This window comes from Coregonus clupeaformis, unplaced genomic scaffold (genome assembly GCF_020615455.1).
Source record: "Coregonus clupeaformis isolate EN_2021a unplaced genomic scaffold, ASM2061545v1 scaf0132, whole genome shotgun sequence".
Taxonomy (NCBI): domain Eukaryota; kingdom Metazoa; phylum Chordata; class Actinopteri; order Salmoniformes; family Salmonidae; genus Coregonus; species Coregonus clupeaformis.
Genome location: NW_025533587.1, coordinates 132,560 through 197,889, shown reverse-complemented (window position 1 = coordinate 197,889; position 65,330 = coordinate 132,560). Strand labels below are relative to the sequence as shown.

Below are 65,330 nucleotides of genomic sequence, written 5' to 3'. Positions count from 1 at the left end.
ATGTGTCTCCTCATTGCGTAGGCTGCGTGTTCTGGGGCTAAATTACTCCACCGTTGCTCTCCATGGATTAGCTGCCTCCAGTCATGATGAGCTGTGATTTGTCACTGTCAGAGAGAGTGTTTTCAATCAGACATGCCTGCCCCTCACAGAGTGCCAGAAATCAGAGTCTGATGGAGTTGTACCTTCTCCATATGCTGTTCTCAGGTCAATTTAGCATGTTCCTCCTAATGGTAAAGTTAGGGATTAGGAGGGTAAACTGATCCTAGATCTGTGCCTACTACCGCAGCACTAGAAGTGTGGTGTTCTAATCTAACCAGTTGTACCTCGTGTTTTGAGCCAGCCTATCAGATATACTGTAGACCAGGATATGTCAACCATGACTTCTGTTGAATATCCATGTTTCCTTCTCTGCTGTTTTTAGTGATTAATGACTTTATATGTTGAACTCTACCTGAATGATGACTGCCTTTGTATTGACTTTAGTCATGGGAATCATGTAACATCTGTTGTTGTTTGGACTTTTACCATTTCTGGAAATCACTCTTATGGCTACTGTAAAGGTTAACCACATTTACCAGCGCTACATCATAGCTCCATCCACGTCTATAACAAGCCAACATTGTGTTAGTTTTGAGTATGACAAGAGAGAACTCTGGAACTGGAGCCATCCATTTCTTTTTTTAGCTGAGTATGTCATCAGCAGTGGTGTAAAGTATTTCAGTAAAAATAATTTAAATTACTACTTCATTAGTTTTCTTTTGGTATCTGTACTTTACTATTTATATTTTTGACAATGTTTACTTCACTACATTCCTAAAGAAAATAATGTACTTTTTACTCCGTACATTTTCCCTGACACCCAAACTACTCATGTCACGATCGTTATGAGAAGCGGACCAAGGCGCAGCGTGATAGGCGTACATACTTTATTAAGTGTACACAACAAGAACAAAAACAACAAAACGATACGTGAAGTCCTAGGTAATACAACAAACCATACGGAACAAGATCCCACAATAAACTAGTGAACACAGGCTGTCTAAGTATGGTCCCCAATCAGAGACAACGAGCTACAGCTGTCTCTGATTGGGAACCACCCTGGCCAACATAGAAATAAACGATCTAGAACAAAACCCATAGAAAACTAAACATAACAAGTCCACACACTGGCTCAACATTTAAGAGTCCCCAGAGGCAGGGCGTGACAGTACCTCCCCCCAAAGGCGCGGACTGCGACCGCGCCAACCAAACACAATAGGGGAGGGGCCGGGTGGGCATTCCGCCTCGGAGGCAGATCCGGCTCCGGGCATGACCACCACTCTCCCTCTACCCCCCCGTAGCGCCCATGGTCTGGTCTGGCCCCGCTGGCCGGAGCTGGACTGGACACCGGTGGAGCGGATTGCTCTGGCTCCGGAGTGGAGCAGCTGACCGGTGCCGGACCAAGCACCGGTGGAACAGGCACGGACCGTGCCGGACTGACGACGCGCACCACTGGCTTGGTGCGGGGAGCAGGAACGGGCCGGACCGGGCTGGCGACGCGCACCACTGGCTTGGTGCGGGGAGCAGGAACGGGCCGGACCGGGCTGGCGACGCGCACCACTGGTTTGGTGCGAGGGACAGGAACAGGCCGGACCGGGCTGGCGACGCGCACCACAGGCTTGGTGCGAGGGACAGGAACAGGCCGGACCGGGCTGGCGATGCGCACCACAGGCTTGGTACGGGGAGCAGGAATGGACCGGGCTGGCGACGCGCACCACAGGCTTGGTGTGAGGGACAGGAACAGGCCGGGCTGGACTGTGGAGACGGACTAGAGGTCTGGAGCGGAGAGCTGACACAACCCGTCCTGGCTGGATGCCTATCTCCACACCCTGTGTGTGAGGCATCAGCACAGGACGTACAGGGCTGTGCACTCGTACTGGCGCTACAGCACGTGGCACTGGCGCAGGATATCCGGGACCGAGGAGGGGTACTGGAGGCCACGAGCGTTGAGCCGGCACACTCCGTCCTGGCTACATGCCCACCTTAGCACGACACGTGCGTGGTGCTCGCACAGGACGTACAGGACTGTGCCGGAACACTCGCGGCACAGTACGTGGCTCCGCATAACCCGGAGCCTGCCCAGTCTCACGCTGCCTAGCCTGAGTACGGGGAGTTGGCTCTGCTCTACCTCTAGGCTCCGCCAACCATCCGTCCAGCCCCCCAAACCTGGTGGCCTCCTCTCCTAGATCGCCGATGCGCCCTCTAGCTGCCTCCAGCAGTCCCGTCATCCACGCCGTGTAGACGTGGATGAAATAAACGATCTAGAATAAAACCCATAGAAAACTAAACATAACAAGTCCACACCCTGGCTCAACATTTAAGAGTCCCCAGAGCCAGGGTGTGACAACTCATTACATTTTGAGTGCTTAGCAGGACAGGAAAACGGTCCAATTCACTCACTTACAGTATCTAGAGAACATCCTTAGTCATTCCTACAGCCTCTGATCTGGCAGACTCACTAAACATACATGCTTTGTTTGTAAATTATATCTGTGTTGGAGTGTGCACCTGGCTATCCGTAAATAAAATACAAAACTAGAAAATGGTCTGGTTTGCTTAAATGATTTATACTTTTACTTTTAATACTTAAGTATATTTTAGCAATTACATTTACTTTTGGTACTTAAGTATATTTAAACCAAATACTTTTAGAATTTTACTCAAGTAGTATTTTACTGTGTAACTTTCACTTTTACTTGAGTCATTTTCTATTAAGGTATCTTTACTTTTACTCAAGTATGACAACGGGGTACTTCTTTCACCACTGGTCATCAGCCTATACATTCTCTCCCTACATATGGGACACTTTAGAAGATGAGGCGTGACACCATTTAGATGATGGTGATGATGCAACGTTCACTATAAGCAGGGCAATTTCCCATTTCTATGAAGCCTACAGGATGCTTTGGAAATAGAATTAGGAATTAGAATACTAGAATGGATATGAACCTTCTTATGATGGTCTAAAGCATCAGCCATTTTGGTCAGGGACTTGGTCAAACATGGTTTGCAGTGCTGTGATAAGATATTGTGTAAAACAATGAATTTGGAGATTATCTGCATTGTATGTTTGCTAGCTATAGCCAGACAGTTTTAGAGGCATGATTCCATAAATTTTTCAAATTGTGCCAATATGCCAAATATTCCATTTAAACAATGCAGTCAATCCACATCATACACTTGCTGAAATCAGTTGATGATAGGATTTAGACAAGTTTTAAATGCAACAAGTACTGATATTGTATAATATAATAACACTCACAGCTTTCTAAGAAAATACAAATGTTGACATTTACGGTCTGTTTACATATATTTTAGAGGCTATTTAGACCGAAAATATGTATAAACCTGTATAAACTGTATTTATAATTATACGTCAATATTTTGGGGTTACAATATTTCTATTACACAACTTCTGATATTTATCATACCTTTCTTTTCTTTTCTTGCAGAAGTAAAAACAGGAAATGCAACACCGATGCCTCTACTGCCATTCATTCCAATTAGACTGGTTTGGATTTCTCCTGACGAAAATAGCTGCCTTTATCACCCCCTTCTATAACTTTGAGGGATTATGACATAGACCCTTTTGTAATTTAATTGGATCTCTATGGAGTCGACCACCAGACGACATGGGCAGATAAACTGTCTTTCTGTGTGTGTGTTTGTGTGTGTGTGTGTGTGTGTGTGTGTGTGCTATATGTCATATGGAGAGAGCACCACTTTCTTCCTCACACAACATCAATAAATTAGAGTACCAGCCACACAGTGATGATATCTTTGTTATCTCATCCCAGCTAGGGAGGCCAATGTAAATGTAATTTTCTTCCATGCATTTTTCTGTATCGTTATATCAATGCTAAGCAGGGCATTGACATGGACCATCATAAAGAGAGAGTGTAAATCACCCCTACCACTAGTGCTCTCAACAGACATATACTGTTGCTACTGCACTATAGAAAAAGCCTCTGCTCCCCATTACATTCAGCTAGCTGCAGTCTGTTTATTTTCTGTTGTCTATGATCCCTCTTTTCTCCTCTGTCTAGCATATAGCATCACTTAGGCCGTTGGTTAGAGTTGCTGTGATGTAGATAAGGCCTCTCATCCCTGACTGATATAAACCAGGCCGTTAGCTAGCTGCGCTGCTGTTGGATGTTGCCGCGCTACAGATGAATAATTCAGTTGTCATTAGTATGCGCAGTGTCACAGGTCTCTCTGAGCGCCTTTATGACAGCCAGCCTGCCGTCGCCTCTTGTCCGGTTAACAACCATGACCCATGGTCCTATAGTCGCCTCTCGTCTGGTTAACAACCATGACCCATGGTCCTGCCGTCGCCTCTTGTCTGGTTAACAACCACGACCCATGGTCCTGCAGTCGCCTCTCGTCTGGTTAACAACCACGACCCATGGTCCTGCAGTCGCCTCTCGTCTGGTTAACAACCACGACCCATGGTCCTGCAGTCGCCTCTCGTCTGGTTAACACCTACGACCCATGGTCCTGCAGTCGCCTCTCATCTGGTTAACACCTACGACCCATGGTCCCGCAGTCCACCTACACCAACCATTACTGTATGACAATAGGAGTGTGTGAGTGTGAAGTGTGTGCCTGTGTGTGTGTGTGTGTGTGTGTGTGAGTGAGTGCATGTGGTGTGTGTTTGTGTTTGTGCGTGTGTGCGTGCATACCTGCAAACCTATCATTAGTGGTCTGAGTGAAGTGGATAAGCTACTGTGATCCATCCAGGTACCTACAGAGGTGTTAGCCTATCACGTTGTGTGAGCTTTTATCACTAATTGCCTCAGCGGATGACACAGAGTAATTATCAGGCTGACATGTAGCTCTTCAAATCTGACACTAACAGGCGCTGAGCCAGGGAGGCTTGCTATCTCTTATTCTACATGTGGCGGCGATCTGCTTTTAATAGTGCAGACATAGAGGAGGTGTGAATATAGATGTGTTGCCATGACTCTTGCCCACTGGCCTGCATATATTCACTGAGTAGACTCTTGGACTACAACAAGTATGTATTCTGATTGCCAACAGTAGTAATATGTTGAGTGTGGCACTTGATAATCAACTGTATAATCATTCTCAATGTGGAGTGATTGACCTGTGCTCAGCCACCCTCTCCTTGCAACATGATGCAGGCAGGCAATAGATGAGAAAACAAAGTGCTGCAATAGGGTGAAGGCAGAGGTTGAATATGAGTACAGGCAGAGAGAGAGATGGAGAGAGAAGGAAAGAGAGAGACAGACATACAGATGTAGGATCTTAATTTGAGCCAGTTTGCTACAGCAGGAAAATAATTCTGCAGCAACAGGAAATGTGAATTATGATGTGGATTATAATGAATGGACATTTTTTGTAGGGGTTGATACATTTTCTGTTTGGGCAAATCAAGTCTGACATTTTAAAATGGAAATTACAAACTTTAGAAGCCTTTTGTAATACAATACAAGTTTGCATTTCTTGCTCTGCAGTACAAATCTCAGCAACAAAAGAGTGATCAAATTAAGATCCTACATCTGTACAGACAGACAGACATACAGACATATAGGCAGACTAGGTCTATAGTAATAGGCTGCTCCAGTGTTCTGGGTGGATATGTGGATGAGTAAATAACTTGATGATGTCACAATGCCACTTTACCAGGGATGGAGCACTAGGGAACATTATGAGGTAACATGTTGCCACGGAAACACACTTCTAACATAATCCCAGACCACATTAAAATTGTTAGACAAGCTCAGTTAGACATCTCTCAACCTATAACTGATTTGATTGATTACAACAGTACACTACCCTAGCGTGTTATGGGTCAGACACTTAGTGACCCTGTCACTCTGGTCTCTCCTTGGGAGCAACGAAAGGAGACCCATAAACATAAAAAGAAACCCAAGGAGAAGAGCATCCCTCCAGCCCTGACCTTTCTTCAGCTATTTACACTGCTGAGCTGCATCAGGATGAAGAAGACACCATTTGATCCCTCCCAGAGTGGTGAGGGGAGAAAGGCAACAACGATACACGATACGAACAACAATAATGACTCTGATACTGGTGAGTGTGAGGAGGTGTCTATTGACTAGTGCTGCTACATAGTACAATTATTTAGGCTTCACTTGGAAAAAAAACATAATGTGTCTTGGAAATGTTTCACTTACAGGCTCTGACTATTCTGCAGGTGATGTGAAAAGGATCAAGGACAATAGTAAAGGAAAGGTTCGGAGCGAGAAAGTTTGGATTGAAGTTTAGAAATCTCCTGAGTGGCGCAGTGGTCTAAGGCACTGCATCGCAGTGCTAACTGTGCCACTAGAGATCCTGGTTCGAATCCAGGCTCTGTCGCAGCCGACCGGGAGACTCATGGGCGGCGCACAATTGGCCCAGGGTAGGGGAGGGAATGGCCGGCAGGGATGTAGCTCAGTTGATAGAGCATGGCATTTGCAACGCCAGGGTTGTGGGTTCGATTCCCACGGGGGGCCAGTATAAAAAAATAAATAATATATGTATTCACTAACTGTAAGTCGCTCTGGATAAGAGCATCTGCTAAATGACTAAAATGTAAATCTCAGGACCACAAACGCAGAACGACACTGGAAACAGAAAAAGACAATAAACAAAGATCTAACTCGGTAAGACATCCAAACCTGCTTATCAATGAGGATTTACCAATGCATTTGATAATTGATAATGACCACAATAAGGAAAACACAGTATATTGTGTTGAATTTGATACTGCTTGACAAATGTGATAATGTCACAATGCCCCTTCGGATGGGGTAGGCCCTACTAGTTAAAAAGTCTTAACGGAATCCATGGAACGTCCCAACTCTGACCTTACCCCCATTGAAATTGAAATGGTTAGAGTTAGGGTTTAGGGTAGGGATGTCTCAAGGATCTCGGTTAGCACTAACCCTAGTTATTATTGGGTAACATTTTGCCATGGAAACACACTAGAGCTCATTGGCTATTGATATTGTAGTTTGAAATATCAGTAGATTTCTAACTGATGTACTGATTGTGACCCTGAGGTCTCCCCTGTGGAGAAAGCAAAGGAGACCCAGCAGAAAGAGAAGAAGCAGAGCATCTATTCAGCTGTGGCGGCCCTGCAGCTGTTCACTCTCTTCTGCTGTGGAGGGAAAGTCAAGCTGAAGAAAACTCGTGCCTCTCAGTACAGACAGAGTAAAAAGGACCAGGACGAAGATACTGCGTCTGATACTGGTGAGTGTTATGGGTTGTCTGTTGATTAGATATAGAATGATATTGCTCCACTTGGAAAGATGTGTCTTCAAAATCAAAATGTCTAAACAGGCTCAGACTGGTCTGGAGGAGATGTTACAACCAAAAAGGTCAAGGACAAGAGTAATGGAAAGGTAGGGAGGGAGAAAGACTGGACTGAAGTCCAGCTATTTAAATCATCTCAAGACCACGAACCCAGAAGTACAACACCAGAAACAGACAAGGGAACTCATTTGGGACAAAGACCGAACTCTGTGAGACAAGCAAACATGCTGTATCATATTTTATTGTGAGCAAAAGATCTTTCCCATAATGTTTTATCATTGGGTATTGCAATTGTCTTATGCAGGCAAATCAAAGGACACCCCGGCAAGTGAAGACCCATGTGGAGGAAATATACATAAGACCTGACTCTCCGACTCTACCACGTGCCCACGTAAGTTACTGAAACCTGACTTACTATACGGACAGACAGAGATTCACACATCCAGGCAGTTTCCCCTCTGACCTCAACCTAACCCTCCTCTTCCTCCGGATAGAGCTCCCTCTCCCAGTTCTCCCTGGCTAGGAACCTGGCCATCCTCCCGCTGGAGTGGCAGCTACCTGGAGTCCCTCTGACCACCTCGTCTATGGCAACTAGGACAGAGAGAAAGCCATCCACTACCAACACTTCGACACAGGCGCAGACAGAAACACAGACAACAGATATGAACACAGACACACAGACCACTGCCACCTCCCAGAGACAGATCTCCATGGTGACCACCCAGTCATCAGAGACCATGACAGAGGTTCACACATCAGACTCAAGCACCCAGAACTCCACTCCTGACATGGCACTGACCCCTGAGAGCACTAAGGACATGATCGCTGCTGATGAGGATGTGAAACTGACTCTGCTGAAGATTTGATCTCCACCCTAACAGACACCTCTATGGAGAAATCCGTCCAGTAGGCCTAATGAACATTTCAATATAGCAAAAGCTATACTATGATCAATTAATAAAAACAGTTAATATTTCTGCAGCAAATGTTCACTACTGTTGATATGTGAAGCAGCATGCTTAGGTTAGGCATATGTGTTTGAATTCACCAAAAATAATAAATAAACCAAAAATATATCAAACCACTACAGGTAGGGGAGAGTGAATACATCAGCATTGAGTTCATTTGGTCAATAATGATCTATGGGCATATTACATTCTGTAATATATGAAATAACAATCACCCACAGTGAATACAAAGCAGACATGTTCTATTTTCTCCCTCCGTCCTTCCCTCCCATGTCCTGATGAGGTTTAGATTGTCTTGTTATCCACCCATTCAACTGTTTAGCATTTTAATAACGCCTCGCAATCTCAGGGCCTAATTATTTTTGATTCACATGCTTAAAATAGAGCCCACATATCACCACATATCTGAGCGGCCTGAAGGTGCTGTGTTACTGGTGGGTTTCCAACAGATTACAGGGAGATTGGTGAAATAAGTCAACCTAAATAGGGACGATAGGAACATTATCATACTACAGCCTCATTCTCTTTGCCTATATTACAGCAGGGAGGATATATTGCTGTCATCAGAGTAATGGGTTACCACACATACTGTATGTACCTCATGTTTTCACACATCATGATGTAGTCCTTGTAAGATAACTCTGGAGCGTGATCTTGTCGTTTTATCACCTTGAAGGGTGACAGAATAGTGAGCTTTATCCATGACTTTGAGAATGTAGGTATTTTATGAATTCTCACAGGTACGATTTCTGTCAAACTGCACTTTTCTGTCTCTGTCATGCCTGCGGTCACCAGATGTACAGCCTCCCCAGAGCTGCATATTCCAGTGGCCTACATGCATGGATAATGAGCTGAGAGAAGTAGTTGCAGCACATCGTTTTAGGCAACAGCCAAGCTCTATCTTTAACCTGAGAAACATCTTAGTCCTACATGAGTGCACTCTCCACAACAAAGACCAGCCTGACATCAACATACTGTTGATAAAGTAGACATTGAATTAAATCAACATAACATAGACACTGTACATGTATTTTTGATGATTGTTAATCTAGAAAAGACGCAGAACATATTAACTCTGAAAGGGGAGAGAGAGAAGAGAGAGGGGGATGAATGGGTGGATAAAGAGGAGAGACAGTACAAGGGATTGTGAGATGTGTCCATTTATGAATTCAAATATTCAACTCCCCAATAAGAGGATCAAAGGTTCACCCAGGTGTACAAACAAACAGACATGCATGTACATACAGACATGCACGGACACACACCTACACACACAAAAACACACACGCACACACCCACTCCTCTATCCACATGAAGTGGTCAGGGCATCACAGTGATCTAGTTACAAGGACATTGAGAGAAGCCATTTCTCTGCTCTAGAGACTGTAACATTGATGAGGTTCACTGGACGCTCAAACACACCTCCAACATGTCCGTGAAATAAAAGATTACATCATCATTTTAATCCAAGTACTTTTCATATGAATGCACAGTTAGATAAGTATTACTACAGTGAGGACAATTAATAGAGATCCACACTCTTTTCACACTTCGGTAGGCTATCTATGCCAGGGGCTATTCTAGATCCTGAGCTATGAGTATCCCTTGACCTGGCCGAGCTCCCCTCACTGTACTGTAACACCAGGCTAACACCTATCAAGAGTAATCATGGCTTTAAGTGACCAGTCTATCCTCAGGGGGATACTCCTGACAACACACTGACAGCCAGGCTCTATTACGGTCTGTCAGCTGCTGTTTTTGCTGGCTCTGTCTTTACCCTGCTCATAGGACATGATGGACAGTAAGTGTGTGTGTGTGTGTGCGTGTGTGTGTGTGTGTGTGCGTGCGTGTGCTTGCGTAAATGCCTATGCATGCATGCCTATGTTTGTGTGTGTCCGTGTCAGCATTAATGTGTGTGTGCATGCGTTCCTATGCATGCATGCATGGGTGCACATGCATATCTGTGTGTGTGTGTGTATGTGTGTGTGTATGTGTGTGTGTGTGTGTGTGTGTGTATGACTGAGGGCTGGAATGAACAGTCAACTGTTTCTCATTAGTGTCTAGCTGCAGAGGGAGAGCAATAAGACAGTGATGTATGAATGTCCCCTGAGCAATCATAGACACTATGAGCCATCATGGGAAGATACAGGGAAGAATATATACAGCTTGGTACGAGACTCTGAAACAATGAATGGGTTTGATAGACAAAACATTTTTATACTCTACTACAGTGTTTCCCAACTCCGGTCCTCGAGTACACCCAACCAGTGGAGGCTGCTGAGGGGAGGACAGCTCATAATAATGGTCGGAATGGAGTAAATGGAATGGTATCAAACACATGGTTTTTATCTGTTTGATACCATTCCATTCACTCCATTCCAGCCATTCCACTCCAGCCATTATTATGAGCCGTCCTCCCCTGAGCAGCCTCCACTGCCCCCAACAATACATATCTTGTTGTGGCCCCGGAGAAGCACACCTGATTGTACTTGTCAACTAATCATCAAGCCCTTGACATTTGAATCAGGTGTTTTTGTCCAGGGCTACAATACAAATGTGTACTGGAGGAGGGAAAAACTGTGATAATATAATACTACATGATACAGATTCTCATTCTCTCTCTCTCTCTCTCTCTCTCTCTCTCTCTCTCTCTCTCTCTCTCTCTCTCTCTCTATCTTTCTCTCTTCCTCTGAACCGTAGAGTTGTATTGTTAATTCCACAGACATCGCTCTGTCAGTGAGACCCCATGAAACACATAGCATCTCTCCATCCCTACACTGGGGAGTGGGGAGCCCTGAGGACCTACTTTGAAGTTCTCCACAGGCTAGTTGTTTACTGGTGGAGCACACTGATGGAAGGTAGAGGGGGATGGGGAGGTATGGAAAGAGAGAGAGAGAGAGAGAGAGAGAGAGAGAGAGAGAGAGAGAGAGAGAGAGAGAGAGAGGATTATTAGAGGATGATGATAGAGATATTAAAGTAATCCATTTGTAGAGCTAATATATTTCCACACCTTCCACTTCCTGTCCAGGAAGACACAGTGAGTGAGATTGAACAGGTTGCCAGTATTAAACCCCATCTCTTTCACTCCTCCTCATCAACGGCAAACATCCATTAGCCATTCTGAGACACACTTAGATGATTCCTTTGATGATACAGCAGTAGCAATACAAGGATATAACATCTATAGAAGAGTCAGGAACGCTTATGGAGGAGGTGTTGCTGTATATATTCAGAGCAATTTCCCTGTAATGCTTAGAGAATATTTTATGTCAAGTGTTATTGAAGTGTTGTGGTATAAGGGATCGGGGTTTGGCTGGGTCTAGACAGAGTCTGACACTCCCCCGATCTACAGAGAGGGGGAGTCATCAGACTCGATCTGTTTCACCTGAGTTCTGAGCACACCTGTCAGTAATTAGAGTAGGATATAAGGTGTGCTCAGAAGTTCAGTTGGTGCGAGGTATTGTTCCATTGTGACTTGCTAAGCGTTTTGTTCAGAGAGAGAGAGAGTTTGTTGTTTTTGATTACCAGTGTATCCGACCTGTGCTTCGTTGTTTGACTCCCCGAATTGCTTAATCCTATGCTTGTCTATCCCAGTGATTACCGTACTCTGATCCTGTGCCTGTGCCCTCGACTACGACTACGCCCGCTCCCTTGGTACCTCTGCCTGTCTCTGCCTTGCCCGGTTTTGACCACAGCTCGCCCGACCACGATTAAGCAATTCCCTTGTCTGTACTTTAATAAAACATCGCAATTCTGCGATTGGATCTTACCACTCTGTCCGAGTATTCATTACATGTGGTTGCAGGATCACTTGGCACATCTGAAGCCTTTCCTTTTGGGGTGTTGCTATAGGCCACCAAGTGCTAACAGTCAGTATCTAAATAATGTTTGTGAAATGCTTGATAGTGTATGTGATGTAAACAGAGAGGTTTTCATCAAGTCGTCCACACAAAAGGAAGCTTCTCACTGTAACCAGTGCCTGTAATATGGTTCAGGTTAATAATCAACCTACCAGGCTGTTTACAAACACTACAGGAATAAAATCATCCACATGTTATTTTTTTTATTATTATTACATTTTTACTAATACTGTAGAACTTTGTTCTAAAGCTGTATCTGTACCCATTGGATGCAGTGGCTATATCCAGGAAAGCCAAAGTTCCAAAAGCTAGTCCTAAAATAGTGTATAAGAGATCATACAAAAGATTTTGCTGTGACTCATGTGGATGATGTTGAAAATATTTGTTGTTCTGATGTGATTAATAAGGAGCCTACAGATGATGCACTTTATGAATTTATGAAATTGCTTCTTCCAATTATTGATAAACATGCACCTGTTAAGAAACTGACTGTTAGAACTATTAAGGCTCCATGGATTGACAAGGAATTAAATAACTGTATGGTTGAAAGAGATGGGGAAAAATGAGTGGCTGATAAGTCTGGCTGCACATCTAACTGGCTGACTTACTGCAAATTGAGAAATTATTTGACAATCAACATGTACTGCACTGACACAAATGACTGATGAATGGTTGAAAGAAATGGATAATAAGAAGATTGTGGGAGCTGTACTGTTAGATTTCAGTGCAGCCTTCGATATTATTGACCATAACCTGTTGTTGAGAACATGTATGTATTATGGCTTTTCAAGCTCTGTCATATCGTGGATTCAGAGCTATCTATCAAATAGAACTCACGGAAGTGTCTCTAATGTCAAACGGAAAGTGTGGTGTACCGCAGGGCAGCTCTCTAGGCCCTCTATTTTTTTCTATTAACACCAATGACCTGCCACTGCCATTAAACAAAGCATGTGTGTCCATATATGCTGATGATTCAACCATATACACATCAGCAACCACAGCCAATAAAGTCACTAAAACTCTTAGTAAAGAGTTGCAGTCAGTTTTGGAATGGGTGGCCAGTAATAAACTGGTCCTGAACATCTATAAAACTAAGAGCATTGTATTTGGTACAAATCCTTCCCTACGTTCTAGACCTCAGCTGAATCTGGTAATGAATGGTGTGGCTGTTGAACAAGTTGAGGAGACTAAATTACTTGGTGTTACCTTAGATTGTAAACCATCATGGTCAAAACATATAGATTCAATGGTTGTAAAGATGGGGAGAGGTCTGCTTTTTTGACACCACACTCCAAAAAGCAATTCCTGCAGGCTCTAGTTTGATCTTATCTTGATTATTGTCCAGTCATATGGTCAAGTGCTGCAAAGAAAGGCCTAGTTAAGCTGCAGCTAGTCCAGAACAGAGCGGCATATCTTGCTCTTCATTGTAGTCAGAGGGCTAATATTAATACTATGGCTGAGGAAAGACTGACTGCATCACATCTTGTTTTATAAGAAACATTAATGTGTTGGAAATTCCAAATTGTTTGCATAGTTAACTTACACATAGCACTGACACACACACACTTACCCCACCAGACATGCCACCAGGGGTCTTTTCACACTCCCTGGGTCCAGAACAAATTCAAGGAAACATCCAGTATTATTTTATCCATCTCATATAGTGCAGCTAAAGTGAACAGCAAACCTGGTTTCAAAAAAACAAATAAAGCAACAACTCTTGGCACCACGCCTCTCCCCCATGTGGCCTACTTGTTGTGTGTACAGTCGTGGTCAAATGTTTTGAGAATGACACAAGCATTGGTCTTCACAAAGTTTGCTGCTTCAGTGATATGAGATATTTTTGTCAGATGTTACTATGGTATACTGAAGTATAATTACAAGCATTCCATAAGTGTCAAAGGCTTTTATTGACAATTACATTAAGTTTATGCAAAGAGTCAATATTTGCTGTGTTGACCCTTCTTTTTCAAGACCTCTGCAATCCGCCCTGGCATGCTGTCAATTAACTTCTGGGCCACATCCTGACTGATGGCAGCCCATTCTTGCATAATCAATGCTTGGAGTTTGTCAGAATTTGTGGGGTTTTGTTTGTCCACCCGCCTCTTGAGGATCGACCACAAGTTCTCAATGGGATTAAGGTCTGGGGAGTTTCCTGGCAATGGACCCAAAATGTCGATGTTTTGTTCCCCGAGCTACTTAGTTATCACTTTTGCCTTATGGCAAGGTGCTCCATCATGCTGGAAAAGAAACTGTTCTTGGATGGTTGGGAGAAGTTGCTCTCGGAGGATGTGTTGGTACCATTCTTTATTCATGGCTGTGTTCTTAGGCAAAGTTGTGAGTGAGCCCACTCCCTTGGCTGAGAAGCAACCCCACACATGAATGGTCTCAGGATGCTTTACTGTTGGCATGACACAGGACTGATGGTAGCGCTCACCTTGTCTTCCCCAGACAAGGTGTTTTCCGGATGCCCCAAACAATCGGAAAGGGGATTCATCAGAGAAAATGACTTTACTCCAGTCCTCAGCAGTCCAATCCCTGTACCTTTTGCAGAATATCAGTCTGTCCCTGATGTTTTTCTTGGAGATGCACTCACACCTGCCTGCTGCCATTCCTGAGCAAGCCTTGCACTGGTGGAGCCCCGATCCCGCAGCTGAATCAACTTTAGGAGACGGTCCTGGCGCTTGCTGGACTTTCTTGGGTGCCCTGAAGCCTTCTTCACAACAATTGAACCTCTCTCCTTGAAGTTCTTGATGATCCGATAAATGGTTGATTTAGGTGCAATCTTACTAGCAGCAATATCCTTGCCTGTGAAGCCCTTTTTGTGCAAAGCAATGATGATGGCATGTGTTTCCTTGCAGGTAACCATGGTTAACAGAGGAAGAACATGATTTCAAGCACCACCCTCCTTTTAAAGCTTCCAGTCTGTTATTCTAACTCAATCAGCATGACAGAGTGATCTGTCATGCTAATTATATTATTATAATATTATAATAATATTATTATAATTATTATTATTATTATTATATTTTATTATTATTATTATTATTATTATTATTATTATTATTATTATTATTATTATTATTATTATATTATCTCCAGCCTTGTCCTCGTCAACACTCTCACCTGTGTTAATGAGAGAATCACTGACATTGAGGTGCAGGTCAATTTGTAACATTTTTGACGTGCGTTTTTCAGGATTTTTTTGTTGTTATTCTGTCTCTCACTTTTCAAATAAACCTACCATTAAAATTATAGACTGATCATTTCTTTGTCAGTGGGCAAACGTACAAAATCAGCAGGGGTCAAATACTTTTATCCCCTCACTGTATATGCTAATATATGCCATTATAATTATGCAACATACAGTATAGAGACTGATCATATACTCCCGAGTGGCGCAGTGGTCTAAGGCACTGCATCGCAGTGCTAGCTGTGCCACTAGAGGTCCAGGCTCTGTCGCAGCCGGCCGCGACCGGGAGACCCATGGGCGGCGCACAATTGGTCCAGTGTCGTCCAAGGTAGGGGAGGGTTTGGCCGGCAGCGATGTGGGTTCGTTTCCCACGGGGGGCCAGTATGAAAAAAACACAAAAAAACATGTATGCATTCACTAACTGTAAGTCGCTCTGGATAAGAGCGTCTGCTAAATGACTAAAATGTAAATGACCACGACTGTATGTACTGACATGTATGTGTAACTGATATATGCACACACACACGACATGTTCATGTTTCTAAATGTATGTCAATTGTATTTTGTCTGTAATGTCTTGTTCGTTATGTGTCGGACCCCAGTAAGACTAGCTGTCACCATTGATGTCAGCTAATGGGGATCCTAATAAATCAAATCAAATCAAGAGGGGATAGGCTGTGCTCAGTAAACTGACTACAGTGTGCAAGCCCACCTCCTGTCCTGACTGAGCAATTGATTTCTCCAGTCTCTGAAAACTGCGTTAGCCAAAACACATTGGTCGAGAGAAGGTCAGTGCCATCATGATGATGGAACGACAAGTTCACTAAACCCAGCACTCAATCACACAGGCATATGCATGCACGTACACACACGCACAAACGCAGGCAGATAGGCAGGAATGCATGCACGCACATACACATATATTTGTGTATTGATTCTGATATTACAACACCTTGCACTATTCACTGAGATAACACCACTAGACCAGAGTCCCAAGGTACAGTATATGATTCCCCGTCCTACCTAGTTCTGCTTGGTTTAATGTTTGAAGTTAACATGTTTATCCTGTAAATGTATAAATGACTTCATGCCGGCTGTGACCACAGTGGTGGAGGTCATAACACAGAGACATGGTTGCCTTTATTTGTTTAGCTACTGGCCCTCACTAAAAGGAATCCAATAAGCCATCAGGATGCACCCTGTGGCCATACAAGTGTTTAGGGGTCTGAAAGGAAGACTAGGTAGAGTGCGTAAACACACTGACAGACACACATAGAAGAAAACACACATCGTCCCTCTATAGAACACTTACTACCAACACACCCACATGTACATTAACCCTCTGAAACACATACACACACCCTGCATTTATCTGGCCACTAATGGTCTTGGCTGGAGGATGAAGGCATTTGTTATCGTCTTCAGGAGAGGCCAAGGTTTGTTCATCATCACTACCCAGGAGGCACCACTCTGATCTCTGTGCCAGTCTTTGTGTGCGGCTCTCTGTGGATTCACCCAGGCTCACTGCCCTGTAAAGCAATTTAATCTTCACTGGACTGCAAGAGCCTTACTGCTTTTACAGAGAGCTGCAGGGCTAAACTGTAGCCAAACACTGAACTGGCAGTTTTTTATCGTTTTCAAATTAATGGCAACATTAATGATCTTTACTATCATTGGATAAAAAACATATTACACATGTAACAGTCTTGGGAGAATAAAAGACTCTGCAGCCATTTAACAGAGAGCGAGAGAGAGCGAGAGAGAGAGAGAGAGAGAAACAGGAGGATTCATTGGATAAATGGACTGACATTTTTGAAGGGAATCAATTCAGTTACCCCACTGAAACTTGCAGTTGTGTGTAGCCTATGTTATGATGTGTAGACTATTTTATGATATGTGTTGTACTAAATAGTATATTAGAAAACCATTCATGATTGCTTTACAACATTTGGTCATTGACATACTGTATGTAGTCATTTGATGCTCTCTGGTGGCCTTTTAAGGTATAGCAGCACAGCACTGCCTCCCCATGCTCTCCCATACAGATGACAAAGATGGTGAATAATGAAGATGTTGCATAAAGGCTGTTTACCATTTTTTTTTTAAAGGTCAAGGTTTCTGTCTGTGTAAGTGGGCGTTCCGGTTCTCACATGAGAATGCTTTCCGGCATGCATGCTCAAAGATGGTCACACGAGAGAGGGAACACCCACTTACACAGACAGGAACCTTGACCATTTCTTTTCAATGGGAAACTGCCCGATAACAGCTGGCTCTGGTCTACTTACTCCCCCTTCACCCCCGCTCACCCCACCCTGCCACGCCCAATCAGAAAATAATAATATAATAATATAATATGCCATTTAGCAGACGCTTTTATCCAAAGCGACTTACAGTCATGCGTGCATACATTATTATTATTTTTTTGTGTATGGGTGGTCCCGGGGATCGAACCCACTACCTTGGCGTTACAAGCGCCGTGCTCTACCAGCTGAGCTACAGAGGACCACAAACAATTAGCCTGTGAGATGTTTCGCTTTCTCTACCGTCTCTGCTGATAGGATGTCAGAGCATTGAAAAAGCTGTAAGTCTACTGTCCTACTGATTTGCGTACACTGTCAAAAGAACGCACACTAGTAATTAAATAATAGGTGAAACAGTGGAATATAAACGCTCTATTACAAATGAATCTGCAACACAATACAATTGAAATTGGGTGATGTGAACACATTACACTACACAAGATGAACAGATCCACATATACAGTATGTTGCGATAGTGTGTAATGTAAAATTATTTGTAGCAGCCCGCTGGCTAAATGTACATTATAATACTGTTACTAGGCCATCCTGCCCACCAACAGATGCTACCCATGGGGCAATAACACGGTGAGTGAACATTCTCCAAATGTCATATGTCAATGTAGGTCAAATCAAGTAGAAATTATGCATTTCTGTCAATACAGAAGACAGATTAATGGTTACAGTGTATGGAATGGGATTCAATTCAAAACCTGTACTAGATGTAACATTAGAAGGTATGTTTTGTCGAGCCAAGGGGGCAGGAGAGAGGATAGGGAAGGGCTAGAGCAGGTGGTAGGGGAGTGTGTGTAGATAATATCTCAAATACTCCAACTGTAGAATAATTTTATAATGCCTTATTCCCCACTATAACAGCTATCTGAGCTGTGTTTTTCACTGTAGATCCAGAAGGTTGTTTCTTTCCTCTTGAATTGTGTTGACCGGTACAGAGGTTTGTGGGAGCAAACACAGTGCATGCACCATATCATTAACAACTGTGGAAAGGGTTCTACATGGAACCCAAAATAGTTTTACCTGGAACCAAAAAGGTTCTAATTGGAACCAAAAAGGGTTCTTGAAAGGGTTATCCTATGGGGACAGCCAAATAACCCTTTTTAGGTTCTAAATAGCACCTTTTTTGTGTACCAAAGACCTTGGAATAACTACAAGATAGGGGTGGTAGGATGATGCAGTACTATGATTCTGGTCAAGGGTTTAATATAATCTGACTAATCTGATAGATTAGTTTTGTTGTGGTGCAGTTCAGTTGGTAGTTTATCACTCCTCTAGTGATTGCATCTCTGCCACTATGGAGCCAGAGTGCTATGAAATGACAACCTTATCTGTGATTCAGTAAGTAGTCTACCTATCGACCCTTGGGTGTGTGTGATTACAACACATTGGCAAACATATGTGTTTATTTAGTTTATAGTAGCCTACTGTAGTAGTGGATTTTACTCTGCAACAGAGTGGGGAATGCTATTACAACATACTGTATGTAGACCAAATAAGAGGATCATACCATTACATCTGTGAACAGATTATGTAATAGAATGTATCAATGTGCATTAGGTTTAAAGGTTTATATAGATTTTCCTGTGTGTAGGTTTGTGTGTGTACGCGTGTGCGTGTAATTACACAGTAAATAGCCCGAAACAGGGTGTAGTGACAGAGGTGATGACTGACACCACTGTCTCAAATCAAATCAAATTTTATTGGTCACATGCGCCGAATACAACAGGTGCAGACATTACAGTGAAATGCTTACTTACAGCCCTTAACCAACAGTGCATTTATTTTAAACAAAAAGTAAGAATAAAACAACAACAAAAAGTGTTGAGAAAAAAAGAGCAGAAGTAAAAATAAAGTGACAGTAGGGAGGCTATATATACAATAGAATAAAGTGACAGTAGGAGGCTATATATACAGGGGGGTACCGTTGCATAGTCAATGTGCGGGGGCACCGACTAGTTGAGGTAATATGTACATGTGGGTAGAGTTAAAGTGACTATGCATAAATACTTAACAGAGTAGCAGCAGCGTAAAAGGGATGGGGTGGGGGCAGTGCAAATAGTCCGGGTAGCCATGATTAGCTGTTCAGGAGTCTTATGGCTTGGGGTAGAAGCTGTTGAGAAGTCTTTGGACCTAGACTTGGCACTCCGGTACCGCTTGCCGTGCGGTAGCAGAGAGAGAACAGTCTATGACTAGGGTGACTGGAGTCTTTGACAATTTTGAGGGCCTTCCTCTGACACCGCCTGTATAGAGGTCCTGGATGGCAGGGAGCTTTGCCCCAGTGATGTACTGGGCCGTACGCACTACCCTCTGTAGTGCCTTGCGGTCAGAGGCCAAGCAGTTGCCATACCAGGCGGTGATGCAACCAGTCAGGATGCTCTCGATGGTGCAGCTGTAGAATTTTTTGAGGATCTGAGGACCCATGCCAAATCTTTTTAGTCTCCTGAGGGGGAATAGGCTTTGTCGTGCCCTCTTCACGACTGTCTTGGTGTGTTTGGACCATGATAGTTCGTTGGTGATGATGGACACCAAGGAACTTGAAGCTCTACAGCATCCACAGGGTTTTCATTTGGACTTTGTTATGACAGCCACTGGTCCATGTTTGCATTGGTTATCGGTATGCAACTGTCTGTCATCCTGTTCTACTATTGTATGTCCATCTGTCAGTACAAGGGTCTTATGTGTCCTCCAAATAATGCCGTGCTGGTGCTACCCTAGTGCAGCCAAGACTGACAGCTCTAAAAAGCATGGTATACTGTATTGTGTCTAACTGTCTGATTGACAGTGACATTAGGTAAACTGTGGATGATATACAGAAATGATTGTGACTGGGTCCTGCTGGTCAGTACCATCTTTATACTGATTCAACCTTGTTTCCAGTAAGACAGTATTTTATAACTTCTGTATTCTCACCCTGAGGGCAAAATAACAGCCATAAAAATCATACCAGCCATGAAAAAAGAAAAAACACAAGATAATATTCCAAATAAAAGCAAATCACATTTTATTGGTCACGTACACATATTTTGCAGATGTTATAGCAAAATGCTTATGTTCCTAGCTCCAACATGCAGTAATACCTAATAATACAAAACAATACACGCAAATCCCCAAAATATAAAGAAAGGAATTAAGAAATGTATAAATATTAGAACAGGGGTGTCAAACGTCCGGCCCGCCGGGCGATCAGGCCCGAAACGGGTTTAATCCGGCCCGCGAGATGATTTTGTAAAGTAAAAAAATGAGCTGCAATTTTTCAATAAAATAAACTGCTGTTCCAATTGTGTCCACTCGATGGCGCAATAGCAATTGTGTTAAGCAAGCAAACTGTTTATACCGGGGCAGAGCAAATAGGTCAAGCAAGTGCAGCCAGTCCGGATGAGCTACTTTGTTTTGCCCGCGATATTTATTACGGCTTCTACTTTTAACATTATGTGCTTTGGCACCCTCATTGCCCCAATATGTCTCTGTCAAAAAAGAGAAAAGTGGACGCAGAGTGCAGTGTTCCAAGAAAAATTGTCATCCTTCTATTTATTCACGGAATTGAATGGGAAAGCTGTATGTTTGGTGTGTTCACAGCATGTTGCAGTGCTGAAAGAATATAACCCTTCGTCGCCACTATGTGAGTCTTCATGCCGACAAATATGACAACTTTCAAGGACAGCGGAGAAGAGAGAAGGTGAATGAACTGTTGGTGGGTCTGAAGAAACAGCAGTCTGTGTTTACTCACAGCCGAGACATCAGTGACGCTGCAGTGAAAGCTAGCTACCTCATTGCTAATGAAATCGCAGTGGCTTCAAAACCATTTAGTGAGGGTGAATTTGTAAAAACATGCATGATGAAGGCAGCAGAGATTGTGTGCCCTGAAAAGCACCAGGCTTTTGCAAATATCAGCCTGACAAGAAACACAGTTGCAGACAGGATTTCCGATCTTTCAGTGGATTTGGACAGCCAGTTGAAGCAAAAAGTAAAGTCATTTATTGCGTTTTCGGTTGCAATTGATGAAAGCACGGACATTACAGATGTTGCACAACTGGCCATTTTCATCCGCGGAGTTGATGACACATTGACCGTCACCGAGGAGTTCGTGGAGTTGGTGCCCATGACAGATACAACGACAGCAGCTGATATTTTCACTGCACTCGTCGGCGCGCTGGACAGGGTCGGAGTGGACTGGTCCCGCTGTCAGCCTGGCTACAGATGGTGCGCCCTCAATTATCGGGAAAAAAGCAGGCGTTGTGACAAAGTTCAGAGAGAAAGTGCAATCTGCAAATGGAGGACGTGATTTTTGGACTTTTCACTGTATTTTGCACCAGGAGGCTTTGTGTTGCAAGTCATTAAAGATGGATAACGTCATGAATAAAACAAAGCTGCGCTCAAGGCTCACGCACAAGCACTTGAATCACATCCTGAAGTTGGCTGCCACTCAGGATGTGACGCCTGATATTGATGCGCTGGTGAAAGCTAAAGATGCCAGGTTTCAGGAGTCAAATAAACTATGCAACCCCACTTAAAGTGCTGCATGAGACACCCTGATATAGTTCTGTGATCTGTGATATACTTCTGTGAATCACTGAGGCATTGTGTGTTTGTGTGTTGTTTGTCCTCAGAATTTCAAATAACTTGAGGTGTTTTATGATTAATAGTGATGTTGTGCTTTTGGACACACTGTCCTCAGGCTCCAGCTTTATGTTTATATGTTTTTATGTTGATGTGCTATTGTTTTTAATTGATTTTATTTTATTTGTATATTTAACCTATTCTTGACTCTGTGGTTCTTGCACTTGTTTGGGGAACAGGATTTCAGTATTTGTATCTACATTTCTGCCTGAGAAATGACACCCTGATATAGTTCTGTGATCTGTGAAACAGTTATGTGAATCACTGAGGCATTGTGTGTTTGTGTGTTCTTTTTCTTTAGAATTTTCAAATAAACTTCAGGTGTTTTATGATTAATAGTGATGTTGTGCTTGTACTATTTTGGACACACTGTCCTCAGGCTCCAGCTTTATGTTTTATGTTGATAGTATTAAAACAAAGAAAACAATCTGAAGTTGTTGTTTTTAAGTTATATATACCATGATTTTACCGGTCCGGCCCACTTGGGAATAGATTTTCCTCCTTGTGGCCCCTGAGCTAAAATGAGTTTGACACCCCTGTATTAGAACGAGCAAGTCTGGAATATAAGTCTCTAAGGTGTAGGGTAGAGTACTGGGTGGTAGCCGGCTAGTAACAGTGAGTAAGGTTCAGGGCAGGGTACTGGGCGGAAGCCAGCTAGTGGTGACTATTTAACAGTCTGATGGCCTGGATATAGAAGCTGTTTTTCAGTCTCTCGGTTCCAGCTTTTATGCACCTGTCTCCGCCTTCTAGATGGTAGCAGGGTGAACAGGCCGTGGCTCGGGTGGCTGAGGTCCTTGATGATCTTCTTGGCCTTCCTGTGACACCGGGTGCTGTAGATGTCTTGAAGGGCAGGCATTGTGCCCCCAGGGATGCGTTGGGCTGACCGCACCACCCTCTGGAGAGCCCTGCGGTTGCTTGGACGGTGCAGTTGTTGTACCAGGCAGTGATAGGCAGTGTACAGTGCTATGGTGATTGCGTCATCTGTGGATCTGTTGGGGCGGTATGCAGATTGTAGTGGGTCTCAGGTGTCGGGTAAGGTGGAGGTGATATGGTCCTTAACTAGCCTTTCAAAGCACTTCATGATGACAGAAGTGAGTGCTACGGGCGATAGTCATTTAGTTCAGTTACCTTCCGAACCAGTGAATGAAGTTAACGAGAACATCTTAAAGAAATAAAGGGAAGACAAATGGAGTACTTGAAGAAAAACACAAACACAAACAATGCCAAGGTTGCGCTCCCATCCCAAGTGGATAGGACTGCTGACAATGGCAAGAACTCCGCCCCGCAAAATGAGAGGAACATTTAAAGCCAAAAGCCACATACATGGAGGATATGTATATGGGAAAAAGGGCTGGGGCAGCTGTTGTTGTTTTGCTGTAAATAGATCTAAGAGGCAAAGAGAACTCCCTAAAGCTCCAGTCAACTGAATGCTGATTATAATCTGTCTGACATGATTGAAAACTGTCCCCATCTCTTACTCCCCTCCCTTCTGCTCCTCTCTGTCTCTCTCTCCGGCTCTACTATCACTCCTCCATCCCTCTCCCCTCTCTCTCGCTTTCTCCATTTCAATTTCTCCTATCGGTGCATGGTGATCCGGTGAGTAACAGTGTATGAAGTAGCCCGTTGCCATGGCGTCAGATGCCAGCCACATGCTGGAGGCAGCCTTGGAGCAAATGGATGACATTATCGCTGGTAAGCTTCTATTTTATTAAGACCTCCTCAAAGACAACCCGGCTTGCAATTACTGCTCTCTTTAGACTGGTATTTGGTAATGTCTTGAAGGTTTCATTGAGATTTAAATATATTAACTTAGAGTAGGAATGTTACATTTTGTTCAGTTCTTTCTAAGCATAATCAAAATAAATTGTGTACTTTGGATTGTAGTTGAAATGATGAAAGGAAAGTTCCTCTTAGGATCTTGAAGTTTGAGATACTGGGATTCATCTTGTTCCAACTAGAGCAGATTTACTGGGGGAAACTCAGCAGGTTTTGAATAGATGGTCCTTGTCAGTAGGCTACTGTACATCAACCATTCTGCTAGTCTTTTTACGCTGTCTCTTCTTCCCCCACCTGATCTATTCCATGTATACTCTATCATTTATATTACATTTCCATTTTGGTCATTTAGCAGACACTCTTATCCAGAGCAATTTACAGTCAGTGCATTCAACTAAGGTCGATAAAACAACCACATATCAATGTCATAGAATGAAAAAAACGTTCCTCAATAAAGCAGCTATCAGCAAAATCAGTGCTAGCAAGAAAGACAAATACAACATCCTTGTCTGTAGTTGTCCACCACACTCTATAACTAGCTTTCTTTCCATATTGTTCAGCTCTCCATGTTTTCTTACAGGGGTGATACATTTCAGTCACCACTGTTTGTCATAACCATAGCAGGATATCAGATGACTCTGTTGGGGTTCCTGTAAGGGGCACAAGACAAAAGGCTCTAATAATAGAGATAGCATAGTGCTAATGACCCCCAGTACACTGCAAGACAGAGAAAACCGTGACATCACCCATAGAGATGGTCATACAGGCTAACATATTGCTAATAATGCTAACAATTCCTGTAATAGGCCTACAGCTAAGGTGACATGAGATCATGAATATATATCTGTGCAGACTAGTGCAATATTTAAAAGACCATCAGAGCACAGCACTTTGACACACTGCCTTTACTCAGAGAAGCAGTCAATACACCATGCAATGTCCCTACAATATCCCTATAGGGAACACTTGAGTTTTCAAAGCTGACAGCGTTCAGGCACTGTTGAAGCTAGCGTTGTAGTGGGAGGGTGCCCTCCAGTGGTTATGCTAGGTAGCAGTTGGATGTTTTCAATTATTTCACACATTATGTTGATGTATTCAGTGACTCACATTGGACATTCAAACTGGCATGATATATTCATCAGCACATAATACTTTCACTCAGCAATCCTAACAGCCTGTTTGTGGAGCAGTCACATACAATATAGTCAACAGCAAACAGTTTATAGTAATCTGATTTCAGAAAATCAAAACAAGTCAAAATGGATTGCTAGACTCTGGGATAGCTAGTTTTAAGGCTCTGATGGCTGTATCACCCCTATGATCTTTGCCCTAACCATAACTTGAATCTAAATTATTTCATTTTATTGGCAGGAGGGTTCTGCGAGGCCTTCTTGAAGTTTGGGGCCCAGGGTTACCACTCCCAGGGTTCGAACTCTGCCCCCCACCTTTGCCCTCACCTCAGCCATTAACCCCAACATCAGGGTGCTGCAGCTGGTAGAGGATCTCAGGGTAGCCCTGGAGGGCCAGGTGGACCAGGAGGAGCATGAGTCCATGAGCAGACAGGTCCCCATGGACACAGCACACACCCTGTTAGATTGGCTGGAGAAGGGAGGGGTGAGTAGCTTCAACACAGCCTAAACTCACTTCACACACTAAACTGGCTAGTGTGGTGTATTTATTCAGGAAACCTTGTTACTGGGTTCTATTGAGCATATGAACCATCTTTCAGAAGGAGGGGGGATTATGGGGTGGAATAGAGACAAAAATAACAAAGTGATAGTGTTTGTGTAGGAGACAGAGAGGGATAAAAAGAGAGAGACAGACAGAAAGCGAGAGAGAGAGAATAAAAGAGAGAGAGAGAGAGAGAGAGGGGAGGAGAAGAAAGGGAGGGAGAGGAGCCAGCTGGCGTGGTCTGAGTCGTAGTGCTGCAGTCTGATATTAGAGACTAGCCACTTCTCAGCCTGCCTCTGTCTGGGCTCCAAAAAACACAGCCAGGGTCCGACCAAGACACAGCACACCATAGGGTCCCCACTACAGTCTCTCTGCAGCAAGAGAGAGAGTAGGAGGGGAAGAGGAGGAAGAAGCAGATAGAAGGATTCAAGGGGATTAACAGTGATAAAGTATATTTCTTTCAGAAGCTCTGTTAAGTTTCTGAGCTCCTCTCTCTCTCTCTCTCTCTCTCTCTCTCTCTCTCTCTCTCTCTCTCTCTCTTTGCCAGGATAAGTTACAGTGTAGAGTTTGAGGAAGAAAATAGTCAAAGCTACAATGGGCCAACAGAATGGAGTATAACATAGATTTCTATAAGCATTTTGCCTGGCTGAAAAGGGTAAGAGACTTTTTGAGGTTTCACTTTCATGCTTTTCCCTGCTTATATATCTGTACTGCATCTGTATAGAGGAATCTGGGTATTGTTATTGTACACAGACAGGGAAATACCTTGCATACTGGAGATGCACATGGAGAAAGACTTGTGTTGTGGAGTTGTTCATTGTAACACAGTTGATTGATAGTACAGACTCATCTGTTTTGACCGTAAACTGGAAAGTTCTGTGTCATAGTAGTCACCTGTTCTATTGTCTGTCATTTCTGCACCTTCACAGAACAAGGCCCTTCAATTAACAGTTGGTATGGGAAAAGCTTGGCAATTGTTGAAGAGCAACAGGTAGCATTCAATAAAACATGGTATCCAGAGCATACATTTCCATACCTTTTTTATTTTCTTGTTCGTACTGGTCCCCCATGGGAATCCAACCCTGGCATCTACCAACTGAGCCACACAGGACCCAACTCTCCCTGCGTTTCTTTACTGTGCAGGAATAATACTTATACCCGAAACTCTGCAGGCGATTGTGATTGGATGAGCTTCTACATAGCCTTCATACATGGCACGATAACAGGAAAACTTGATTTCCGTATAGTTCAATTAGCAATATGGCTAATCTGTCAATCCATTTGTTGAGGAACTTGTACTGAATTTTAATGAACAATGTGTAGGCTAATCTGAGTCTGTGGCTGAATGGAGGTTATCTAGAATAGGAGGAACACATTTAAATGTGTCACTAACTGGGAAGCAGATCTGGTATGGTGAGCGTGTGCACCAGGCTTAACCTCTTTCACGGTCCCAGCGGCCAATCAGCAATCAAGGTATCAGTGACCAATCACCAATTAGGGGCAGGAAACATGTGTCAGGAGATGTGCATGCTGGGATGCGTAAAAGGTAAACACCAGACAGGTCAAGAGATCATAGTACCTGAGGAGAATAGATGAATGTATGGGCAACATGTGTTTCACTTCAGACTTTGTCCTTTGGGAGGTACAGTACAGGAAGCACCTGAAATAGACCTGATATGACTAGACTGGATGTAGTTATGATCAGCCCATTCCTGAATTCTCCTTCACCATCTTGTTGTCATTAGGGAGACGTTTTTAGCTCTTTGCTGGCTGGTCCCATCTGGACCTCGTTGTTACGGGTTAACTTGTACACGAAATGGCCTGATAGATGATTATATACAAAGGCTTTTTCTCTCTCTTTTACCAAAGTGACTTGCTTATTTGGACTTTGTTTGTTTACAGGATGATTATGTTGCGCAACAATGTGTTATTTGCAGCACTTGAAATAGCTGAAGAGAGAATGCATTTGCATATTATTTTGTTCAAAGATATATGGCTATATGCATACTTCGTCTTCTTTTTCCCATGATTCTTGAAGGAAATTAAACTCCAACCAAATACTGTGGATTCTGAATCTTCAAAAGTTAAATCTGCAGAGTATTCTTACATAGTCTATTAAATGTTTAATGGTATTTCACAATAACTATAAACCACTTGAGCTGGCTGGCTCAGCCTCACAGTCGCTGTGCCACAAACTTTCCATGGTTGTGGTTTACAAAAGTCTGGATTTCTTTATTATGAACTGCTAAGCCATTATTTAGGAAGGCCTGAGGTCTTGCAACCTTGGTCGAGTAGCAAATATCAAATTCTTAGAATACTAAAATGTTCAACAACATTTGATGAAAGCTTAAGAAGCATAAACCTCTTACAGAATTCCACACTCACGACCTTCTCACCCCACGGCCACAATAGGTTATGTGAAATGTGATACCAATGCTGTGTGTGTGTTCTTGTTGTACTCTCCAGAGTCTGAGCTTTCATTTCAGAGAGCCCTGGTTCAAGGTAGAGCTGACACAGTGGATAACTCCTCTCACTTCACAGTTGTACTTGTACTGACCACATATTGACCAGTAACTGACCGCTCCTCTGTAGGTAAACCAGCAGTCCCCTGTGAACGGCGAGACTAACCAAGAACGGTTGACACGCTTAGAGGGAGACAAAGAGTCTCTTGTCCTCCAGGTAAGATTACCTTATGTCATAAACAATTTATGCATGTGTATGTTTTGTATTTGCCATAATGCATTTGTGTGTTTGTATGGGATAGAATATAGTGTATTTTTAGCTATCTGTGTCTGTAGGCATGTGTGTTTCGCTGCACATTGTCATATAAAGGAGTTGTGGTAATGGATATACCCCTCATCTACAGAAATTATTATTTCAATTTGCTGAAGTTGAATCTCCTGAGATGAAAATGAGCCGACTGTAATACAAGAGGATACATGACACTGCATTGGCCCCCTGGTGCCCTCAATAAAATATAAACAGTAGTAGCTCTATCATGTATCAGTCATAAGAAAGGGAGGAAGAGAGAGAGAAAGAGGGAGAGGAAGAGAGAAAGAGGGAGGGAGAGAGAAAGAGGGGGAGGGTGGCAGAGAGAAAGAGAGAGATTTAGAGAAAGAGAGTAAGACAGAGCGAGAAAGAGAAAAAGCGCGAGAGAGAGAGAGAGAGAGCGAGCGAGAGAGCGAGAGAGGGGGCTAATCCAGTGGTTTGCCTTAATGACGGTGTTGTTTTGTTGAACAGGTGTCAACAAGAGTTAGGTACAAGGGCAGTACTTCTTAAGTGTATATATATATGTGTGTGTATATATATATATATGTGTGTGTGTGTACACTAGTTCTCAGGGCTGTTGAGTAAGGGCTTTTCTACAGTCAGGTCCAGACTTGCTGGCTACAACACACCTCTGTTTGTTGGCAGGTGTGATGTCTTGTTGTTGCGTAAAGGTCTCATGTACACACTAACACGTTCCTCCACTAAACTCAACCTGATTGGCTGGTTGAGCCCTGCCTTTTGTAACCTTTTGCTAGTTTGTTTTCTCAACAGCTTTATCTATATCATGAGTAGGGCAGAGCCGGCCTGATGAGCTGAACTGAGAAAAAGGACAAAGAGTCATTCATTCAGCTTTGGAAATATTTGCACTGTGTAATCTGGCAGTGTGAAAGGTATATCAATTAAGGAGCTGATATGTTGTGAAACGGATGGCAGGCAGAGAGAGTTGATTTTAATGACTTTGAGAAAGTGCATGTGGATGTTTGGGTTAGATAACTTCCCAGGTCTGGAGGAGTAAAGGGTGGAGCCAGGAAAAGGGGAAGAAGGGAGAGAGGGAAGGCGGGAGCAAAGGGAGAGAGGGAGAAAGAGAGTGTGGGAATGAAGGATGAACAGAGGTCAAGGGGGTTAACAACATTGAAAGGAGGGGGTCAGAAATGTTGAAGTGTTGCTGTCTACTCGTGTGACTGAGTTTCTCCTCCATTCCACACACACACACACACACACACACAGGTGAGCGTTCTGACAGACCAGGTGGAAGCTCAGGGAGTAAAGATCAGTGATCTGGAAAGTTCTCTGGAGGAACACCAACACAAGCTCAACTCTACAGAAGAGATGCTGCAGCAGGTAAAGACCTCACACACTGGTGCTCTTCCATTCAAACAAACCTTTGAACCTCAACCTTATTCACAGTCTCAGTTTAGACTGGCTTTAGTATGATATCAACTTCCTCGTTTTGCATGGTTACCAGGTTCACTTCCATATGTAAAGTTCCCGTTTCTATTCAAACTGGGATCTGAATCACAGCAACACAAATATTATGCGTTCTCCCTTAGACTAACATCTTGACATTTGCTTTATGTATGTAAAACGCTTTCATGTACTACTTTGTATTTTAAGACTAGCGCACATCCAAGGCAAAAACCTCCTCATACACTGGCTTATATTCAGTCCCTTAGTAGACTAGATTTAGACATGCTCTGTCTCCTAGCAGACTGTCTAGACATGCTGAGTCTCATGGTAGACTGCCTCCTAGAGAGTCTAGCTTCCCAGGAGGAAATTCCTCCCCGAGATTCCAGTGAGCTGGGCTCTAGATCTCTGTGACAACCCAAATATTTAGGGCGGTCTGTTCCCATCCAGGACTGACTCTTGGAGTGGAGCGGCCATCTGCTCTGCTCTAGGGCTGGTCTGGTCTGCTCTGTCTGGGCAGGTGTGCACAGGACCAGGACCGTAGTCAGTCACACCCCTAACCACCCAGATGAGGTCGGACACATCGCCTCAGGCTGGGAGAGAGGGAGGGTTGGAAAGAAGGAGTGAAGGGACAGAGAATGATAGAGAGAGAGAGAGAGAGAGAGAGAGAGAGAGAGAGAGAGAGAGAGAGAGAGAGAGAGAGAGAGAGAGAGAGAGAGAGAGAGAGAGAAAGGGAAGAGAAAAGGTGTAAAGGGACAAGGATTGTAAAGTGGTTATCCCACTGGCTATAGGGTGAATGCACCAATTTGTAGTCGCTCTGGATAAGAGCGTCTGCTAAATGACGTAAATGTGCCCTTGAGCAAGGCACTTAACCCTAATTGCTCCTGTAAGTCGCTCTGGATAAGATTGTCTGCTAAATGACTAAAATGTAAAAAATGAGAGAGTAAATGAACTGAGAGAAAGAAGTAGTGAGAGAGAAAGAAGGGTGGGAGGGAGTCGAAGAGAAAGGGGGAGTGCTCTGTCATCAGTAGAGGTGGTGCGTCCATGTCTTCCACTCCTGTGAGGTGCAGTATAGTTCAGGCTCAGAGTAGACATGGAAACTCAGTCAGAATCAAGGATCCTCTTTTCAACTGAGCTAAGATAACTTAATGACAGCGACATCTTTAGCCTTCATGCATGAAAAGGACAATCGTCAGTCCATACAAACTGGAAAATGAGGTAGGACAAACTTAGCATGCTTGTAAGCGTTTTTGCTACAGTATATCATCCTTCCAAGGAGAGGCTTTCAACTGCTCCAAAGTTTCCCCTAAAAAATTCTGTATACCATGCAGACTTTGTTAGACTGTCTTCAAATGCCTTCATTGCATTTCATTTGGTAGCCAATGCAAAGGCAACGGCAACCTGGGGCAAATTCATTACTTTGATTCTGTTGCAAACAGTTTATTTAGCAGAAGCAAAAGGAATGAAACAGGGAGGGACCTACCTGAATTTGTCCAATAGAAACTTTAGTTTTGCTCTGTTTGTTTCCTTCTGGTTCTTAAACGGTAAACAGTTTCTGTAACGAATACACCCCTGGTTAACTCTGTACAGCAGGGTTGATCTGAAGGGCCGGGTTTGTTTCCTTGAGACGTGGTCATTATGAGGCTTTGGACATGAGCCGCAAATCTCTTACTAGTGACACAGCTCTAATATTTTCAATGTGCACTCTCCCAGAAACATCCCAGAAACCCAACCCTTTTCTCTTCAAAAAAGTTAAATGTTTTAATGCCAATGTTGGACTGCCTCAGTGCTTTGGATATTTTCTTTGGACCTTTCTAAGGCTGCGTTTACACAGGCAGCCCAGTTATGATATTATTTTCACTAATTGGTCTTTTGACCAATCACATCAGATCTTTTCACATCAGATCTTTTTCAGAGCTGCTCTGATTGGTCAAAACACCAATTAGTGAAAAGAAGATCAGAATTGGGCAGCCTCTGAGACTTTGCACCTGCCTGAAATCAACCTAATTATCTATTGAGTGAAATTAGGACTTTCAAAGCAGACAGTTTTTCTGATAAAGAGGGATAATTAGTGGCCCAGGCAAGGTCCTAATCAGCATCATGTTTGATTGATAGCAATCGTCATTCAAATAGGAAGGCACTTGCTGAGCCTCTACAGTACTTCTATTTGTTGTTGTTGTATGGGAGCTGTGCAGGGTTCTGTGGGCTCTTTCATGCTCACCTCTGCATGCTCTGTGCTTCTGTGTCTGCCTGTGAGAGGGGCAGTAAAAATAGTGCCCAGAGGCTGTGTATATTTAGCCATGTGGACAGCAGAGGGTTTGTCTGACTTTGAGAGAACTGAGCAGAGCTAGACGGTAACTTCTTTAGTGTCCAGAGTAGAAGTTCTGTTTGGGCTTGGTCTGTCTTTGTGTGTGTGTGTGTGTGTGTGTGTGTGTGTGTGTGTGTGTGTGTGTGTGTGTGTGTGTGTGTGGTCTCTAACCATTTGTATGATTGGTGTGTTAACACGTCTCATCTGGTGGCAGGAGTTCCTTAGCAGGACGTCACTGGAGAGTCAGAAGTTGGATCTGATGGGAGAGGTGTCCTACCTGAAACTAAAGCTGGTGGACATGGAGGAGAAACAGAATCATGGAGTAGAGAGGCAGCACAAAGCAGAGGTAAGGACACACACGCACAAACAAGGAAGGGTGATGAGTGTAATTCTAAGCTTAGGTATGATTGAGGTGGTCAGAGTTGAGTCCCTGAGACAGATTGTAGCATGTCTGTGATTTCAACTGACAGTTTGCTTTTTTTAGAATAATGTTGAGCTTAAACAAGTATAGGGAAGTTGAATTCCGTCAGGACTTTTTCTAAGGGGGTTTGTTTATTTCACATCCCTTGTGATGTATCTCTGTTTAGTAAAGTGAGCTTTGCTCGGACATGACAGGAGTGCATGTAGAAGTCCTGATCATGTTTTGGGAGACCCAACCATGTAGTCAGCTGCTGACTTTTTGACAATCATAAACCTACTCTAAAGACAGAGTAAAATGTACTATACCCTCTTGCTGGACTACCTAGGAATGAAACTACTCTCCATGGAGTCATAGCTCTGTGTTTTAGTTCAACCTGAAATGTATGTTTGCTGAAGCCCATGTGGTATGTTGGGTTACCTACATCCATTACCACATGTAATACCACGGTAAGGGCCAACATTTTCCTCAGAACTATTGCAAAACTTGACACAGTAACGTATGTAGTTACCATCAAAACATGGCTTGTCAAAGAGCCTTTGTGCCCCAGAGTACATCCTGTCCTATGTAAAGCCGTGCTGGCATGATGGATGACTGGGTAAACCTGAGGGTGAGTAGGCTTTAACTCAGCGACAGGTTTAACGTTTCAGTCTAAAGTCCTGATGTTGTTGAAATCATGACTGGCCCATTGTATGAGCTGCAGAGGAAGGTGGTTAGTGTTAAATGAGGCGATCCCACCCCCCTTTCAAGACCGGGTAGCATAACACTTTAGACAGGAAATTATCCATACCTGTGGTTTGTAATGTAGAGGATGTTCATTAAATTGGACAAAAATGGGATTCTAGGTTTAGTAATGTAAGGACATGTGTTGCAATAGTCTCTTTCTACTCTGGTCATGTATACACTACTTTCCCTATAACAGCTGTCTGGAGAGAATTACACATCTGCTTTGAACATTCCACTGATGTGTGACCATTCAAGCATACACAAATGAATATGCACACACACACACACTTTGGAGGCCTCCCTGCAGTGGAGTGGAGTAACTAAGCTCATGGTTATATATAGCTGTGGACAGCACTCCATATATCTGTCATATTCTCTATACTGGACACCATGTGATACTTCCACAGTCCAGGCATAGCGCTATGGTTGTTTACTCTAAATATGAGAACATGCCCTGCTCTAATGGACTAGACTCTGTTCCTCTGTGCGTGATTAGGTACCTCTTATTCTCACTCAAGTAGGTCAATAACATATTTACCCTGGCCAGACGACTAATTCACAGGCCCGGAGTGTGTGTTTAGACATAGCAGAGCTGTGTTTCTTATTGTGGTTCACTCTGACATATAAACCCAAATCACTGTGCGTCTTAAAACTGCTTTAAACATTCCATCTGTTACTTTATTAACTAAATGGGTATAGAAAATGTAGTTAGTATATCGTTGAGGAACACCACACAATTCTTCCCTCTCTTATTTTCCTTCCTTCGCTCTCTTCCCTCTGTGTGTCAGAGTGTAGTGAACTTGATTAGTGAGCTGCAGGAGCAGATGTGTAGGTTTCAGCAGGAGATCAATAGCAGGATCCAGGAGAGAACTGGACAGGCTGACAGCAGCCCACAGGAGGCCCGCGACACTGTATCGATGGAGGCCCAAAACCCAGACCAGGGGCTTGCCTGTGATGGTAGCCCAGAGGAGGTGCATGACAGTGGGCTGGAGGTGCCTCCTGACAGGCCTGACGTGATCCCATTCCCAGGCGTGGAGAAAAGCTCCAGTACTTCTGAGGAGCAGTGCTGCTGTGGAGGAGAGGGTGTAGGCAGAAAATGTCTGCATGACATTTGACTCTAAGCATGTAGTGGTCCCATCACTCAGTGTATGGAATGATCCCAAGGCTCTGACACTTAAAACTGTGCTTGCACTAAGGAACCCCTCACCACTACACTTAGACATACATAGTTCATGAGACCTAAACCCAATGCAATCCCGAGAAGTGTGTGTGTATATAAGGGGGTTGATGCATGCACTGTACTGCATCATATTTAAGAGGCATTTTCATTGTGGTGTTGTGAGAATAGTTTGCAGATAGAACCCAGGTACTCATGGACTAATTGATAGTCTTTCCAGACTATTAAACAATTCATTATCTGTTGTATATTTGTGAAAATGATGTTTATAAGTTGTATCTCCTCATCAATGTCCCCAGGTCATACTTCAAGAGCTCAGACTTCTCAAGGAGAAAGTTGACTATCTTGAAGACCAGAAGTCCCAGTATGAGAGGAGACTCAAAGCAACAAAGGTAAAACAAACACACATTAGCCTACCTCATCTCCTGTTATGTCTAGACTGTACTAGTAGTGTCCATATTCCTCTGCTAACTGCAGCTTTCCTAAACTCTGTCCAATCTGCTTTTCTGCCCAGTTAAATGAGTAATTCCCAAAAGCTTATTTTCTTAACAAATCTGCGGACAATTTTCTTTTTAAAAATAATTTAAATGGTGGTACAGTCCCTTCGTGGTGGTTTCTCTTGGCGGCTATACAATACCTTGGTGCACACCCCATTCTCTCTACCTGGCTCACTCTTTCACTCCCCTGCATTCTCTCTACCTCTCAATTTCTCTTTTCCTGTACCTCTTCATTGAGCTATTTTTAACTTTCACTCGCTTCATGTCTCCCATCTGCTTTTTGTTCATTATGTCTTAACTTCAGTCACTGCTACTGTAACAAAGCTTTCCCTAAAATGACAATTCTTTACAATATTCTCAGGCTTAAAAGTGTGGTCATGTTGGTTGCAGTGCCTTGTTGTGTTACTGTGAACTTCAGTGTGCCCTGTAGAAAACATATAGCCTGCTCTGGAAAGTTGAACCAGCCAAATAATGTATATATCTGCTTTAGTGTTCAGGCTTGAGTGTGTTTTTTTTAAGCATTTTACTGCTCCTGCTATAACATCTGCTAAACTGTGTATGCCGCCAATAAACTTTGATTTGACTTAGTCTCCATCAGCTGTGTGTGTGTGTGGAACCATGTGGAGGTTTTTGTTATGAATGTGTGGACTTAAACTTAGTTTGTCATTGTGTGTTGTTTTTCATCTTTCTGAGAGTAGAAGTGTGTTTTTAGCTTATGCATGCTCCGGATCTTACCCCATCCCCCTATCACACACAGGCAGAGATATCAGACCTCCAGCAGCTCCTGCTCAGTAAGAATGCTGAGATAGACAGCCTGCACACACAGCTCCTGGCCAGACCACCACTGTCCACTGAGACCTCAGAGAGAGGTAAACACACAAACACTTCTTCCAACCTGCAACACTTTTTAATACAGGGTTTGTTATTCTGCAATGAAGGGGTTGTATGTTCTTTCTTGGCTACTAGTCTGTATCCATTTTTGTCACTCATGGATCAATAACATGCTGCAACAGTGGTAGCAAAAGGTGTGTGCCTGCATGGGAGTGTAGTGTCTAACAATGGTTCTCTCTCTCCACCTTGCATCATTTCCACTGTTAGAGGATATGTACAGGAGAAGGCTCAACAACAAGAGTAAGCCTTTAACACTACTTAACAACTTTAACACATTGCTTTCAACCTCACCATCTTATCCCTTCCCTTAATGCACACTCCTTTCCCACTGTCTTTCATACCCTGTTGTGGGGCTCCAAGAAAATTAAACCCAGGAATGGACCTTGGCTTCGTCTCTGGCTGTCTGGCAACATTTTATGAGCTCACATTTCTTCAACTGAGTATATTGAATCACTGATCAGAATACAGAATTTCCACTGGGAAGGGACTCTTAATGTCAGCCAACTGGTGTTGAGTACCATAACCTTGATATGGCATTGTGCTCTTGCTACTAGAAGTATAGTTGAGTGATTTTTAAGTTTCATTTTCAGAAGATGTCTTTTCCATTGCCCATGGCTGCCTGACAACTTTCTCTACTTCATTTCTGCTTATTGTATGGGCCCCTAGCTCATACTGTTGATTTTCCCTGGCTAGATGAGACATTTTCCAACTGAGAAAAGCTCTGCTCCATCTATTGTACATATCCCTACTATATGCCTAAAATGGGGTAGAAAACAAAAGATTGCAAATAAATTGTCATTATGGTACTGTGTGCATAAGGTACATGGTGGCAACTACAGTATGACTCCTCTTTCTATAGACCAGGAGCTCCAAAGGTTAAAGACCGGGATGGAGACACTGCTGGTTGCCAATGATGAAAAGGTGAGTAGGCGGCTGTCAGAAAAAGGTTACTATGAATGTATGTTTGTCTCTCTCGGTCAAGTAGTGAGCTGGAATTTGGCATGCATCTCAAAATAAATCATTGAACAGTGTGATCCCACTGCTTTGTATATAGTTGGGTACCATTGTATACATTAAGCAGTGTTTGCATACACAGCACGGCCATCATCATTACTGTTTGGATGGCAGGGGCTGCTGGAAGGTCGATGGTGTACGTAACCACACATCAGTAGCACCACCCACTGCCATTTATAGCACACTAGGGCTTTTGTACTCTTACAGTTGCATGGGTGGAATCCTGGATCTTTGACCACATGGGCATCATGCCTCATGCGCTAGTTCTATATCGTGGAGCTCCGCCCCATAGGGGAGCTCTGCTCCTATTGGTTTACCCACTGCCCTAAGGCAGCATCAGCCTGAGACAAAATTATGCACACACCTGCAGCCAATAGGAGTACAGGTGTCCCTATGAGGGGGGATGCCTCCCCTCAATCAGCCTCCCTTTATCTTCAGCGACTGGACTGGACTGAAGAAGCCAAGAAGAGACTAAGAGAAGACTCAGGAGGAAGAAAACGCCGTCGATTTTCCAGATCATCGACGTCGTCCTACAATGAGCACACCAAGCTTATCCATAGGGTAATTATTTAACAAAAGCTCTTTTCAGAGCTCAATGTCGCTGTTCCCCTTGGTGGCTGTCGACCCCCCCCCGACTTATGTTTTGTGGGTTGAGGGACACAGCACGCCAGGGATGGCCTCATTAATCCCCCCCTATGCGCCAGCTGCCCCCTCCTTTTTTGAGGGAGAGGAATCAGCGTTGGGCATTTTTAGGGAGGATATTCCTCTTGAGGATGTGCTATCAGTGTTAGCCTCAGCTTCTGAGGCATCATCTGAAGGCGCTGACTCAGGAGATGACAGGGCTATTGGGGAAGAAATGAATATTCTATTGGAACAATTCATTACACTGACCCAGATGTTTAACACCCCTTTTCCCTCAGGAAAGTGTGAGGTCATTTCATCCCTGGATGATGACGCCACAGCCTCTCTGTGCTCTGAATTTTCAGGTCTCATTGAGTGGGCTGCTAAACAGTGGGAGATTAAGCTGCCCCCCATTCCCTCCAACCCGGAAGTGGACATGATGGAGGGCGGCCGTTACTCAGCTTGGCGTCAGACGGCGGCCTCCAGCAGCAAGGGAGCGGTCCTTGCCCCCCCCCCCCCCCTGCAGCGCCAGAGGTGCCGACCATTCCGCCGGCGAGAGAGGTCATTAAAGAGTCATCCTGGCATCACCCGAAGGGCGGCCAGAAGAGACGCCGTTTATGACGTGGCGAGGGGGAGAGAACGGAAGACGGCGCAGCGCCTGGTGTGACTGAGCCCACTGTTCCCCTCCACCCTACTGTTGAGGGTATGGAGGAGAATGTTTTTTGTTGATGTGTGTAATAAAGAGTTGGCTCTACCTGACTTTGTCAAAGAAAGAGCCCCTTTTCCATAATACATCCGAGAGCGTTCGACCTTCCTCACTCTCGCTCTCTCTCTTACCACTCGAGTGCAGCTCAGCCCACCACGGTGTGTTGCTGAGCGCACACATAAGGTAGGTATAAAAAGGATATTAATTTTAAGATGTTACCTTATGAAGACCTCACTTTACAGACTCCTAGGTGTGCTGTAGTGAGTGTCTCACATAGCAGGCTGCAGTCTCAGTCATATAGTGACAGGATGATGCAACCGCTATTCGGGGATGGCGCACTGTCTCAGGCTAAGGCCTCTGTCAGTGCAGTTCAGACCCGTGCTACATTCAAGGAGGGCCGGAATACTACGGTTACGGGTTTAACCAACATATCGGCGGCCCCGTTTCTCTCAGAATGCGCTGATGCTCACCACACTGAGTTTAGCTCAGCCCACCAGGGGTGCAGAGCTGAGCACACACAGGAGGTGAATGTTAATAAGGTATCAAGGCGCCGCCTTGTGTTACCTCATAGAAACCTCACATTACAGACTCCTAGGAGTGCTGTAGTGAGTGTCTCACATAGCAGGCTGCAGTCTCGGTCAGACACTGACATGATGACACAGTGCGCCATCCCCAAATAGCGGCTATCGCAGACTAAGGCCTCTGTTAGTGCGATTCAGACCCATGCTGCGTTCACGGAGGGCCCGATTACCACGGTCACGAAAGTAACCAATGTATCGGCGCCCCCACCTCTCTTAGAACGCGCCAATGCTCACCACACTGAGTGTAATTCAGCCCACCAAAGGTGCAGAGCTGAGCACACACAGGAGGTGAAAGGGAAAAAAATACCAAGGCACCGTCTTAGGTTATCTCAAAGAGACCTCACATTACAGACTCCAAGGAGTACTGTAGTGAGTGTCTCTCATAGCAGGTCTCAGTCAGGAGACAGGATGACGCAACCGCTGTTTGTGGATGGCGCATTATCGCAGACTAAGGTCTCTGTTAATGCGATTCAGACCCATGCTGCGTTCACGGAGGGTCTGATTACTACGGTTACAGGTATAACCAATGTATCGGCGCCCCCACTTCTCACAGAACGCGCTGATGCTCACCACGCTGAGTGTGGCTCAACCCACCAGAGGTGCAGAGTTGAACACACACACAGAAGGTGAAGGTTAAGAAGGTATCAAGGCGCCGGCTTGTGTTACCTCATAGAGACCTCATATTACAGACTCCTAGGAGTATTGTAGTGAGGGGCTCTAATAGCGAATTGCAGTCATCTGGGATGATGACGCAATCGCTTGCTGGGGATGGTGCCCTGTCGCAGGCTGTGGCCTCCGTCAGTGCAATTCAGACCCGCGCTGCGTTCACGGAGGGCAGGAATACGACGGTTACGGGTTTAACTGACGTCTCTGCCCCTCCTTCTTGTTCAGAACGCACTAATGTTTCCTCTCCCTTTCATGGGAGGCCCGCCTTGGGCTGTTCCACCACCTCAGTGTTGGGGAACAGCGGCGGCAAGGGCCATAGAGGAATACAGGTCCTTCCTACTGAATGTACCACAGCTTCGCGCTCGGCCGCTTTCTCTGCATTGCTGGCAGTGGCAGCGAAGCTGCACCCTCTCACGCTGGCTAGAACAGACGTTGCAGAAGGGTTATGCTCTCCAATTCCATCGGACCCCACCCCCATTCAGGGGAGTGGTGGAGACGGTGATGAAAACGCCCGAAAAAGTGGCCGCTCTGGTTTCAGAGATTACGGAACTTTTGGCGAAGGAGGCGGTCACAGTGGTTCCCCAGGAGCAAATGAATAAAGGGCTATATTCACCCTACTTCCTGGTGCCCAAAAAGATGGGGGGAATGAGGCCAATATTGGATTTACGCATTCTCAACGAGAGCGTAACCAAACGGCCCTTTCGAATGCTAACGACAAAACGTCTGCTGGAATGTGTCCAGAAAGGAGACTTTTGTACGAGCATAGACCTAAAGGACGCGTACTTTCATGTGCCGGTACAGCCGCGTCACAGGAAGTTTCTGCGATTCGCCTTTCAAGGGGTGGCGTACGAATACACGAGGATGCCATTTGGGTACGCCCTGGCACCTCGCACGTTTTCCAAGTGTGTGGAGGCGGCATTGGAACCGTTGCGTCGTCAGGGAATACGGCTACTAGCCTACCTAGACGACCTACTGGTTCTCGCCCCGTCAGCAGAGCTGGCGATCACTCAAACAACACAGACAGTGATTCATCTCACATGTCTGGGGTTCGCTGTGAATTGGAAAAAGAGCGCGCCCTGGGCCAGTCAACAGATTGTCTGTCTACCTGGGGATACAGCTAGACACTGTAATGATGAGGGCTCGAATTTCGGACCCCCGAAGGGTAGCCTTGTTGCTAGACCTGAGGAAGTGTCGTCCGAATCACACGGTGACGGCGCTGTCGATCATGTCACTTTTGGATCTCATGTCGTCAGCCCACTCTGTGGTTCCGCTGGGACTCCTGCACATGCGCAGGATGCAGCGATGGTTACATCCCAGTGTTCACAGATACGTCTCTGACGGGATGGGGAGGGACATGTCAGACCCAAGCAATAGGAGATGAGTGGCCTCTTTCGAGTCGCCACATCAACCTCTTGGAGTTGGAAACGGTTCGACTGGTTTTGACCCACTTCACGTCTACCCTTCGGGGTCGCGATGTGCTGGTCTGGTCAGACAACCGGACCACAGTAGCTCACATAAATCGCCAAGGAGGAGTCAGGTCTCCTGCTCTCCATCGGGCGGCAGAGGAATTGTGGCTGTGGGCTCATGAGCACCTTCGCTCATTGAGAGCAGCACACATTCCGGGCTACTTGAACGTAGGAGCAGACCTCATGTCAAGAGGGAGTCCTCGAGACGATGAGTGGTGTCTGCATCCGGACATTGTTCTCCAAATTTGGGAACAGTTCGGGAGAGCCGAGGTGGATCTATTCGCGTCACACGTGAACGCGCAATGTCCCCTATGGTTCTCTCTGAGGGAACAGGAAGAACCACCACTGGGAAGAGACGCTTTTGCGCACCACCCGTGGCCGAGTGTTCTTCTGTATGCATTCCCTCCGCTGTCCTGCATTCTCCCACTGTTAGCCAGGGTGAGGTCAGGAGGGCTGTCAGTGATACTGGTAGCCCCCGATCGCCCAGGGGCTCCTTGGTTTGCGGAGATGAGTCAGATGTTGATTGCGCCACCTTGGCCAATTCCACATCGACGGGACGCATTGTCTCAGGCGGGGGGCACGATAGGGCAATTGCCATAATCGGCCAACCACTGAAGGCCTGGCTGCTGAGAGGGACAGGCTAGAGCGCCGTGGGTTATCTGATGCAATGATCAGGACCATACAGGGTTCACGTGCCAGTTCCACTTCCAGGATGTATGCCAGTAGATGGAACGTGTTTTCACGATGGTGTGTCACACAAGGTGTAGACCCCATGAGCTGTCAGGTTGAGAGTATTCTCTCTTTCCTACAGCTTATGTTTGATAAGCAGCGATCGCCCGCCACCATTAAGGTGTTTGCAGCGGCGATTTCAGCTTGTCACAAGGGGTTTGGCAGAGACAATGTCTTTAGCCACCCTCTAGTGAAACGTTTCCTATTAGGAACGCGGCGGTTTAGGCCAACACCTAGAGCCACGCTTCCTCAGTGGGATTTGGCTTTGGTACTCGAAGCGCTATGTAAGTCGCCGTTCGAGCCATTGAATCAAATACCCCTCAAGATGCTGTCTATGAAGACAGCATTGTTGCTCGCTTTGACTACGGCTAAGCGTGTCAGTGATTTGTGTGCGCTTTCGACGAGACCCGACTGCCTGGCCATTAATGGCGATCTGAGCAGAGCGGTGTTACGTCCTAACCCGGCATTTGTGCCGAAGGTTATTAGGAGTTCATATAGATCACAGACCGTGGAGCTGTGGGCTTTTTCTCCTCCTCCTCATAGAGAGGAGTGAGGAAAGGCTCCATCGCCTGTGCCCAGTACGCGCCTTGGCGTGTTCCGTCGAGCGCACAGCAGCGATTAGGTCATCGCCTCAGCTGTTTGTGTGTTATGGTGCTGCTGCACTAGGTAGACCACTTGCGAAACAGCGTCTGTCTCATTGGCTTTGTGAGGGCTTATGAGGCAGCGGGGCGACAACTGCCTCAGGGTATCAGAGCTCACTCCACTCGTGGAGTAGCAGCTTCTACTGCCCTTTTCAGAGGAACAGGGGTAGAGGATATATGTAGAGCGGCGTCATGGTCAACACCGTCTCCATTTATCCGTTTCTATCTCTTGGATATGTCTTCTAACTCTTTGGCTCAGTCTGTACTCAGCGTGGCTGAAGGGAGACTTTGAGCTAGGAGGAGAGGAATGCAGGACTGAGGAGACAAGGTCTCTATCAAGTCCGCTTCTGATAGAAGGACATATTTTTGGCATGACTCCTGACTGACAGGTTCAGTACAATAGACGGCATGTATTCATCTGCCCACCAGTGAGTCACTGGAGTGAGGCGGAATGATGGGGGATAATAGTAGTAACTTGGTTACGATGCTATTAGACCGGTCATGACAATTTGACGGAATGTGACGTCTGTTTGTTCAGATTAGTATGAATCATGTTCTGGGATCTGCCCACTAATCTCTGGGGTTACATTGATTGAGTGAGGCGGCCTACAGTGTACACAATGTAGAGTGACACTTTGTGTCATTCCATTAGTGGTCGGTTGTATTGTAACAGGATATTGAGGTACCATCTATCTGCTAGTACAGATTAGTATGGCCTGTATTCTGGTGATCTGCCCACTAGTCATTGGTGTTGCCATTGGACTAGGTGGGGCGGGTTTTTAACCGATGATGCAGTATATTGTGACACTTGTATGGTGACAGTGGTTACAGTACTGCGGGAATTGGTTGCAGCCATTGCTAGGCCTGACCTTTTCATTTTGATGGGAAGTGTTGGGCTCGGCAGGGAGTACATTTTGGAGCGCTATGCTCCGCCTTAAACTAATAGGAGCAGAGCTCCCCTATGGGGCGGAGCTTCACGATATAGAACGATTAGTTACCAGAGTGTAACTCCAGTTCTATGAGTGGAGCGGAACCCCATAGGACTTAAGGCCCTGCCGACCCTCTCTAGTCTCGCTGAAGATAAATATCTCGGGAGGCTGATTGAGGGGAGGCATCCCCTCTTATAGGGACACTTGTACTCCTATTGGCTGCAGGTGTGTGCATCATTTTGTCTCAGGCTGATGCTGCCTTAGGGCAGTGGGTAAACCACTAGGAGCAGAGCTCCCCTATGGGGCTCCGCTCCACTCATAGAACTGGAGTTACACTCCGGTAACTAATCGCTCTCTCTCCGCGGCCATCCACTTTAGGCAAAGCCACAATTAAGGAGTCCTGGATCTGCCAGACCTAATTTTGGAGTTTGGTCCATTAAGAGAAACATGACAAGGCCATGGGCACTGGCACCACTTCAAAACACACACACTCACTCTAACTCCTCAGGGCTAGTTACCACTACTCTGATTTCCAGCTATGCCCATGTCACTCTCCACCCTTTTAACCCTTATGTTGAACGCATATGGCGAACGCCATTTACAGTGCCTTGCTAAAGTATTCAGACCCCTTGGATTTTTCACATTTTGTATTAGTGGGATTAAAATGGATGTCAACAATCTAGAGAAAATACACTAATGTCAAAGTGGATTAATTTTTATTTTATCAAAACTAACAAATTTTAACAAAACTGTTGCATAAGTATTCAGCCCCTTTTGTTTAGGCAAGCCTAAATTAGTTCAGGAGTAAAAAATTGCATATAAATTGCATGGACTCACTGTGAAATAATAGGGGTTGACTTGATATTTGAATGACTAATGCTTCCTCTGTCCCCCATACACATATTTGTAAGGTCCCACAGTCAAGTGTTGAATTTCAAGCACAGATTCAACTACAGACCACAGAGCTTTTCAAAAGCCTCATGAAAGGCAGTGATTGGTAGATGGATAACAATAACCAATCAGACATTGAATGTCTCTTTAAGCATGGTAAGGTTGATAATTATGCAGTGAATTATGTATTAGTTTTTTTGATTGCTTAAGCACGATTTTCAAAACAGGGCCCGTGTTTTCAAAACACTACACACAATTAGCACAACCACACACCCAATTAGCAAAACACTACAGATCCTTTGCAAAATTAAACACTCTTGTAAAAACTATACACTTCTTTTTAAAAACCACACTTTGTTACCATATGAAACACACACGTTTCACATTACTATACTCTGTTTGCACGAGTTACACTCTGCTGTGATAAACCTAAAACACTTTTAGCACTTCTACTTCCCTATGATTAGAGTAGGCTACTCTCAACAAAGTACAAATATAATGTAAATTCACCAAACACTACACAAGACCAATGTTGCAGACTGAAGAAACTCATTTATTTCTCAACACGCCCAAAATGTTGACATGGAGATTCATAATACTGTAACCAAACGTCACTTTACGTATTGTAAGTTCAAAAATTTAAAAAAAAAATAACTAGACATTGTCTCTTCGCCTAGCTGGATCTGGCCAGAGAATTTCATCAACATCGCAGGCAATGTTGTCATTAGCAAGACACCTTGGAAAGAAACGTCTTGAATGACGAATCCATCCTTGCATTGCTGCTACCTCCATCTGGTCACATGCCTCCTCCATGGCTTGGATGAGGGGTACCTCAGCCTGGAGACGGAGATCATATACCTTCCACCGCCATGCCGAGAAAAACTATTCTATAGGGTTGAGGAATGGAGAGTATGGTGGAAGATATAGGACGGTGAAATGTGGATGTTGCTGAAACCAGTTCTGAACCAGAGCAGAGCGGTGGAAAGACACATTGTCCCAGACAACAATGTATTGCATATGATCGATTTGATTTGCTGCTGTTATGTTGTGCAATTGGTCCAAGAATGTAAGTATGAGTGCTGTGTTGTAAGGGCCCATGTGGGCATGGCGGTGGAGGACCCCATTCTGTGTAATGGCTGCACAGAGTGTTATATTACCCCCACGTTGCCCTGGGACATTGACTATAGCCCTGTGGCCAATGATGTTTCTTCCCCTCCTTCGTGTTCTCGTCAGGTTGAACCCAGCCTCATCTACGTAAATGAACTCATGCTGGATCTCCTCTCCATCCATTCGTAAAACTCTGAAAAACAGTGTCAGGCAAAATTGTGTAGTTCAGTGTAGATCTAGTATACATATTACAGTACAGTAAAAGATTATGAGACAGTATGCAAGATCACACTGCTAAAGTGAATACATACCTCTGCATAATCATGCCGCAGTCGTTTCACCCTTTCGGAATTGCGCTCGAAAGGCACTCGATAAATTTGCTTCATTTGAATATGTTTTTTTTTAGGATGCGTGCCAGTGTTGATGTTGAGACCTGATGGATATCGTTGAAAATGGCGTGGTTATTGACAATGTTAGCTTGGAGCTGCTTGAGTGTTATAGCATTGTTGGCCAAAACCATGTTTACTATCTCCCTCTCTTGCTGTTCTGTGAACATAGGAGGCCTTCCCCCTTGTCGTCCCTGACCCTCAATCCTATGTAGAAAAAAAAACAGTATACAATAGTACAGTAATTTCACAGGAAAAGGTAACAGAAGTGCTGATAGTGCATAGAATATAGTACTGTAAGCAGTTACTGAAACCGTGCAGATGTTTTTGATATGATGATATTTTTACAATACCTATTTTCCAGTCGAAATGTTCTCATCACACTTGCCACTGTATATCGGCTTAGATTTGGCTGTACTCGCAGTCCAGCCTCCATCAGCGTCAGGCCGTGGTTGACAATGTGGTCAACCAGTGTTGCGCGGATCTCATTTGTCAGATTCGGTCCTCTTTGAGCACCTTCTTGTCTTCCTCTTCCTCCCCTTCCTCGTTCTCCTCGTCCTCCTCCTCGTCCTCCTCGTTCTCCTCGTTCTCCTCGTCCTCCTCCTCGTTCTCCTCGTCGTCCTCCTCCTCGTCTTACTCTTTCTCTGACTCTTTCCATTGTGCTTGAAGACCGATGAACTCACCTGCTGCTTTTTATAGTGCTTATACACCTGATTGGTGTGTCTACAATTAAGCAAACGAGTGTTTGCACACCTGATGACTGTGTTGAACCAATTGGTTGGACGGTGTGGTAATTTGACAGTCAGTGCTTTGGTATTGCAAGGACGTGACTTCATGATAGATTTTTGTGTGTAATGTATGTTAAGTGTGTTTAGTGTTTTGCAAATCACTGTGTGTAGAGTTTTGCAACAAGTGTAAGGTTGACAATGTGCTTATAGTTGTGCAAATATGGGCTGATGTTTTGCTTCTTGAGTGTAAGGTTTTGCTAATAGTGTACTACTTTTAATTTTAGTGTGTAAGCAATCCAAAAAAACTGTAAACCACCCAGACACATCAAAGATACTGTCCTCCTTCTGAACTGAGCAGCAGGACAGGAATGACACTGCTCCGGTATGTTACCATGAGGCCATTGGTGATTTTAAAATGGCTACCGAGTTCATTGGCTGTGCTGGGATAACTGAGGATGGATCATCAACATTTTATTGACTCCACAATAAAGACCTAAATGATAGAGTGAAAAGAAGAATACAAATATACACAATGTATGCAACAAGGCACTAAAGTAATACTACAAAAAACACTGCAAAGGAATACACTTTTTTGCCTAAATGTAAAGTCTTATGTTTGTGGCAAATCTAACACATCACTGAGTAACTGCCCCCTTATTTTCAAGCATAGTGGTGGCTGCATCATGGTATGGGTATGCTTGAAACTGGGACATACTGAGGAGTTTTTCAGGAGAAAAAGAAATGGGATGGTGCTAAACACAGGCAAAATCCTAGAGGAAAAACTGCTTAACACCAGAGACTGGGAGAGGAATTCACCTTTCAGCAAGACCATAACCTACAAAGCAAAATCTACATTGGAGTTGCTTATCAAGAAGACTGTGAATGTTCCTGAGTGGCCAAGTTAAATCTGCTTGAATCTGTGGCAAGCCTTGAGCATTGCTGTCTAGCCATGATCCCCAACATCTTGATAGAGGTTGAAAATGTTGGACATTATTTAATATTTTATTTATTAGGATCCCCATTAGCTGTTGTAAAAGCAGCAGCTACTCTTCCTGGGGTCCACACAAAACATGAAACATTACATAATACAGAACATTAATAGACAAGAACAGCTCAAGGACAGAACTACAAAATATTCAAAGGCACACGTAGCCTACATATCAATACATACACACAAACTATCTAGGTCAAATAGAGGAGAGGCTTTGTGCCGTGAGGTGTTGCTTTCTGTTTTTTTAACCTCCTAAGGGATCGGTGTCCCGTATACGGGACGGTTGACCTAACGTGTGCTAATGTGATTAGCATGACTGTTGTAAGTAACAGCAAACTTTCCAGGACATATACATGTCTTATATGGGCAGAAAGCTTAAATTATTGTTAATCTTACTGCACTGTCCAATTTACAGTAGCTATTACAGTGAAAAAAATACCATGCTGTTGTTTGAGGAGAGTGCAAAACAACAAAAAACGTATCACGCCAACTGGTTTGATACATTCACCTCTGAAGTTTGATAAAATCCATTTGTATATCCAAATGTAGGAACTGGGTTCTACACTTTGAGCCCTTGCTGTCTTTGGCTCCACACCCACCCCGCCCGGCCATCTAGATGTGTGAAAGTTAGTGTATAAGCTAATGATCCATCATGTATGACATTCCTGGGATTGTGTAAACTTAAATTTTGTATTACCATATCATTTTTGTATGTTCTCTATAGTCATGTACTTGAAAATGTATCAATTGACCAATTCGGTACATTTGGGCAGACTTGATACAAAATAGTCCAGTATTGCAGTGCTTCACTGGATCAATCTGAAATGTTGCACACTTCTGCCATCTAGTGGACAAAATCTAAAGTGCGCATAACTGCAATATTATATTTACATTTTAGTAATTTAGCAGACGCTCTTATCCAGAGCGACTTACAATTAGTGAGTGTATACATTTTTCATACTTTGGCTTTCCATATTGTGGTCTTTCTCTTGCATTTCAAAGACAATGGATTTTTTTTTTTATAGAAAACGCATGTATTTTTTGATTGTATTATCTTTTACCAGATCTAACGTTATATTCTCCTAGATTAATTTCACATTTACACAAACTTCAGTGTTTCCTTTCAAATGGTATCAATAATATGCATATCCTTGCTTCAGGTCCTAAGCTACAGGCTGTTAGATTTGGGTGTCATTTTAGGCAAAATTTGAAAAAAAGGGTCCAATCCTTAAGAGGTTAAACCAGGGTTGCTGTTTATTTGAGCAATATGAGATGGAACGGAGTTCCATGTTTCCATGTAATAATGGCTCTTTTATAATACTGTATGCTTTCTTGAATTTGTTCTTGATTTGGGGACTGTGAAAAGATCCCTGGTCGCATGTCTGGTGGGGTAAGTGTGTGTGTCAGTGCTGTGTGGAAGTTCACTATGCAAACAATTTGGAATTTCCAACACATTAATGTTCCACACTGATTCATGTTCCACAACTCTTAGCCAAGCGAGACTGGCATGCATAGTATAAATATTAGCCCTCTGATTAAAATGAAGAGCAAGATGTGCTGCTCTGTTCTGGGCCAGCTGCAGCTTAATTGTGTCTTTATTTGCAGCACTCGACCACACGACTGGGCAATAATCAAGATAAGACAAAACGGGAGCCTGCAGAACTTGCTTTTTGGAGTGTGGTGTCAAAAAAGCAGCGCATCTCTTTATTACTGACAGACCTCTCCCCATCTTTACAACCATTGACTCTATATGTTTTGACCATGACAGTTTACAATCTAAGCTAATGCCAAGTAATTTATTCTCCTCAACTTGTTCAACAGCCATGCAATTAATTACCAGATTCAGTGGAGGTCTAGAACTTATGGAATGATTTGTACCAAATACAATGCTCTTAGTTTTAGAGATGTTCAGTGCCAGTTTATTACTGGCCACCCATTCCAAAACTGACTGCAACTCCTTGTTAAGGGTTTCAGTGACTTCATTAGCTGTGCTTGCTGATGCGTATATATGGTTGAATCATCAGCATACATGGACACACGCTTTGCTTAATGCCAGTGGCAGGTCATTGGTAAAAATAGAAAAGAGTAGAGGGCCTAGAGAGCTGCCCTGCGGTGCACCACACTTTACATGTTTGATGTTCGAGAAGCTTCCAGTAAAGAAAACCCTTTGAGTTCTATTAGATAGCTCTGAATACACGATATGGCGAAGGTTGAAAAGCCATAACACAATTTTTTTCAACAACAGGTTATGGTCAATAATATCAAGGCTGCACTGAAATCTAACAGTACAGCTCCCACAATCATCTTATTAGCAATTTGTTTCAACCAAACATCAGTCAGTTGTGTCAGTGCAGTACATGTTGAGTGCCGTTCTCGGTAAGCATTCTGAAAGTCTGTTAATATATTTACAGAGAAATAGCATTGTATTTGGTCAAACATTTTTTCCAACAGTTTGCTAAGAGCTGGCAGCAAGCTTATAGGTCTGCTGTTAGAACCAGTAAAGGGCACTTTACCACTTGGGTAGCGGAATTACTTTGGCTTCCCTCCAGGCCTGAGGACAAAGACATTCCTCCAGGCTCAGATGAACGATATGACAGCTAGGGGTGGCTATAGAGTTAGCTACCATCCTCAGTAGCTTTCCATCGAAGTTGTCAATGCCAGGAGGTATGTTATTATTGATCGATAACAATAATTTTCCACCTCTCCCACACTAACTTTACAAAACTCAAACATGCAATGCTTTTCTTTCATTATTAGTTTTTTTATGCATGAATACGATGGCTCACTGTTAGTTGTTGGCATTTCCTGCCTACTTTTGCCCACTTTGTCAATGAAGTAATCATTAAAATACTTGGCAACATCAAAAGATTTAGTGATGAATAGCCATCTGATTTGATGAAAGATGGAGTTGAATTTGTCTTTCTGCTCATTTCATTTAAACTTTTTTCCATCATTCTTTATATGATTGATCTTGGCTTCATAATACAGTTTCTTCTTTTTGTTGAGTTTAGTCACATTTCTCAATTTGCAGTAAGTCAGCCAGTCACTTATTAGCCATTTATGTTTCCCCATCCCTTTCAACCATATAGTTTTTCAATTCCTCATCAATCCATGGAGCCTTAACATTTCTAACAGTCAGTTTCTTAACAGGTGCATGTTTATCAATTGGAAGAAGAAATGTCATAATGTATCAAGTGCAGCGTCTGGATGCTCCTTATTAATCACATCAGACCAACAAATATTTTTTAAAATCATCTACATAAGAGTCACAGCAAAATCTTTTGTATGATCTCTTAGACACTATTTTAGGCCCAGCTTTTGGAACTTTGGCTTTCCTGGATATAGCCACTATATTGTGATCACTGCCTCCAATGGGTACGGACACAGCTTTAGAACAAAGTTCTACAGTATTAGTAAAAATGTGATCAATACATGTGAATGATCTTGTTCCTCTAGTGTTTGTAAACACCCTGGTAGGTTGATTAATAACCTGGCGCTGGTTACAGTGAGAAGCTTCCTCTTGAGCGGACAGCTTGATGAACACCAGTCAATATTCAGGTCCCCGAGAAAGTAGACCTCTCTGTTTAGATCACATATACTATCAAGCATTTCACACACAATATGTAGATACTGACTGTTAGCACTTGGTGGCCTATAGCAACACCCCAAAAGGAAAGGCTTTATATGTGCCAAGTGAACCTGCAACCACAACACTTCAATAACACTTGACATAAGCTCTTCAGTAAGCATTACAGGGATATGGCTCTGAATTTTATATATATATACAGTTAGGGAAAAAAGTATTTGATCCCCTGCTGATTTTGTACGTTTGCCCACTGACAAAGACATGATCAGTCTATACTTTTAATGGTAGGTTTATTTGAACAGTGAGAGACAGAATAACAACAACAAAATCCAGAAAAACGCATGTCAAAAATGTTATAAATTGATTTGCATTTTAATGAGGGAAATGAGTATTTGACCCCTCTGCAAAACATGACTTAGTACTTGGTGGCAAAACCCTTGTTGGCAATCACAGAGGTCAGACGTTTCTTGTAGTTGGCCACCAGGTTTGCACACATCTCAAGAGGGATTTTGTCCCACTCCTCTTTGCAGATCTTCTCCAAGTCATTAAGGTTTCGAGCCTGACGTTTGGCAACTCGAACCTTCAGCTCCCTCCACACATTTTCTATGGGATTAAGGTCTGGAGACTGGCTAGGCCACTCCAGGACCTTAATGTGCTTCTTCTTGAGCCTCTCCTTTGTTGCCTTGGCCGTGTGTTTTGGGTCATTGTCATACTGGAATACCCATCCACGACCCATTTTCAATGCCCTGGCTGAGGGAAGGAGGTTCTCACCCAAGATTTGACGGTACATGGCCCCGCCCATCGTCCCTTTGATGCAGTGAAGTTGTCCTGTCCCCTTAGCAGAAAAACACCCCCAAAGCATAATGTTTCCACCTCCATGTTTGACGGTGGGGATGGTGTTCTTGGGGTCATAGCCAGCATTCCTCCTCCTCCAAACACGGCGAGTTGAGTTGATGCCAAAGAGCTCCATTTTGATCTCATCTGACCACAACACTTTCACCCAGTTCTCCTCTGAATCATTCAGATGTTCATTGGATAACTTCAGGCGGGCCTGTATATGTACTTTCTTGAGCAAGGGGACCTTGCGGGCGCTGCAGGATTTCAGTCCTTCACGGCGTAGTGTGTTACCAATTGTTTTCTTGGTGACTATGGTCCCAGCTGCCTTGATATCATTGACAAGATCCTCCCGTGTAGTTCTGGGCTGATTCCTCACCGTTCTCATGATCATTGCGACTCCACGAGGTGAGATCTTGCATGGAGCCCCAGGCCAAGGGAGATTTACAGTTATTTTGTGTTTCTTCCATTTGCAAATAATCGCACCAACTGTTGTCATCTTCTCACCAAGCTGCCTGGCGATGGTCTTGTAGCCCATTCCAGCCTTGTGTAGGTCTACAATCTTGTCCCTGACATCCTTGGAGAGCTCTTTTGGTCTTGGCCATGGTGGAGAGTTTGGAATCTGATTGATTGATTGCTTCTGTGGACAGGTGTCTTTTATACAGGTAACAAGCTGAGATTAGGAGCACCCCCTGTAAGAGTGTGCTCCTAATCTCAGCTCGTTACCTGTATAAAAGACACCTGGGAGCCAGAAATCTTTCTGATTGAGGGGGGTCAAATATTTATTTCCCTCATTTAAAATGCAAATCAATTTATAACATTTTTGACATGTGTTTTTCTGGATTTTTTTGTTGTTATTCTGTCTCTCACTGTTCAAATAAACCTACTATTAAAATTATAGACTGATAATTTCTGTGTCAGTGGGCAAACGTACAAAATCAGCAGGGGATCAAATACTTTTTTCCCTCACTAATATATATATATATATATATATATATATATATATATATATATAGGCCAAGGGAGATTGATATATATATACACACACACACACACACACACTACCAGTCAAAAGTTTGGACACACCTACTCATTCCAGGGCTTTTCTAAATTTTTTTACTATTTTTTACATTGTAGAATAATAGTGAAAACATAAACTATGAAATAACACATGGAATCATGTAGTAACAAAAAAAGTGTTAAACAGAGATATATACATAATACTGAAAAGAGCAAACAAAGCAAGAGAAAAATATATACATTCAGTAGTCCATTAATCAATTGGTGTGTGTGTGTGCTGCGGGTTTGAAGCTAAGAACCCATAGGCTTGGCTCTCTCATCCCTTCCAGGCTTCTGGGAGGGAGGGTGGACAATGAGCCTGTCATAGCGGATGTAAGCAATGTCCCCACGCGCTCTGGCAGCTTTCATGGCTGAGAAGTTCTTTCCTCTTCTGGCGCACAGCTTCAGGATAGTCCTTGTTGAGGAAGATATACGTTCCTCTCAAGTTCTTGGCTCTTTCCAAAACAGCTACCTTGTCCTTGAACCTCAGGAACTTGACACTATCGGCCTGGGCCTGTCACCTGGGCCGGTGGTGGGTTTTCCTGTCCTGTGGGCGTGGTCTCCCGCAATCTTCCTGTGGTCCCTCTTTAATTTCTCAGAGATCATTTCTCTCACTTTGTCCTCAGACTCCGTCCAGTCACGTGGAGATTCAGCAATTCCGTCCACAACCATTTGTTCCGCCTTGATTGTCCCTCGAGATTTATCCGTCATTGTTATCATGGATTCACACACATAACTGATGTCCTCTCTCAATGACTTACAGATTGCTGTCATCTTGCCGTTCTCCTGTATAAACTGATTGAGCTGACCCTGGGAGAACTGATCAGGTCGTCCATGCACCAGTATTTCGACAAAACACTTGAAGCTATTTTATTTTTGTAACAACTGCTTGTATAACTGTTTTTGTTTGTTTAAAAGATCCTTCACGTGATAGAGAGACACCACTGTCCTCAACGGTACTCCCACCGGCTTTGGTCTTTGTCATGGTAGCTAGCAACGTAGGTTACGCTGTTACTCCTCACAGTTCCAGACAGGGCAGGTCACAGGGAAGATTGAAAACAACAAACAGCAGGGATCTATACAGCCACAAACTCGGGACAATCCGCTGTCTCAGCCACAATGGCTAACTGCGTCGTGGGTTGCGTTCAAGCCCTGAAGAAAACCCTGCTAGCATAATAGGCAGCTAGCTAAATAGCTCCTCAGACCCGGCCTTGGTCGGCAGGATTACTGGACAGAGACTAGCAGTCCCAGCAACTGATGCCAACTGCGTTGCGGGATCCAAACTAAAAAGGTAGCTAGCTACTAAGAAACTTTCCAATACACTTTCAAAACGACAAACTTTTCTAAACAGCAAAACCGAGCTCTCCCTCATTCCGCGTTCAACAGGAAGAAACAATAGTTATTACAAAATAATTATGGGTAAATATTGCACAATCCAGGTGTGCAAAGCTCTTAGACTTACCCAAGAACACTCACAACTGTAATCAATGCCAAAGGTGTTTCTATCATGTATTGACTCAGGGAGCTGAATACTTATACAACTATGTTTTAGTTATTATATTTTTATTCATTTTTTCCACTTTGGCATTTTAGTGTTTTGTGTAGATTGACAATTAAATACATTTTAATCCCACTTTGTAACACAAAATGTGAAGAAATCCTACTTTTGCAAGGCACTGTATGGATGAATCTCCTTGTTACAGGACCGGCATATTGAAGAGCTCACGCTGCTCCTAGTCCAGTGCAGACAGTTCAGAGACGTTGTGACCCCAAGACAAGGTAACAGCAATCTCCCCTACCATACATAGTACTACGCTAGTTATTGATTGTTTTAATTAAAAGCCACCAAAACGGTAAAACATTCCTTACATTCAAATGTATAATGAACCAGAGAAAGCAGAACATTTCCATTACTCACGATGGTATGAAGCAATTACCCTCTCTCTTCGATAGCTCCACCCACTATACTCTCAGTACCCAATGAGAGGACTCCGTCAAGCTTGGTTTCCAATGAGAGGACTCCATCGAGCAGCAGTGAGGAAGAGGAGCATGGAGTTTTGATGTCAGTTCCTCCCAGTGCACTCCCAGAGAACACAAAGACTGAGGTGGGTCAGAGGAAGGGGAATGTTCAGATGGGGGAAAAAATTGTTCTCTCAGCCCCAAGCATACACTGACAATTATTCTAGTTTTCAGTATCAGCATAATATGAAGAAGGTAGAAAGTGCCTTTGGATGAAAACATCATTGATCCTGCCCAATAAGGTTCAGAAGCCTCATTTTCCCACAAGTCTGCTGACTGTTCAACTAGAGGTTATGACACTAGTCATATTCCTCGTTCCCTGTCCTTATCTCCATCTCTCCTCTGGTCCAGATGTCCTTCAGCAGTTCATCCCCCCAGCTCGTGTCCCACCTGCCAGCCCAGAAGGAGAGAGAACTCTGGTGAGACTCTGGGAATGGAACACCTTTTATCTGACTTATTTAAGAGATCTATGGGACTGCACTTATCAACATATTTCGTTGTGAATTGAATGATCAGATGATCATGTATTTTTATCAGGAGACAGCCCCGACTTTTATCAAGCAGTATGGACAACCTACAGAATGGATCTTCACCCAAGGTAGAGGAGACATTTTCACTTGACTTTACTGCCCAGAGTGGGAAAGTCTGACTAGAAAGCGTTTTACACCTTTCTCCTCAATCTGTATCACAGCACTAACTCCTTGTCATCTAATGATTGTTCTTCACCTTTCTTACATCTAGTATGTAGTGGTGATTCCTGTAGAGGCTGAAGTGTCTGCTGAGGTATTATTACAAAACTCTTCACCTTTCATATCATACTGTTCTATTTCTTGTGTTTGGGTTACACTTCTGACCAATGATTGTTTTGTGTCTTGTCAATCAGAATTTGATAGAAAATATATCAATGACTCAAAAGTAAAATAAAACATTTGTATTGGTCTAATTGTTTCATTTATCTTTGTTTGTTCTCCAGAATGGGCCTGTAGATAACAGGTACCAGACCCTGCCGGTGAAGGCCTCCCTCCCAGAGCATAATGGAGAGGGAGAGTGCAGTGAGACACAGAGCCAGAGGTCTCCAGAGGGGAGTGAAGACGGAGACTCAAGTAAGCCTAAAGAAGCACTACCTGCCACACAGACTGTCCATAAGTGCTTCAGATACCTTCACCTCAGAATATATTGTAGGATTCAATGTGTCTTATGTTGCTTGGTGGACAGACCTGTTCTGAGAAACCATCTGTGCTTAGGTCTAGCCCCTTCTACACCACAGAGCACAAAGCCCCTGATATCAGATCAGACCAAGACTTGGTCCTCCCTTTGAGACAGGGCAACTACACAGGTCTCTGATTAGTTGTACTGTGATCAAAGCTAATAGGGGAGAGGCCCCAGCCAGAGCAAAGGTTTTCAGGGATATTCCTGACTGGCTGACATATACCATGTTCACAGCCCCAACCTCTTTCTGATCGACCACACGCAACCCAACCCCATCCTCTCTCTCACAGACCACGCTTACCCCAATTCCACTTTCTCTTTCTAAATTACCAAGGTCCACACAACCCCACCCTCTCTCACGGACCACACTCACCCCAACTCCACCCTGGGCTTTGGAGTGGCAGGAATCAAGTCCATGAGTATATGATCCTCCCACAAAAGTAATCTATATTGGCCTCCCAGCTGTAACTGGTGGCAGAGGTGGGATTTTGTGCTGTGCACATGGACCGGCACAGGCCCAGCAGCTGGAACCACTTTCTATGTGCTCTCTCTCCTATTGGGTGGTCGGTTAGACCCAAAGGCCTCCAATATAAACATGAGAAAGCAAAGCTCTACCAATCCCCTAGTGGGCCTATCTGTGAGTCTTACTGAGGTCCGACACATAACGAAAAAGACATTACAGACAAAATACTTTACAATTGATATACACAACATGTTCATGTTTTTAAATGTGTGTGTTTGTGTGTGTGCGCATCTATCAGTTACACATACATGTCAGTACATACACACAACAAGTAGGTCACATGGGGGAGAGGTGTTGTGCCATGAGGTGTTGCTTTATTTGTTTTTTGAAACCAGGTTTGCTCTTCACTTGCGCTATGTAACATGGAAGGGAGTTCCATGCACTCATGGCTCTGTATAATACTGTACGTTTCCTTGAATTTGTTCTGGACCTGGGGACTGTGAAAAGATCCCTGGTGGCGTGTTTGGTGGGGTAAGTGTGCGTGTCAGTGCTGTGTGTAAGTTGACTATGCATACAATATGGAATTTCCAACACATTAATGTTTATCTTTCAGGGATTTGTACACGTAGGGTGTCCATGGCACTAGCTATGAGCTAATTAACATGTTTGTGCTAGTTATCTCTCCACAGGCTATTGGCAATAAACATAATTCACTTTATTTTTTATTTTGACAGTCATTAAGATTGAAGTCTTTTTGAAGGTTCACTGCCTGTATGAAACTTATTTTCACACAAAGATAACATCAGCTATTTGTTTTGCTGCCCTGGAAAGAAATTACTTTTTGAACCAGTTGATTGCTTTTATTCGTGCATTGTACATTTTCAAGAGCAACTCAAATGAAAGCTAAACCAGAACCTTCGCCCACATGTAAACTTCCGATTGAAATTATTAAATGTTTCAATGATGGATACACAACTAGATAATAAAGATCATTTTTGTTGATCTTTCCCCCCTTCTTACAGGAAAGACAGAGAAAATGGACGACACCTCATCTTCTGACCTTTCACCCCAGTCTTCAGGGGCGGAGTCAGGTCAACGGACTATTGGCTCACCAGAACACCTGAAGAACAATAACAGTATCAGGAAGCTCTGGGGAAAGTGAGTGGGTATAATATTAATTTTTTGGGATAAAATATATACAGTAAATTGAGCATATACCTCACCTAAAATGTCAAGCTTAGGGATGTGAATGACACCCAAGTCTTGCATATTATGTACAGTATGTCTATGAAATAAAATAATGTCCTCTCCTCCAGGATCAGGCGGACCCAGTCAGGGGGTCTGCAGGGGGAGGACCTGGAACCAAACCAGTTTAGGAGAGGGGGGCTGCGTGCCACAGCGGGGCCAAGACTCACCCGGACCCCTGACTCTGTTCGGTAAGACTGGGTTTGCGGGATAACTCATTGACACCACCTAATTCCCCAATAGATTATTGCCATGAAATAACAATGTGGTAACACTTTATTTAGATAGTCTGTAGAGCATCTACAGATGGACTATCAGTAAAATATCTACTAACCCTAACCTTAACCCCTACCCTAACCCTTATTAAACCTAACCGTAACCTTAGCAAGCAGTTGCTTATCAACAGATAGCTTGTTGATAGTATGACCATCTGTAGAGCATCTACAGATGGAAATTCCGGACTATCCAAAGAAAGTGTGACCCAATATGTGACCGACCGCCTCGATTTGGTCTTATGTAGCAACATTTGAAATTGTGTTTTTTACATTGGATAAAAGTAGAGGCTCAGAGCTAGAAAATTGTACATCATACACTGCAGTTGAGGAACAAATGGGAATGTAATTCTGCTTTGAAAGTTGATAAACTTGTAACCCCACTTTTGAGAAAAAGGCCCTTGAAATGTTTTGGGACACCTACTGGAGAGCTCTTCTTTGCCTGCACCCATTCAGCATCGTTCACACCCTCTTAAGCCTTAGCCCCACCCATCTCTTTAAGGATTCACATGTGAGGCCATGTGCTAAACAGTGAGTACGCTAGTGTACAACCAAAGATTTCAAGACTAAAGGCTGGTTTATACTACTTCTATCGACATGTCTGTATACAGTTGTTGCAGTGACATCATGAACATTCTATTGTCGTCCGACATCAAACTTTGTCGTTGTCGTTATGAAAAATGTAGTTAGTTTCTAGCTTGTTAGAAGGTGTAAACTGTACAGTGAAATGGTTACTTGCATAGTGGAGTCTTTTTGATTAGACATGTAGCTAGCTAAACGATGAACCATAATACCAACTCATATTGTTGCTACCCTTCATGAATCTACAGGTAGCTAAAGCTAACCAACTAGCTAGGTTCAATGTTAGCTAGCTAGCTGACATTAGGCTATCACTAGCAATGTAAATGGCTCTGAGGTATGAATAACACTACACAGATCATACACGTAATGTTAGCTAGCTAGCCAGCCAGCTAACGTTAGCTAGCTAGCTAACAGTACACTTTAACTTGCAATGAAAACAACTTTCTAACAATATTTGAAACGTATAATATCTGAAAATGTAACTAGCTAGACTCTCTTACCCGCATACATGGATGAACGCTGCTCCCTCTCTGTCACAGATGCCATTGTTGCCCTTAGTTTGAAGATGTAATCCAGACAGGTGTTTTATACAACAGCTCTTTCTCTTTCTGACTCCCTCTGCATTTGCAATCAAATGCCTGAATTTTCTCCATCTCCTTAGCTATCATACTCTGCTTCCACCGGGAATTTCACTGATTTCAAAACTCGGTCCTCCAGAAAGTGGAGCCTTAGCAAAACTTGTGCAGTTCTTTGTGATATCTTTCAAAAAAAGCCACTTTAGAAAGGATTACCTACACATACTAAGCAGCTCATGTTATAGACAGAAGAGTGCTACATGGCTGAACAATCCGAACTCATCTCTCAGCATGTCCAGCCCAACCATTATCTCAGCCAATCATGGCTAGTGGGAAGGTTCCTGACTTTTTCCGTGGTTAAACCAACTAGGCTGGAATAATAAAAATAAAAATAAAGGAATTTACAGACGGCATACAATTTGTTTTTAAGGCACATGAAAGTTCACATGTTCCAGAATGCATTTCTGCCAAAAAGTGTTTTTTATTTAAAAAAAATTAAATAACGTTCAAATGCCTCTCCTGTGAAGTAGTGACGCGTGACATACGCCTAGTTTCCTGAAATGAGTCGCATGTTTGCTACTGCACCTGTTTCAATATAGGGAATACTGTTCACATTGTATAGATGTTGAATAGGCCATATACAATGCATGTAGACAGAAGCAAAACAAGGTTTTCTATCAGTGTTCTCTCTCTCTCATGGATTCTTAATCTAATTTATCTCATTCTGTCATTCAGGGATATGAACACTCCATTCAGCCAGTGGACCAGGGAGCAGGTGTGTGGTTGGCTGGAGGACTATGGTCTGGGTCAGTACGTCAACCTGACCCGGCAGTGGGTCGACAACGGACAGACGCTCCTGTCCGCCAGGCCGCAGGACTTTGAGAAGGTCATTGAGGGAGAGAGGGTTGCTACCCTGATGAACTTAAAAACATACAAAATTGTTGCTTGTATGGTGTCCATATTAGGACGGCCTCAGGGTCACAAGTAGGTTGTGTCAGTCACTCAGAACTTGTCAGTCTCATCAGGATTCCTTATATGGACGCTGCTTTGTCTTAATACTCTCTGGAGAACATGTAACACTGCAGGAATCAAGATCATGTTGATCTGAACATGTTTTATAAACATAGTCATTGATTGGCTTTGGGAAACCACAGTAAAACCTTCGATGCAAACAAACGCAGTGACAACCATATTGCTCCAAATGCAGGTTGTTTGGAAACGTTATTTTAATGTAAATGTTTCTGTGTCCACAGGAAATGGGTATCAAACACCCGCTACACAGGAAGAAACTACAGTTGGCTCTGAGGGGGTTCGGTACTAAAGCCATGGAGAAGTCCTCTGAGCTGGACCACATCTGGGTTACACGTACGTCTACAACTTAAACTGTACTATTAAAATCTACCATATTCAGACATTGCCAGAAGTGTGGTATTTGAGGTGCACAATGAGTCAACTGTATTGTCTGTACGATATTTTGTTGGAAAATATTCCTTGTTTAAAAGGAATTAAAATGGTTAACTCTGATTGGTCACATGCAGGATGGTTGGATGACATAGGCCTTCCTCAGTACAAGGACCAGTTCCACGAGGGACGAGTGGATGGCAGGATGCTCCAGTATCTCACTGTGGTGAGGCTAAACAATTAGATGTTTTAAAGTGTTAACGTGCTCTCATCTGATATCATCACCATTATTATGCCATTAGTGTAAAAGGGGTCCCATACAGTGAATACACCCTAGCTTACCTACTGAACTACAGTGAATACACCCTAGCTTACCTACTGAACTAAAGTAATTGAACTGTTTCCCAGAATGACCTGCTTTCCCTGAAGGTGACCAGTCAGCTCCATCACCTCAGTATAAAGTGTGCTATCCACGTCCTACACGTCAACAAGTTCAACCCCCACTGCCTCCGACGCAGGCCTGGGGAGGAGGTGAGAGGGAGGGGACCCTGAAGTGGGGGGAGGAGGGAAATGAGTGACTGAGGAGAGAAGCAAAAGTTGGAAGGATGGATGAGAAATTAGTTAAGATTTGTTTAATGATAAGATTTTACTGCTCAGTGGATGAACTCTCTCATTTCTCTCTCTCCCTGGTCAGAGGAACCCCTCTCCCTCAGAGGTGATCCAATGGTCCAACCATCGTGTGATGGAGTGGCTTCGGGCAGTGGACCTGGCTGAGTATGCACCCAACCTACGGGGCAGTGGGGTCCATGGAGGTCTCATTGTGAGTGGACTGCACCTCAGAACCATGTATGCGTCCCAATTCCCCAAACTTTTTTGAAGTGTGCAGTTGCACACCCCCCGTCATTTGCAAGTCCACACTTTGGAAGAAGTGTGGAGAATCGGGATGCAGCCTAAGTCACTTAAAAATGATGTGTTCCTACCTGAGTGAGCTCCAGCCCTCTCCTCTACCCCTGTACTTTAGATTCTGGAGCCGCGGTTCACCTCTGAGACCCTGGCCATGCTGCTGAACATCCCCCCTCAGAAGACCCTGCTCCGCCGCCACCTGGCCACCGCCTTTACCGCCCTGGTGGGGACACAGGCCACTCTGGAGAAACGGGAGTACGCCAACGCCACCGGCCATGCACCCCTCACCACCACCGCCAAAGTCCGGGTACGACTGCTGTGTGTCCATGGAAGAAGGCCTGTGATTACTGTATAATGTGCTGTGAGCACTGTGTACATTTTAATGAAATCTGCCTAATTTGCTGTTATTGAGAGTTTTAGATATAATCCGCAGTAGTTATTTTTCAATGTACAAATTGTGTACAGAGAACCCTAGCTTAAGCCCTTTCTTCCTGTATTATTTCAGCCCAAGAAGCTTGGTTTCAGTCACCTGAGGAAGAGGAGGCCGGATGACTTGGCGGACTACATCTGCCCTATAGACAGTGGGGGCCTTTCGGCCATGAATGGGGTTTCCCACCGGCCGTTCGCAGCGGTCCGAGGCCTCAGCCCCATCCTGGACAGAGAGCCAGAGAGACTGGAGCAGGTGGGGCCCAAAAGCTGACACTGATGCTCCCCTCAGCCAATGACTGCAAATCGTACAGCTTTTAACCCCGCCCCACATGCCTTTGTGAACACGCTCCCGCTCTCCCTGAATCAAGGTGCTGATTTTGTGATTCGGTGGAAATTCTAACGCAGTGATTTTATCACCAAATGGTGATTCGCTGGACAAGCTAGTGTGTGTGTGTGTGTGTGTGTGTGTGTGTACATATAATGAATATCAGCTGGATGTGCTAATTGGGTATTTGCTGGATATGCTTACCAAGTAACTGACCTGGATATGTTGAAATCATGACTGACCTGACAGGCTAAATTATGATTCATAATGTTACGGTTGTATAATGGTTCCCTTTGAAAGCCGCTCTGCATTCCTGGCAAAATGAAATGGATTCAGCTTTCCTTTCTTCTTTCTTCTGCCATTGCTTCAGAACATCAACATGATGTGTTACTGACCATTGCAGCCTTCCTCCTTACCTTGCTGGATTCAGCTTAGCTATCAACTGCCTTTCTTGAGTTATGGTACAATGTACACATGAATACCAATTATATAAGCTTGTTTGATTTATTTGGTCATATTTAATAACTTGCAAAAATTCACAGTATACAAGGTGCTCTCATGATAATGCAGGTTTGCGCACAATAACCACTCAATTGGCCTATAATTATAAATTGAAAATAAAGAATAATTTGCAGGTGATTGTTTTTTGTATGCCGCATGTTTGATAGTTTAGTTCATTTTAATTTTAGACCTAAATCCTAAATGCATTATTGGGGTAAAGGCCAAACTAACCAATATTGACTCTTTGAAACAAAGTGCTCTTGCTGACTCTACTATATCAAACATAATGGATTATAGACAATAATAATGCTACAGCGGCTTCAAAAAAAAAAATCTGATAATGCGCACCTGAATTTACAGCATTGTTGCATGTTTACTGTTGTATACTATCACGTGACTGGTAAGCCATGAATGCTAAAGTTTTCAGAATGCTGATAATATTCCATCAGGCATCCACTGAGGACAGTTCTGTCTCCAGCTCAGACACTGAGGACAACATGGTGAGTTTCAGCATTGTTTTTCAGAGAGCTAAAGATGTGTTCTTTATAATACAGTATTTAATTTTCCCCCATGGTGTTTCAGTGATGCTATGGCTCAAGTTATAACTGCTAGGTGGAGTATTATTCAGTATGTTGGACTACTGTTACGTACCATGCTCCTTTCTCCATATTATTGCAACATTATGGTCTTCATTGTATCCTCAGGTCCATCATTAAAGTCATGCTTTAACATCTGTGTAGTCTACCTATGTGTTATTCCATTGTAAAGAGACAATGCTGTGAACAGATTCTGCTTTGGAACTTGTGAGAAGCAGAAACCAAACCAGCAGAAAGTGCCAGAAAGCCCTCTGTGTACTCACCCTCATGAAGAAATTAAGTGGAGGATGGCTCTCTGAAGGATAGTTTCGGTCAAAACCCCACACCATTTATTCAGCTATGATAGAGGGAAATCAATGGCAATAAAAAATATATATATATACAGTACCAGTCTAAATTTTGGACACACCTACTCATTCAAGGGTTTTTGTTTTTGTATTATTTTCTACATTGTAGAATAACCGTGAATACCTCAAAACTGTGGAATAATGTAGTAACCAAAAAAGTGCTAAACAAATCAAAATATATTATGTTTTAGATTATTCAAAGTAGCCACCTTTTGCCTTGATGACAGCTTTGCACACTTTTTTTGGTTACTACATGATTCCATATGTGTTATTTTCATAGTGTTGTTGTGTCTTCATTATTATATGCTACAATGTAGAATATAGTAAAATAAAGAAAAACCCTTGAATGAGTAGGTGTTCTAAAACTTTTGACCGGTTATGTGTGTGTGTATGTATGTATGTATGTATGTATGTATGTATGTATGCATGTATATATATATATATATATATATATATATATATACACACACAGCATATCAATGCAACTTCTTTGATCAAACATGTTCAAAAATGTTATTCAGTTAATTATGACATTGAGTGACTTCCTTCATATCTATAAAAAAAAAAAAAAAAAAAAGGCCAACGTATCCAACAGTTGGATTGGAAGAACAAAACATGAATGGCCATTTCAGACACTATTAGAATACCAACTTCTTGAAAAGTACAAACAGGATGACGTGATCTTTATTGCATAAAACTGTTGAAAAACATTCTATGGCAATTCACATTAGGAATTTGCTTGTGTTTCGTCATTAGCAGTTGGAGGAATGTCACATGATTTATCCCAGCTTCAGGTGATCATTTCACTCATCAGTCCACGACTGATTTTGTAGACATGGCAGCAAAAGTTATTTTTCATCTGTTCAATATGAACAATTATATCTCTGTCAAAGAATAGTTCATGACTATATCTGAAACAAGAAAAAGGAGATGTTAATAATTTAAAAAAAGTCAGTCCTGTGATCTGTTTGCCTGGTCTAACATTGCCCTCTACTGGTTTAAAATAAAAAGGCAAGGACATGTCTCAAGATTGGATTCCCTTTTTATTTGAGTTTTATAGAATTGAATAACAAAAGAGGAATAACCATGTTAGACAAGTATTTTAAAACAAAGGCTCAGAGTAAAGGTAAACCATTTTTTCCAATGTTTCCACCTTTCATTCTCATTACAATACATATAATAGACATTGTCTAAATCAAGTGTTTGACCTCGTTTCCTGGTTAGTATGTACAGTGGGGAAAAAAAGTATTTAGTCAGCCACCAATTGTGCAAGTTCTCCCACTTAAAAAGATGAAAGAGGTCTGTAATTTTCATCATAGGTACACGTCAACTATGACAGACAAATTGAGAAAAGAAATCCAGAAAATCACATTGTAGGATTTTTTATGAATTTATTTGTAAATTATGGTGGAAAATAAGTATTTGGTCAATAACAAAAGTTTCTCAATACTTTGTTATTTACCCTTTGTTGGCAATGACACAGGTCAAACGTTTTCTGTAAGTCTTCACAAGGTTTTCACACACTGTTGCTGGTATTTTGGCCCATTCCTCCATGCAGATCTCCTCTAGAGCAGTGATGTTTTGGGCTGTCGCTGGGCAACACGGACTTTCAGCTCCCTCCAAA

General features: G+C 43.5%; 2 protein-coding genes and 1 long non-coding RNA gene across 12 annotated transcripts; all 3 read left to right on the top strand.

The window, feature by feature from the left end:
* The first annotated feature begins 5,580 nt into the window (after positions 1 to 5,580).
* On the top strand, positions 5,581 to 8,303 carry LOC121557024. The gene is made up of 7 exons (XM_045213629.1): positions 5,581 to 6,093; positions 6,200 to 6,255; positions 6,606 to 6,665; positions 7,065 to 7,254; positions 7,345 to 7,406; positions 7,622 to 7,708; positions 7,812 to 8,303. The coding sequence occupies exons 1-7, from the start codon at positions 5,850 to 5,852 to the stop codon at positions 8,181 to 8,183; spliced, it is 1,071 nt and encodes a 356-aa protein (XP_045069564.1). The 5' UTR covers positions 5,581 to 5,849; the 3' UTR covers positions 8,184 to 8,303.
* Positions 8,304 to 18,878: 10,575 nt separating this feature from the next.
* On the top strand, positions 18,879 to 25,485 carry LOC123483479. The gene is made up of 3 exons (XR_006658269.1): positions 18,879 to 18,988; positions 23,875 to 23,959; positions 25,415 to 25,485. It is a non-coding gene; the product is annotated as an uncharacterized LOC123483479 (long non-coding RNA).
* Positions 25,486 to 25,487: 2 nt separating this feature from the next.
* On the top strand, positions 25,488 to 63,498 carry LOC121557020 (liprin-beta-2-like). 10 transcript variants are annotated; one of them, XM_041870904.2, is made up of 26 exons: positions 25,488 to 25,657; positions 26,262 to 26,369; positions 28,307 to 28,393; positions 29,711 to 29,824; positions 32,410 to 32,541; positions 34,128 to 34,424; positions 34,816 to 34,908; positions 35,771 to 35,882; positions 36,112 to 36,144; positions 36,764 to 36,825; positions 54,543 to 54,618; positions 54,793 to 54,944; positions 55,210 to 55,277; positions 55,396 to 55,456; positions 55,600 to 55,641; positions 55,832 to 55,961; positions 57,038 to 57,061; positions 57,553 to 57,688; positions 57,847 to 57,966; positions 59,940 to 60,090; positions 60,458 to 60,569; positions 60,743 to 60,831; positions 61,014 to 61,136; positions 61,300 to 61,425; positions 61,627 to 61,815; positions 62,014 to 63,498. In XM_041870904.2, exons 2-26 carry the CDS (start codon positions 26,322 to 26,324, stop codon positions 62,206 to 62,208), a joined length of 2,772 nt encoding a protein of 923 aa, XP_041726838.1. In that variant the 5' UTR covers positions 25,488 to 25,657; positions 26,262 to 26,321; the 3' UTR covers positions 62,209 to 63,498. The 10 variants fall into 10 exon arrangements, with proteins under 10 accessions (XP_041726838.1, XP_045069565.1, XP_045069568.1 ...); XM_041870905.2 differs by having other exon boundaries at positions 25,577 to 25,657; positions 26,279 to 26,369; XM_041870906.2 differs by having other exon boundaries at positions 25,607 to 25,657; positions 26,274 to 26,369.
* Positions 63,499 to 65,330: the final 1,832 nt, after the last annotated feature.

Excerpts from the sequence above, each read along its gene's own strand:
- LOC121557024 (XM_045213629.1), top strand. The coding sequence starts at position 5,850 with ATGGGTCAGACACTTAGTGACCCTGTCACTCTGGTCTCTCCTTGGGAG. Across the intron at positions 6,256-6,605 it reads AGGACAATAGTAAAGGAAAG|GACCACAAACGCAGAACGAC; the intron begins GTTCGGAGCGAG and ends TGTAAATCTCAG. Across the intron at positions 7,709-7,811 it reads CGACTCTACCACGTGCCCAC|AGCTCCCTCTCCCAGTTCTC; the intron begins GTAAGTTACTGA and ends TCCTCCGGATAG.
- LOC121557020 (XM_045213630.1), top strand. The coding sequence starts at position 25,595 with ATGAGCAGACAGGTCCCCATGGACACAGCACACACCCTGTTAGATTGG. Across the intron at positions 36,826-54,542 it reads TGGTTGCCAATGATGAAAAG|GACCGGCATATTGAAGAGCT; the intron begins GTGAGTAGGCGG and ends TCCTTGTTACAG. Across the intron at positions 55,962-57,037 it reads GAGTGAAGACGGAGACTCAA|ATCCCTGGTGGCGTGTTTGG; the intron begins GTAAGCCTAAAG and ends GACTGTGAAAAG.